Genomic DNA, 72089 nt, shown 5'->3' with positions numbered 1-72089 from the left:
GTTGACAGGTGCAGACCCTGTCTGGCAAAGCCTCATGGTCTATCAACCATGTTATCCCAGGCAGAGAGATGCTGGATACTCTTTGAATTACACCAGTAAATGTCACGATTGTGGAATACAATCCTTGTCCCTGTACTGCTGCATCATTCTGGCTACTGGCAGAATGCTACCCAGGCCTTGGGACATACCCGTATGGGCTACATGACCTGACAGTTCCTAAATGTGTTTCCATGCAGTCCAGGTTACTGCATCACAGATCCTGCACAACAACATAGCATATGCCAGTGACATGTGTATAGTTCTACAGGTGGTTGGAGTGTATGGTTATGTGGCTAATCATGGCAGACATGCAGTAGACAGTATGTTTGCCCTCATATAGCTTGGTGTGTAACATAGTGCTAGGGTTTGTGTTCACAAATGAGTACTGTTGGCCATGTTTCCGGCCACATGTTTTAAGGTGTGACACAATTATGTGAACTATGTCGTACAGCTTTGTATTCTGTTGTCTGTCTATTCCAACTCAGGAGGCCTCTTGCTTGGCCAGATACTTAGAGGCCTCTGTTGATGTGTGTGATATCTGGTGGAATGTGTGTGTGTCCTTACTGTGTTCTGGTAAGGGTATGTGTTGGTTGTGGTGATGAGTTGCATGTGTTAACCTACACCTCTTGACTGTCTAGTCCAGTCATGGGTGTAGTATGGACTGCCTCCAAGACCACCCCTGTAGCTGCATCCCAGACAATGTGTGGGGTGCGGTGTTAGGCGGGTTTGGCAGTATACATGGCATAGAGATTGCAATCCCCCAGGATGGCCACATACACAAAGCTGACGTTAGTAAACACCAGTAGCTGAGTAGTGGATATGCCTGTATGAGCATTCAGTACTACAAGTACCACGTACTGTGTTTAGTATACTTGCTGCTTATGAAGATATTTTTGACAGTGATGCTCACATGTAAATATCTGAGTTATGGATGTGGCAACAGTAGCTATTACAGGAACATGGTAGCTACTTTTAGTAGCATTCCTCCTCTGAGGGCCACATCACATCCTGATAGTTGATTACAGATGATTTAAGTGTGAACAGGGCTGCATCCTTGTCTGGGTATAAACACACATACCCAGCAGAACCATGAGCTCTGTTTGGCACAGACACCCACTCCCCACACAGAGTCAGATATCAATAGACTCTGCTGCCACTATCAACATGATCAGGATATAATCAGATAGTGTACGCCATCACCTATGAAGCTGCTATTACACATGGGCAGCAGTTTCCTACATCTTACATGCCTACTGCAGATGTCATACTGGTGTTAAAGATGATATGCACCCTGTTTCATTACCAGTACTGTCAACATATTTCCAAGCAGCTATTAGTCTGGCAATGAGAGGTTAGGCTACACAAATCTACACGTACAACCAGTGTGTCTCAACTGTCAATACCCACTCTATGTAGGTGTGCCCTGTAACAAGGGTCAGTACACATTTGCAGAACATGTACACATGCACAGCTGGCAATGATTGCAAACAATAGTAGAGAGGTGTATATTAGGCAAGGCTCATAAGAAAAACCCTCCACCGTACATAGCACATGTAACCAGAAACTGAGGGTATTGCTACTCAATGCCAGAAGTCTAAACCTCACATTGCATACATTTGAGTTACTCCTCAGTATGGAGAACATTGATATCTGTGCAGTAACAGACACCCGGTTTAAGGCTCTATAGAGCAACCCAGCACCACCAGGCTATAACTCATACCACACCTTTCGGCCACAGAACCCAGATCGGAACACAAAAGGCAGGGGTGTATCCATATTCATCAAGGATACTCACACCTCCAGGTTAGTGGCACAGCACAATGCATCAGAGACCTTCCAAGTGCAAGTGACAATGGGCAGCACTGCAATCCAAATTGTAGCTTGCTACAGATCACCCACCATGACCCAGGACCCACATTCCACATTTCCGGGGACACTGAGAAATATGTGGGTTGTACCAAACACCTTAATACTGGGTGATGTCAACTACCCAAACATTAACTGGGAGAACTACTTGAGTACTAACTCCCTTGCCCAGCGCTTCCTAGAATTCCTTGACTCTTAACACCCTTGAACAACTGATCTACACCCCCACCAGAGGGAACAACATATTGGACCTGGTCATCACCAACATGGGTAACCGGTGTTCCACACTTGACATCAACCCCTCACTGATTAGATCAGACCATAGACTAATCATTCTGGATATTTACATTCCACCCACAACCCCAAACAAGGAAACCACTGTGGAAATCTTTTCCAAAGCAGACTTCACATTGCTTATGCCCAAGGTGGAACGGTTCATAGCCCCCATGCCAATGGACAATGCTGTCCAAGATGCTGAAACCTATACAAAGGCACTCTATGATCATCTGCAGGAATGCATGGATCATGCTACCCAAGTCTAAGCTAGACTCACTTCTCCAAGAACAGGAAACAGGTCTGGTGGACCCCTGCCATACACAGGCTCCACAATAGTAGGAGGTAACTAGTACAGATAAGAGTAAAATCTCTAGAAGGGCAGACATCCCTGATCAGTATCAGCAAGAAACTACATCCCCTCCTGAAATCATCCAAGGCTAGCTTCAAAAGACAATTTCCCAAGGACTCTACAGACAATCACAAAGCATTCTTTAGCTATGTCAAGAACCTAAGTGGGAACTCTCCGATCTGCTCAGAGTTGGTGCAGACTGGCACAAAATACACTGAATGGACTGATATTGCCAGCATTTTGGCAGACATGTTCAGTGCAAACTTCACACCCCTCTCAACCCCTAAACGGCCCTTAACCATACCAGAAGAATGTACAGCCCTGGCAATCACCGACACACAGGATAAAACAGCCCTATCCAAAGCCACAATTCCAGTGTCAATGGGACCGGACAGTGTCCCAGGCTGTGTCTTACATGAGCTCCAAATGAACTAACCCCTCACCTAAACACACTGTTCAAGCACAGACTCTCTACAGGCTACATACCCACAGAGTGGTGCACAGCAACAGTGATCCCACTCCACAAAGGTGGCACCACAACGGACCCCAGGAACTATTGCCCTATAAGCCTGACTAGCCTGGTCTGCAAGGCTATGGAGAACATCATCACAGAACTCATTAACAGAGATATTGGGAACCTCTAGACACTCGACCCAACCCAGGTCTGCTTGATGAGTGCAGATCATGCCTACTGAACCTGTTTGATGTCTTACGGTCACCAAGACTTTAGGTGTGGGGTGTGGTAGTTCACATATACTACCTTTACCTTGCTAAGGATTATGACACCATTCCCCACTCAGGTATTGTTTATAAACTCACCAGCCAGTACATACACTCATACATCACAGGTTGGGTTGCCAACAGGCTTACACACAGAACCCACATGGTAAGCCTAGCAGCCTTCAGGTCCAACTCTTAACCAGTCACAGCTGGTGTCCTGAGACCCCTACTGTTTGCCATATACTTCTCAGAGCCTGAGGTACAGGCAAACACAGGTGAACTACAGCAGACCATGTTTGGTGATTACTGCAAACCTGGGGCCATAATTGACAGTCCAGCTGTCACAGACATCCTTCAAGGGGCCTCACATAGACCAACATAGGATGTCATAGTCATGGCCTCCAGCTAAAGGCCATGAACTGCATGGTCATTCCATGTTGGGAAAACTAAACATCCACATATTAACACGAGTGGCAGCCACTTTAATACAGACGAGGTAATGGGTATTTGGGGACTACATTAGATAGTGATCTCTCCTTTGACAATCACATCTCCAAAGTCCTTAAGCCATCCGTCTATGTAGGCCATCTGATTACTTAAGGGTTCGCATCTAGACATACTGAGGTTATTGTGCCCGTTTACACATCATTCATCAATCCCATCATCAAGTATGATAACCCATTTGGGATGTACCTCAGAAGACACATCTGACAGCTGGAGGGTCCATGATTATACCTCGCCAAGAGCATTACTGGCCTCAGACATGTGTCCTATGCTGCCAGACTGCATGCTATCTTGCATTACTCAGTGGCATCTCGTTTACTCAGAGATGATCTTTGCTGCCCAACAAAGACATGTCCAAGTCAGGTTTAATGGATATGCTCCACCTATAGGAATCTATGTCACAGTGAGCCACACACTGTAATGAGCTAAACCTTGCCACAGCCATAACTGGAAGATGCTGGAGTGAAAGATTCCTGTCACAGGTACTCCCCATGCTTTGGAACTACATCCCTGATTACATTATATGGAGCCCCTCACTAACACTCCAGGGACACCTTGCAGACTGGATGGGGAACAGTGGGTACATCCCAGGGATCCCACAATTGGCTCTGCTCCACAGAGGGACAGTTAGTTAATCAATGGTGTGGCAACAGCTGACACATTTGGGCTAGGCGTATGAATGGCCTCGTGCAGTTAGCCACATACCTACCTATGTACCTATGAACCTATACATACAGTATCAGCACATGCTGATAGCTTAATTTACTGTTCAGGTGTTGAATTACCTTGTGTCAGTAGCGGTTGTGTGTGCAATAGTTGGTGGCTGCCTCTGTAGGATGCACACAGTAGACCACCAATACATGACAATTTACAAGTGGTCTTGTGTGTGTGCCATCTATGTTTACTGTGTGTGCAGGTCGAGAAGGGTGTCAGTCCATAGGTGCCTACACTGTCAGTGTGTGTGCTACACATTCCCTCTTTGCCAAGGCATGGGCATAATGAATATGTGTTGATTGCATGGTTTGCATAGGAGGTGTAGTACAGTGTTCTGTATTATTGCTCTGTGTGTGAGAGAGAGAGAGCAAAGATTCCAAATTCTTAGTCTAGATGCAGCTCTCACAAATTGTACTTGGGTGATTTTGAAGTAGATGGTTGTCAGTGTATATGAGGCAGTAGCTACAGTGCCTCAAGATACCCATATCAAACAGGGTGGTAGGAGAAATAGAGGGAGACTGGCAATCCATAATGCTAGGGTAAATTCTGTTTTTACAGTGAGGAGAGAAAATGGAGGGGTGTGGTATACTTGCCTGCTCTAAATGGGGGTCTGTACTAATGAGGGGCTCAATAGAGGGTCTATACTAACAGAGTGAGCTATGGAGAGTGTATCCTGTACATGATTTTAAACTAGAAACATTTGCTTATGTGGAAACACTGGCAACCACGTTTGTGTAATGTTTAAAAGAGATACTTTTATACCAGCAGGATGAAAGACTTTTTTAAAGTTAAACTCACCATTATGGTGAGGAGCAAGCAGGACCTTTCGAACTGATGGGAGGCAGAATTTGCAACTGTAAACATCACTGAGATGTGCAAGTATAGTGACCCATCACCAGTCAGTACAATACAATGGATTGGCAAGGCAATACATGTTTCCGTTTGGGATCTTTTTTCTGCCTTCTGGTCTATACAACTGCTGAACACATAACTCACAGTACAGGGGTGCATCATGAATGATAGGCATGCCTCAGCGATTCATAGGGTGAGTATGGTTCAGGTATGCATGCAAGCAAATATTATAATATATCCAAAATTTAGTTAATTTTAAGAAATTTTAGGGCATCAGTGCATATGAGCTTGAGATAGATACTCAGCGGAGTAGGCATGCCTCACCTCTATAGGAAGCATACATGCCTGCTCCAATAGCTCCTGATAGTTGCATTAGTCAATGTGTAACTCAACTTTGCTTTGTGGGGACTCAATTTTATACAGCAGCAATTAGCTTCTACTACAGAATAAAATATTAAATCTATATTCTGTATTAATGACTTGCAAGGGCAGTTTGCCTAGAATGAACCTATGAAAGAACACTAAACTGCAAATCTTCATAAATAGATGCTTTAATTGTAGTACGTATATCATGCATGCCATGTTGACCTAACTGTTTGCCTAATGCTTATAACAGCACTGAGATTGCTGTATTGTATGTCACATTTTATTATTTAACATCATCTGAGTGTGCCAAAGTTTAATATAATATTTTGAAATTATGAAATTACATAGAATCGATGTTAAAGTGGTAAAGAGATGTGGCTTAATCCCATTGCATTACTGAAATACCGACTGACAGCACTACTGTGATTCGGTTACTCTTGCATTTTAATTAGGCTGCTGGATGCCATATACACCTTATGGGATGATACAATTTTTATTACTGTGATGAAGCCTGATACCAAGATTTGATATTAAGGACAAGCTTCTTTGTAAAGAATCTGTTTATATTTTAAAGTTCAATACTATAGTACCTGTAGGCTTAAATTTAGAGATTAATTGGAAACAATTGCTATGTAATTGAATAACTAATTGATGAATGGTGTTATATAAAGTCTGTGTAAAGCTGTGTGTTTTGTATTACTCCTGGAAGGCTGTAAGCCAAGCAGCTAGAGTTTTGAGTTTTTTATTAAACCTGTGTTTGTGCTGTGGCCAGTTGTGGATTTCTTCTTACTGCTGTTCTTCAAGTTGTTACATATTCCTGATACCAACATTCTCCCCAGCGCTGATCTTCAGGAGCAGAAGAACTCAGGAAAAACATTTAAACTTAGAGAGGGCTTGTCTATCATTTTTCCTTCAGCCCCGACATTTTCTCTGCAATACACTGATGAAATTGTGTACTCTAGACTGTGTAACTAGATAGTTAGGTGTTCAAATTCACCAGTGACTGACTAGTGTGTGTGTGTGTGTGTGTGTGTGTGTGTGTGTGTGTGTGTGTGTGTGTGTGTGTGTGTGTGTGTGCACGTGTGCATGTCTCAAGTGTTAAGTTAAAATGACTTTACCCACAGATCTGACATATACTTTTCCACTTGGTAGAAGCATTTAAACTGGGGAAAGGCCACCCATGAATTTTTCCCCTTTTAGCCCAAGCATCTTCACTGCAACACTCTGTTGATGTCATCCATTCAAATGTATACTATTTTATATTTCTAATCAGACTTCTCCTGTGGTGGTTATGGTAGGTACTGTGTACTTTTAGAGTGTTTGCAACTTGAGAGTGAAGTGGTTCAAACCCAACAGTGAGTAACTAATATGAGTGATTGTGTGTGTGTGTGTGTGTGTGTGTGTGTGTGTGTGTGTGTGTGTGTGTGTGTGTGTGTGTGTGTGTGTGCATGTGTGTCACTAGTGTTAGGTAGAAATGTCTTTACTTACACATCTATACTTCCACTCAGGATAAACATTCATACTGGTAAAGGTATCACAACCACAAAATTACACTAGGAAAACAACCAAGATCCAAATGAAACAATACTCCTTGAACAGTTTGAAGTAACCGATTTTAATTCTAGTGCTTCAGTGCCACACACGTTCATGGGATGCAACTCAATTAAAAAATCCTACTTATGTACACATTTTGCATCAAGTAAACAATAAAATTAATTAATCTAATTGCCCCTTAAAGCAAACTTCTCCAATTCAACTCTCCATTAAGTCCCTTAGGGACCAATGTGTTAAATTTCAAAATGTAAATACTTTCCTTACATAAAAGTTTTTCTTTTAGAACATTTTCATCTCCATAAAAACATTTAATGTGTTCCAAAATACTTCCTTTTAACAAAGAGTAGTCACTGTTGTGTGTTTCCATAAAATGAGCAGCAATAGTTTTTTCTTTCTTACCATTTTTGATGTCCCCAATATGTTCCATGAACCTTAATCGGAACATCCTTTTCATCTCTCCCACATAGAACATATTACAGGGGCAGCTTAAAATATAAACCACCCCCCTTAGATTCACATGAAAACTTATCTTTAGGTGTAAAAGTGATATTATTAATACATTTAAAACAGTTAACAATCTGCGGACAAACCAGACATCTTCCACATACTGGTAAACTGCTCACCCATCAATTTTTTCCCTTTTGACACAAACATTTGTTCTGCAACACACTGATGATTTTATATATTCAAATGTGCTCTATCTCACTCTTACAATCAGACTTTTTTAGTGGCGCTTGTGGTAGATACTATGTACTTTATAATTTCATAGGTAAGTATTAGGCTATTGGACCTAGAGCCTATATAAGCCTAACCAAAAAGGTACCCTGGCTTTTGCCACCCAAGAAAATTATTTTCCTGTGCCCCTGTCGAGCAGAGCCACAGAAGTGATCCCCAGGGTGAATTTCTTATTTCCCATCCAATCATCAAGATTTTTCTTGAACAGTGCTAATGAGGAGCTCTGTTTGACATAGATAGGTAGTTTGTTCCAGAGTATGGGAAGTCTCTGGGACAGGAATCTATCCCTCCAGCATGTTCTGTTTATTGTGGTGACAAGATTTAGGTCCCTAGAGCATGTAGCTCGGAGGGATTGGGATTTCTTTAAGTGGAGCATGTCCAACAGCTCTGGGTTTCACATAGCTTTGTATGTTAGGCAGAGGTCACCTCTGAGTAGGCAATATGCGACAGAGTAAAGCTGGAGATTTTTGAGACAGTCTGCATAGGGCATTTGTTTGAGGCTGGTAATCCTCTTTGTGAGGTATTTCTGCAGCCTTTCCAGTTGTTGTAGATGTCTTGTGAGGTACATACCAAAAGGGGTGCAGTATTCTATAAAGGGTCTAATGAGTGACAAGTAGAGGGAAACAATTACCTCTTTTTTTCCTGGATGAGAATCCTTTTGTGATGAGGTGTGCCATGTAGAAGGATTTCCTGACTACTGTGGTGACGTGATTATGAAAGGAGAGACTACTGTCCACCTGTGTCCCAAGGTCTCTTATCACACTTTCCGTGTTAATTAGACTACTGTCTATGTGGTAGTTCATAGGTACAGAGTTTTTACCAAAAGGGATGACAGTGCACGTTTTGGCATTGAGCTTGAGTCCATGGCTTTGACACCAGGCATCTGTCTCAGTGAGGCCCTTTTGTAGGATGTCCACATCGTTAGGAGTTTCAATTAGGTCTCCTAGTTTGCAGTCAACTTCGAACTACGTTAGCCAAAGACCTTCTGTGTTAGCCTGTACTTCAGTGAAGTAGATATCAAACAGGAGAGGACCCTGGACTAAACCCTGTGGTACTCCACTTGTCACTGGTCTGAAGTCAGATTACAAGTGTGAGACAAAGCACATTTGAAAGGATGACATCACCATGTACTCCGAAAACATGCATGCGTACTCAAAGCATCTCAAAGTGGTTGGAGAGCTGTCTATAAATAGTGTAAATAGATAAGTAGGTGGCTTAAATCCACCAGTGTGTTCCTGCTCTGACTGTGTGTCCATCTCTATGCTTGGTGGAAATGGTTTTGCCCACAGATCTGAAATTTACTTCTACAAAGTGAGACAGCTCTCCAACCACTTTGAGACCCTTTGAGTACGCATACATGTTTTGTAAGTACATGGTGATGTCATCCTTTGAAATGTGCTCTGTCTCACACTTGTAATCAGTTTTCTGATGTGGTGGTTGTGATTCATTCAATGTCTTCTAGCTTGTAATCTTAGAAACTTAGGTGGTTCAAACCCAGACATTAATCCATAGGCTCTGTTGTATCAATGTATTGGTGTGAATCTACATGTAGGAAGGAATGCCATCACCCACTGATCTGGTGTAAAGATTTATAACTGGAGAGGTCTGTTACACTACTTTCTGTTCATTTTAAACCACACAAATGCTTTGTTAAACACTGATGAGGTCATTTGTTGAAATGTGTTGTATTTTACAATTGTAGTAAGACTTCTGCTGTGGTGCCAGGAAATAATGCAATGCTGTCTAGATTGCAGACATAGTCAGACATTCTCTAAATAGTGTGTGTGTGTGTGTGTGTGTGTGTGTGTGTGTGTGTGTGTGTGTGTGTGTGTGTGTGTGTGTGTGTGTGTGTGTGTGTGTGTGTTTCTAGAGTAAGAGGGATGAATGGATTACCCAACATGTGTTAGTGTCCACCCACCATCATGCAAGATATTGACATGAAGGTACAACTAATACTACTCTTTCAATCAATTTTAATCCACACATATACCTTGCAACACAATGATGATGTCATGCCTTCAAATATCCTCTGCTTCAAAGTTGTTGTAAGACTTCTCCTGTGACATGTGCAGTCAGTGCAGTATCTTGTAGTTTCTATTCTTAGATGGGTAGGTGTTTAAAACCATCTGTGACTGAGTAGTATGGGTCTGTATGACTACTGCTTGGGATGAATGATATCTAGAAAAGTTGTAAAGTGTACAATTACAGTTGAAGATGCCTCCTCCATTAGGTCCAGTCCATTTTACCCCAAACTGCTTTGTGCCCTGATGGTTATGTCATACATTCAAATATGTTATGTCTTACACTTGTAAAACATTGCCTTTTACATGTCCAGTTAATACACAGTTCTCTAGATTGTGAATTTACTGTAGATAAACAGCTATACAAATCCAGCATAGCTATTCCAAATGCTACTGATATTATCACTTCAAGTGTGTTCTTCATGAAACATCAGATATGCTTCTTTCTGTGGCATTAATGGTTGATACTCATCTCTTTGAGGTTGGCCTCAGGCATGTGTTTATGTCTGGAAAGTTGTAACTGGTGGGTATGTCAGATAATGCCTACAGGCGTTGTTTAGTTCTCAAAAAATAATGTTGTGTATTCCATGACTTGATGGAAACATTTACACATACCTTTTATTACTTTGTACATGGTATTATATATAAAGCCAATAATGAGTTATCGGTTCTTGGTGTTTGTCCTGCTACTTAGTTGTCACAAAGTGCAACTTAACCTGTGTTATGAAACTTTTTTGTGGTTTTGTGGTGGGTAGTTTATTTTATTTCATCCATTGTTGAACTTACTTATTATCATGCCAATTGCAGTGTTGTATGAGTTGCACACTTTTTAGAAAACAGACCACTAAGTAATCAATGTTAGTTCTTGTCATTTGTACTTCTTTGTAAAAACGTAATAAGATTATCCTCTGGAATGTTGGCTTTGCCAATGTCAATGCAATGGAATTATTGGTGTATGTACAGGGGTTAACATCATTTGTTGCAGACCAGTATACCATTGATGTATGTGAAATGCAACTTTTAAATAGTCCACATAATAATACATGTTGATATTTCACATGGTTGTGATTTATGTTGGTGTATTGTCATACAGGTATTACTAATGTGTTTAACATGGCTCACTTCAGAACAAAATGTGATACACGACATGAGGTCATACTGCATTTAAAGATGTAGTTTGAAAAGTGTTTATATTTCAGTGTTCATGATATGACAGTTGCAGCAGGAAGGACACAAGTAATATGAGTGCTTACCCTCATATAAAAGCATCATACTCAAATATTTTTAAAATGACAGGTGAAAACTTTCCTTTGTAGCTGATGTTATTACATAGTACTGCTGACATTTATTTTGTTAGGGTTTCATCTGCTATGGCTACCTATCCATTTATGGTCCTGGTCCTTACACACACACACACACACACACACACACACACACACACACACACACACACACACACACACACACATGCATAGTAATATACTGACTTTCCTACATACACAATCCAGTTATCAAGGCAGTGACTACACATGAGTTTTGCTTTGATTTATATGGGCGTTATTATATGGCAAATGACCATGGTCCCCTATTTTGCTTGTATGTACATGTCACCTCTGTTATGTTTAGACAACTGTAAGTATGGATAGCAGTACACTATTATGTTGATATACTGGTCAATGTGATAGTTTTGTATTTATGTGAGTTCCTTCTGGATTGCAGAACATAGAGCTCCTTCCAGAATGCAGAACATAAATGCATAGCACATATAAGCAGTCTGACCTTCTACCACTCACAACATGCTAGGGCTACCACAAATGTTTGTTTCCTGAAGTATTATCATTATGATTACTATCATTATTATTATTGGACTGTGTTTAGTGGTTTGTGTGATTCTTGTAAGTATGGCCACATTTTTGCAAGCATGTACATTGACATTACAACTTCATTGGTTCCTTTGGACATATAAAGCAATGAAAGGATCACAATTCTTTAACCTGTATACATGTATGTTCTAGCAACAATCATGTATATGTAAATTATTTTCTTTCTTTATTGTCACAGTATACATGACAATGGCAGTGTAGTTCCATACATCTGTACCATGGGTGTATCTAGACATAGTCAATGAACTCAGGAAGAGTACTTTTTTTTCTGAATATGTGTCATAGGTTCATAGGTTCATAGGAGATTACTAGGCTAACAGCACAATATTCCTTACAAGCTTACCCTGTTTTATTCAGATTTTACCCAATTTTCTATCCTTAAGGGAAAGATAACAAGGTTCAGCATGTTTTTGACATTTTTTACAGACTGCCTTTGTCCATACGTGACATGGGCACCACACCAGGAGTGAGTTTGTGATTTCCCATACATTGGTTCAGATTGCACTTGAAGATGGTCAGAGAAGGGCATTGCTTCACATGAATAGTAAGCTTGTTGCAGAGGAGAGTCAATTTCTGTGACCTATCTGTCTCTCCAGGATGATCTATAAACATACTGCATTAACACAATGAGCCACTGAAAAAGTAAAAGAAGACAAAACCTACTGAGATTTGAATTCAGATCCCTGGATTCAGAGATCAGGGTGCTAACCATTACACCATGGATCCACTTTTCTCAGAAAATTTATAGTGACAACAGTACATATTTTTATAACCGTCTGAACAATTGTAGAATTCACATTCCTATACAAAAGAGGCTTTCCTAACACACACTTACAATTAAAATAGCCTTTTTATGGTTACATGTGGCAACAACTGAAAATCAAAATCTAAAATTACAAGTCCCTTTCTGAAGTGCATAGGGCAGCAGTTTGAGAGTTGAGTACATTTTCCACATGATAGGTGGGTGGTCGGGCAACCAACTATGTTTGGTTGCATATTATAAATTTACTAATACACCCCTGATGTGCACTACTAGCAGCATATGGAACATCCTGAAACGTAGCTGCTTTATTTGTCAACTTTTGTTCCACTGTTCCTCTCTAACAACATTTTTCATGTATCACATTTACTCCTTTTGTTACACTGTGTCACTCTCACACATTTTGTCAATCATTCCTTTTTATAATGTACAGCATAAAATTACTTCAGTAGTTTTTAATAATTAATAGTAGTAGTGTCTGTATAGTAATCGACTTATATATAACTAAACCTGCTCCTTGTTAAGCTCATCATGCCTCTCAGTTATGTAACTGAATTGTGCCAGTAATGCATGATCACTTACTGTGGTTGAGCTTATTTACAACCAGGTGTTTATGCTGTGTGCTCAAGCCTCTCTGTACTTCAACATGACCAATAGCAGGAGTTCTGTCCACGAACGGACACTGCTTGATATGCAGGGTTTCTTAGCCTCTTAAATGTTCGATGAACACTATTGTTCTTCCTACTAAGATGAACAAAAGTGTAAACTTAGTGTAATGTGTACATACCTGTTAATGAATACCTGGGGCCTTTGACAAGATTTGCATAACAATGCATTATGCTATATTTTACTCATAGAAAAGAAATGGCAGTGAAAATTGCTAGTTGCTTAATACTATCCACAAAAGGGTCCCTATCAGTTCAACGAAAAATCATTTGAGCGAACAGCATTTTCAGTGCACTTACATCAAACATGCCATTCATCAAACTATTCATACTGAGATCAGGGTACAGTGGGGATCACAAAATTTCCCCTTTTCCCATTGTAGTGCAGTCTTGGAGTTGGTATATATAATTAGCAGGAGGTGTGGGGCACAGCCCCCCACATGAGTGGAATTCGATGAACAGCATTTCTGATGAAATGCCATTAGTTGAAGTGTCACTTTGATGAAGTGATACAGAGCATCTACAAAGTAAGCGGGGTTTAATTGAGATAAATGATAACTAAATCAGCAGGCAGAGTTTTAATGACTGTTGCAGACTTCTTTCCTGGTATTTGAAATGGATAGAAAGCCATGGTTCAGTTTACTCTAAGTAAAGGAATGCAACTTGTTTTTCCATAACAAGAATGTATCATTAGCAGAGTGGGCAGCAGGAAGGTCTCCCATTGTGCATCTAGGCTGCTAACAAGGATAGCATACAGTATGGCTCCAAATATTGACTCTTAAAGTACAATTTTTGGTGGTATGAATTTTGAGGAGTATTCAGACATCCATTCTATAGGTTCATAGTTTCACAAGTTCATAAGCAGTTAGCAGGCATGTGGTCCATAAGACAAGTGAGAGGCCTAATCCAATTCTCCCAAGTAGGTCAGAGTGCAGTCAAGCTACCCAAATTGGTTAATGTGACAAAATAAGCAAATGGATTTAAAAAATTTATCCAAAAACTTTTTTTAGACCAAGAAAAAGGCCAAAAAATTAAAAGGCTCATTAAACCAAATTTTCTAACTTTTTAACCCCAAAAGAACTGGTATTATTTGGTGCTTTTCCCAAAAAATAATTTAGTTCCCCGCCCAAGGAAAAAACTTAAGGGGGAATTTTTTTGCCCCAAAAAGTGTGACATTTGTTGGTATGCCAATGGGAGTTATACTGGGAGTGACTGTGGTTGGGAGCATTATAACCCACACGCAGACACAAGGTGCCATACTGACATGCATGTATGCATTGCTTCATTGGTGTGTAGTGGTTGGCTGTACAAGGCTGGGTGAGGGGTAATCCTTGGCATCACGTCACCCAACAATGGTGTGCAGTATGGTACAGGGGTGTAGTGTCTGCAATGTCCCACACAGATGGGTACTGCATGAACTGCCCTGACATCCGGGTTACCATTGTGTATGGCCACAACTTTGCAATGCATGCCATGTCTGTGTTTGATAGTCTTTGACATGGACATTGCCTGGGATGTGCATGTTCCACAATACTGTACAGTGACATGTACAGGTGTACCTGGTATGGCAGGCACATGTTGTGTACACAGACTGTAATCCTTCGATATGCCAATACTGGCCTGTTGTGGCGAAACCTGCTTATAGTCAGCAGGTCAAACCTGCACCTGCATTGATAGCATAATACAGGTATTCCCTGGTGTCAGTGGTATCAGTCCATACAGGGCACATGTGTATGGCATTGTATGGTCTCTGTGGATCACATTTGATGGCACCACATATGTTGCAGGCATCCAGTGGGGAACATAGTGAAGGCACATTGTCCACAATTATGTGCCTATTGAACCGCTGTACAGGGTGCCATGTCCTCTGCAGCCCACTGCAATTACACCATGCCTACTATCTGTCATCAATGTGAATAGCACTAGCAACATAGCAGGATATCCTAGGCAAGTGTGTTTGTGTATGACACATGGGTTCAGGACATATACTGGGTACTAGTAGGGTTGCATACTTTGTTCACCAGGCCTTTTGTCAGATGTAGGGGTATGGCTTGCCAACACAGTCTCGTGGCTGACTAACATCTGTACACCTTGTGAGGTGTGCATTGTGTCATAAGACGGACACCATATATGAAAACTACAAGATCTGCTCCCTAACATGTCCACTGGTTAGACACTCACAGCCACCACCACACAGGCTCTGACAGTCAAACACACATACCTGCCATGTCCTGGATTCGAACCCCTACCTACATAATGTATCACACAGCAGCAATATGTATTTACGGCATGCACTATGGAGAATACCGGGTTACGGCAGTCCTAGAGGTTTATTTCTAGGTGTATGACATCAGCAAGATTGCCAATGGTGAGTATGTGACTTGTACTGAGTGTGAGTACTCTAAAAGAATTGGTCTGTCCTCAACCAGACGGACACACACATACACACACACACACACACACACACACACACACACACACACACACACACACACACAGTTGGCAAGTCTGGGATTACTGCACTGGTGTAACTACTCTATTACACTACAGCAATACGCAGTTACAGAACATACAACAGAGACTACTGGTCCACAACGTTCCCAGAGGTGTATTTCTAGGTGAGTGACATCCGCAGCATTGCCAAAGGTGAGTATATGATTTGTACGGACAGTGGGTAGCCTATAAACCATTTCTCTCTACTCAGTCTGAGACAGACAGACGTGCGCACATTCACACACACAATTGACAAGTCTGGGGTTAGAACTACTATCTAACTAGTATAACACTACAGCAGTATGCAGTTATGGGATGCGCCATGGAGATTACTGAGCTACAGCTCTCCCAAAGATGTATTTCACAATGGATGACCTCAGCAGGCTTGTCATAATACTGCTATGGGGTGGGCAGTGTGTGCATGGGCCATACCCAGTCATGTAGGGGTTGACATGCCACATGCGGGTGCACATGGAGCCATATGTCACAGGTACATGTATACAGCTACTAGATTACTACTTCCCTGTACAGTCATGTTGCACAGCTGGCACGTGCACCACATAGTCTGACATGCTGACAGATACAGGTGGCTAGTATCTGCAATGAATAACATCTGCACTTCATGTGTTTGGCACTCTTTGGCTGTGTGCTGGATGGGACAGGCACGGATTGCTCCTTGCCACGGTCACCCTCTTCCACACATCTATGTCCGCCTACCTTAGACGTATTATAGTGTGTTGTCCTTACATATATGCCTGTAATCCTATCCACTGTGTGTGTGCAAGGCAGGCATGGTGCATACTGACATGTGTCTGCACTAAGAACTGAGACCGCCAGATATGTCCGGACCACTGGTGTTTGCAGACATGGCCTTCATGTGTTTAAGTGTGTATGCATGCCCAGTATGACCATTCAGTATGTTGTCGACTGACATTGCTTTCATAACTTCAAGTGTGTGAGCATGTCCAGTATGGCCATCTGTATCGCATGTGTTACATGTCCAGGTAGTCTGTACTGTGGTGCTGACCTTTGTGTTGTACACCAACAGGTAACATGCTGTGTCTGCAGGGTATCCATTGGTCATGTGGCATTGACTGTTGCTACATTTCTGCATAGTGGGGAGGCACCTGACTGTATCTACATTCCTACACAGGAGCAGGGGGGCACACCTGACTGTTGTTATAAGTGTGTGTTGGATGTGGAACACACTTGACACTTGTACACATTTGCTAGTACTGTACTGGTATGTCAGACACTCCATTTCAGTGTGTAGTCTTACCCACTGTGCTGGCTAGAGGCATACCAGTGTACTACAGATCTTAGCTTTAATTACCAGCATATTAGTTTCTGACTTCCTAGCCTTTACAACCTATATCCAACTGCCTGGCCTGCTGTAGTCTGTGTGGGTTTGTGGGAGGGGTTACCCATAGGGCACATGCAGTGGCAATAGTACAGCATTTGTTTGTGTCGGTCTACACCTGTCCAGCTGGTTGAGACTTGTGTGGGTCTTATGGACACACATGATGCTCAGCCCATTACCTGCAGTGGGTTTTGTCATGCTGTGTAGTACTGGCTACTATTGTGACTCCAGTATGTGTTACAGAAGTCATGGTGCCACTATGGGTGTCTACTGTCTGCTGCCTTAACATTCAGCCACCCAATTCCCTTGCATGCTCACATCCATACCATAGCTACAGGTACCAACACATTCTACTACATTTGGCAATTGATAGGTTGATTGACTTACCTTGAGATGTGCCAGACTTGAGGATGGTGCTGGAGGGCTGCCTATGTCGGAAGTACATAGTACACTCCCTGTACATGGCTGAGTACAGGTAGTGTCATGTTTGGCATCCCTTTTACTGTCTGTGCAAGTCAGAGAGGGTGACATTCCCTGGGCCCCTACTGTGTCAGTGCATATGCTATGCATGCATTGCCTCTTTGCCAAGGCCAGGTCATACTGGGAACGCCTCCTTTCACCTACTGGGTCAGGCTCAGGTTGTTCCTTCTCTGAGTCACTCTGTGCCTGTACAGGCCTTGGCATTGGTGTGGGGATGTGTGGCCCTGCCCCATGCTGTTCCTGCTGCAGATGTTTCCACAGGATCATATTGTGTAGCTAGCACATACCATAAGGATTTGGGTGCATGTAGCTGGTGAATACTACAATGCTCCACTGGATGTGTCCAGACACCGGAACCGTGACCTGAGCATCCCAAACACATGCTCTATTATATGTCTGGCCTGTGCTTGTGCCTCATTATGGCATTGTTGTTCAGGTGTGTGTGCATTTCTGATGGGTGTCATCAGCATCGGCTCCAGATGGTACCCAGCATCTCCCACTAGGTGACTGTAGGGGATGTCCATATTGGCAAAGCTGTGGTACAGCTGCATCAGATGCCATATTTCTGAATCATCATAGCTTCCAGGGCAGCCAGCACACCCATTCATTATAATGCCCTGGGCATCATATACAACCTGGGAGTTGATGGAGGGGATGCCTCTGTGGTTAATGTAGGCCCTCACATGCTCACCGGGTGGTGCTTTGATTCATAAGTGCGTGTAGGCTATAGCACCCTCTACCCCAGGGTAGTCTGCTATTTGGTAGAAGAGACACATATTGCTGGTCCACACCTCACGTGTGTTGAGGAAATATATGTGCTCACTGGCATGTGCTGACATGGCATCCAGGAACTGGTGGAATACTCTGGATGCTGATGCCTGTGAGATCCCCATGATATCACCAGTTGTGCTTTGGGAGGTACCTTTGGCTAGTATACCTAGGCCTACACATACCTTGGTATCCACTGGGATCAGTTCCCCTCAGCCTGTTTGATGTGTCAGGTGTGGCCGACACAGCTCAACAATCTGCTGTAGGAGGTCTCTGTCCACCCTATAGCACTCCACTATCTCCAGCTCATGTAGCCCCTGGTAGATTACCCTGAGTCTGTACACTCTTCTCTGTCTCCTCACTGAGGGTTGTTTGGCAGCATTCACATCTTCACCACCCTCAGCCTCTTGCACATGTTGGTTTATGTTGCCTGCTGCAGCCCTTCTCATTACATAGGTTTGTTTGTTAAAATTTCCCTGCATGTATACACCGGTGGTGTAGAGTGTGGAAAAACCAGAGGGGAAGGTGTTTACTTAGTTTATAGCAGTGTTGTGGGCTGTGCTAGTCTGCTGCCCCTGTAATCGGCTGATTCTAATATCACCTGTCAGCTCAGCTAGTTCACCTTGATTACTTTCCTACTGCTGTTGCCCCTCCCAATTGCACTAAGCAGGTATAGACACTCCCTTAGCTTAGCCATGCTAAGCTAGGAGCAATCCCGAGCCACAGGGCTCCAATCCCACTTACAGTATGCCTGACACACCCCTCATGATGTCACCTATATCCGTGTCCTGCACCCAGCTGTCTATACACATACACTCTTGGGACCTGCCTCACACTCTCGGGATAACCAGGATTCACTATCCTTTACCTCATTTGCATAGGATTGCCTGCTAATGCATAGTTACATGACCCATACTGTGCCTCCCCAAAACTAACCACTGCTTACCATCGCACAAACCTGCACACAACTGCTTAAAAGCACCTTTCTCTCACCCTTTTCAATGGCCCTTGTTCTGCCCAGCAACAAAACAACCGGCCTCTGCAAGGCTGGAAACCAGGACCATGCACACCACAGATGGTGTGCTTTACCACTAAGCCATGGCAGATATACATACATTGGATGTTATCACGTACATATCATCCACACAGTATAGGACATGTATTCTATCACGTAGATGTATTTGTGTTAATGTCCATATCTATATATATATATATATATATATATATATATATATATATATATAGACAAATACATAGATATAGTATATATATATATATATATATATATATATATATATATATATATATATATATCTCAAGAACAAACCTCATGACAACAAAACATTAGACAAGAATGAAAAGGAAACCACCGGCAACTCCTATATTATGTACTGGTGTTAATCCCAATGCAAGTGTGTTTCTGTGCGACACACAGGTTCAGACTATATTCAGGGTAATATTAGGGTTGCTGACATTACTCACTAGGCCTATTGCCAAATGTATGGGTATGTCTTGCCAACTCAGTCTCTTGACTGATTGTGACATTTATGGCCACTATATAGGGAAACAACAAAACACACTCCTCAACACATCCAGTGGCTAGCCACTCACAGCCACCAACACATAGGATATGACTGACAAACACACACACTTGCTATGCCTTGGAATAAAACGCCTACCTGACTACGTTATCACACTACATCATTACGCAGTTACAGAATGCGCTATTGAGATTACTAGGTCACATCAATCCCAGAGGAGTATTCCTAGGTGGGTGACATCATCAGCCTTGCCAAAGTTGAATATAAGAATTGTATGGAGTGTGAGTACTCTAAAAAGCATTGTTCTGTAAACCGGCAGACGGACACACTCACACTCGTCATGTCTGGGATTCAAACACTGACCTAACTACTTTATCACACTACAGCATTATGCAGTTACAGAATGTGCTATCAAGATTACTGGGTCACATGAATCCCAGAGGTGTATTCCTAGGAGGGTGACATCATCAGCCTTGCCAAAGTTGAACATAGGAATCATACAGAGTGGGAGTACTCTAAAAAGCATTGTTCTGTCCACTGGCAGATGGACAAACACACACACACACACACACACACACACACACACACACACACACACACACACACACACCAGTGATGGGATCAGAACACCTGCCTATCTACAGATCACTATTACAGTACTACGCATGTTACGAGTTGCGCCCACAGAGATTACACATTCCAAGGCAGTCATCATGACCTTTTAGGATTGCAGACATCAACAGGGATGCTGACAGTTATGATGTACATAGCTCTGAACCTGTGTGTTTAATGTAGGAGTCCATCCCAAACAGGAATATGTCCTTCTGTGGAATGGACGACTACTATCACTATACAGGATTACAATCACCATGCTCATACACATAGTAGCACATAACATACACAAGGTGTCAGTGGGCATGCTCACACACTTAGTAGCACAGGGCTGTTTGGAATGCACTATGAGTCCAATTACACAAGGTTATACTGGGCATGCTCATACACTTAGTAGCACAGGGCTGTTTAGGATGCACTCTGATTCTAAACACGGAAGGCCACAGTGGCCATGCTCATACAGTTAGACGTACAGGACATGTTGTAATGGACTCTGGTGTTAGTAGTTGTCATGTTAGCAGGAACACTGCACTACATGTATCTGACACTGGTCATCTACACAACACCTGCTGCTGTCCGACACCTTAGATGTATCAGTCTATAACAAGCACAATACTACCACTCACAGTGATTTCATGCTAGTAATGGCAACTGCTTGACCAACACAATGAGCCAATGTCCTGCTGTAATTACAAGTTTGTCCAGTGTCTGTCAATATGGGATGACATGACTGACAGAAGACAAGCCTTTGTCACAGATCACATGCATCCATGATTCAAGGGAGTGTTGATAATACTATTAAAAAAGGAAAAGAGTAAAAACAAACTTCCAAAAAAGACGAACGGCTCAGGCAAGGAAAACTACTGCACACAATTTTATTACGTTAAGCGCTTTTCGTCATTCCTCATAGGATGACTTCTTCAGACAAATAACAGAAACCAGACCCTCAGCTTTTATATCATCCTTTGACTACATAATTAATCAATTAACTAATTTAACACGCAGTTTACATTTAAATAAAAATACAAGGTCATAATTATTCAAAAACATTAAAGTGATATTTAAAACTAAGCCAGTTGAATTAATGTAACCACGTTTTCACTACACTGTTTTTTTGATTTGTGAAATACAATTCTAAAAAACTATAAAAATATAGTACTACTTATAACTATAAGAAAATGTATGACTATAAAAAATATATATGTATATATTAATGTATATAGATCTATATGAAAAAAATAAATATATATAAATAACAAATGTGTATGTATATATTGTGAAGAATAATGCAAAACTGAATTATTCAACATGTGACAATGTACGACTAAAAATAGTTGATTTGGCCTCTTATCTTGTCAAACTTTCATAAAAAACCCAGTTACAAGACTAAAAAACCTATTGTTAAAAGAACATTTATATTCAATAAGTATCATGCTAACCTAAAAAATGCTTGAATCGATAAAGTAAAATGTTCTTAATATTGTTAATAATAACCTAATATAAAAGTAGTAAACCTATCTTCAAACACACAATCCTAGAGGAATGTAAAAATGTACAGTTATCTTTCCAAACTTCTCAATTTAAGGAGACATGAAATATTGCATTGATCATTAAGGGCTGGTTCTAAAAATGCATCAGTCCTAATTTGCCACGTAAGTTCATGCTCTTCGAGAAGTAAACTAGAGGGACCCCTTCTATTCTCAGTTATTATTTGGTCTATTCCTATAAATTTAAATGAATGGTTGGGATACGAGAAAATGTGTTTTGCTAGAGCATTTTCAGTTCTTAATTTGGAGATTGCGTTGGTATGTTCGTATATCCTGTCACGCATTCTCCTTTCTGTTTTGCCTATGTAGAAACATGGGCAATTCATGCATAATGCTCCATAAACCACCATTCTTGAATTACAATCAAATCTATGATTGAAATTGTAAGTCTTGTTATTGATCACATGAATACTACCAGTTTTTATGTATTTACAATATTTACATGTTCCACAGGTGAACGTTCCTTTTGGTTTACCTATTGCTAAGGTTTTCTTATTCGTTAATAGCATTTTAAGGTTTTTAGCCTTCCTAAATACAATTTTTGGGAAAAGGGAGAATTGTGCAGTACATTTCTTGTCATAACGTAAAATTAACCAGTTTTTATAAAGAATTTCTCTTATTATCTTACTTTCAAGGTTAAATGTCTTGACAAAAGTTGTCCCAAAACTATCAACAAGGGTATTTTTTTCCTCTAACTTAATGTCAATCTCTAGACTGGTGTCGTCACAAATATTGGTTTGTGAAATTGATGTCAATTGGTTGGCTGAAGTACCACTGTTCATTTTATTCAGTATTGGGTTAATAACTCCATTTCCCCTCTTCATTGTAACTTCATCAAGTATCTCATTGATGAAGTCATAGGGGTATCCCCTGTGTCTGAACATGCCTTCTAGTAATTTGCATTCTTCAATAAAATCTTCATATCTAGATATCATCCTGGCTGCTCTAATGGCCTGGCCCTTCACAATTGCTTTTTTCTGAAAATGAGGATGTAAACTAGTAAAATGAAAGAATGAGTTACTATAGGTTTCTTTCCTAAAAATCTTAGCAAGAAACCGTTTTTCATCATTATCCTTGAATAGCCAAACATCTAGGTAGTTTATAGCATTCATCTGGAAATTGTATGTAAATTTCAAAAAACTGGTAGAATTGTTAAAGAAATTAACCAAATCTGAGGCTAAGGACTCATTACCCTCAAAACAGATAAAAATATCATCTAGGAACCGTGTATAATACTTAACGTAGTTGGAAAAATAAACAGATTTTATGATGTAATTCTCCTCCCAGTAGGCCATTACAATATTTGCAAAACTAGCACCTACTGGGGAGCCCATTGCTACTCCACATTTTTGTAGGTAGAACTCGTTGTTAAATAGAAAAAAGTTATTAGTCAGGATAATATCTAATAATGATGTTACTAAGTAAACTTCTGTAGAATCAGCTCCTTTTTTCACCAAGTAAATATTGACCCATTCAAGACCTATATCGTGTGGTATTGATGTATACAAGTCAACGACATCCACTGTAAGAAAATTGAGATCTTTATTGTATTCAATTTCATTAATCTTACTTAAAAAAGCCCAAGAATCCTTACTTATCCTAGTTTCCATAGATAGGTACTTCTTCAAGATATTGTCAACTAACTTAGCACAAGCATAAGTTATTGAGTTCCTACCATCTATTAAAGGTCTAAATGGAGGATTTTCTAAATTTTTGTGCAATTTTGGTATGGCAAATAAAATTGGAATTTTAGGCCATTCCATTTTAATGTAGTTGTACCTATCGATATCTATGTACCCTTCTATGAACAAGTCACTAAAGTAACTGTTAATAAGTCTATAAGCTAAGTTGACTTCATTAATACTAACTCTTTTATAAGTTTCATTATTTAAGATGGTTGAAACTCTTTCAATATAGTCATATTGGTCAAATAACACCATCCCTCCACCTTTATCGGGTTTAATGGCTCTGATGTTTAGACTTGCGAATAGCTTTAAAAAGGAGTTTTCATTAACAGTGGTATTAGATGGTCTGTTACGGTTGTTGTTAATATAAAAAACAGTTTTATTTCTATCAGCCAAGTTCCGTATATCTAATTCCATAATAGATTCAAAAATCTGGAGACCTGGGTGAAGGGGAGGATTATAGTCACTAGGGATGTAGTATTGAGAAGTACTAAATTCTGAATCACCCAATAATAGGTTTAAATTCAGTTTCCTAACAAACATTTTAATGTCCTTAATACATTCTACTACATCCAAATGCTGGTATGGAATAAATGTGTGCCCCTTAGATAATAACTCAGCAAAACATGGATCTATTTCAATGCTAGAATAGTTGTAAATCTTAAAGTCCCCTGTTTTATTAACAGTAATCTTAGGTAGTCCTGGGTTTACAGTTAACGTCTCGGTTTGTTCAACGGGCGCTTGCTGTTTTTTTGTGGTCTTTGATCTAAAAAGTTGTTGTTGTTCTTTGGTATGGCTCCCTGGTATTCGTAATCGAAACTGTCCAAACAGTCCAAAGAGTCATTCTGAATGTCAAGACCTTACGTAGGAGTCCATCCCAAACAGGAATATGCCCTTCTGTGGAATGGACGACTACTATCACTATACAGGATTACAATCACCATGCTCATACACATAGTAGCACATAACATACACAAGGTGTCAGTGGGCATGCTCACACACTTAGTAGCACAGGGCTGTTTGGAATGCACTATGAGTCCAATTACACAAGGTTATACCGGGCATGCTCATACACTTAGTAGCACAGGGCTGTTTAGGATGCACTCTGATTCTAAACACGGAAGGCCACAGTGGCCATGCTCATACAGTTAGATGTACAGGACATGTTGTAATGGACTCTGGTGTTAGTAGTTGTCATGTTAGCAGGAACACTGCACTACATGTATCTGACACTGGTCATCTACACAACACCTGCTGCTGTCCGACACCTTAGATGTATCAGTCTATAACAAGCACAATACTACCACTCACAGTGATTTCATGCTAGTAATGGCAACTGCTTGACCAACACAATGAGCCAATGTCCTGCTGTAATTACAAGTTTGTCCAGTGTCTGTCAATATGGGATGACATGACTGACAGAAGACAAGCCTTTGTCACAGATCACATGCATCCATGATTCAAGGGAGTGTTGATAATACCTCGTTCGCATTTGCCCATATAGTGCCATTCCAAGGCAAATAACCTAAACACAGGATAACACCCTGACACCTAGAAGACAATTGCATGTATGCTTATGCTAACCAGTGCTAGATGTGTTGCTGTCATAATCACAGCTGCTCATTGTTGAACCTACAATGGGGAATACTGACATATTTGCAGTGAGGAACACCTGGCTGCCGGCTCTGTTGTGCACAGTAGCACTACTACCATATAACTCAGAACCAGACATGTGGGCCATAACACTGGTACAGACCACTCCAGGTGGTGGTGTCCCCACATTCATAATGGCTACTCACATGTACAGACAAGTACTCCAACATATATCATCACAGATTAGCCAGGTGCAGGTCACAGTGTCAAAATCTGCATCCTAGGATGTAATCCTCAGACACCACCATGTCCTCAGACCACCAACACACATCCATACATGTTGTATGACATGTAATGGAACAACACCAAGTAACCTTTGACTGGTGGACTGTACCTAGCCCTACAACAACTGTGCAGAGTACCCATGTACTGACACAGTTACATTATGTGTTATGCAATGCATTGATACCACCGCTTGTAACCAGGTCAGTTGTACACATACCAGGGTCCCTCGGATATTGACAGCATTAACAGATGACTGTTGCTGTGCACCATTGAGTGTGTACACAGCCTGACATGAAGCTATGATTGTATGAGAAGTTTATGTGGGGAGCAGATTGTTTTGACATTTGTGTAGGATATAACCTGGAATGTGGACAGGTCCCATGCAGCCTGTATATATGGCATTAGAGAGTGCAGCTTGTACCTGCATAGTTGTTATTACAGGGGCTCTGTAGTGTACATGGATATATGAATGCGTACCTGTTGGGGGGGCAGTGTGTTTATGTTATCCAAGACCCTATCTGGCTGAACAGGTGCTATTTCCATAGGTGCAGTACCTCAACTGCCATAGTGCTGTGAAGCACAGCAGGTGTTGCTGTTGCCATTATGTTTCATGACACAGCTATGGAATCCTCTGTGTTTGGCCTCATAATATGTGGATGAGTAGTTTCAAAGTAGCGTTGCATGGCATTATATGGCATATCTGCATCTTACTGAGGCTGACCATGGATCAACTTCCACTCATGTGTGTTGACCCTTGCAACAGTTACTACCTTCTGTGGTACAGTTTAAGGCAGGGTACCACCAGTTTGCCTTCATGGTTGTGTTTGTTTGAATCCTGTTTCTGTTTCAATGGCATGATCACTCCACATATGTGAGTGCTAAAGTGCATTTGTGTAGGACCCAGCATTTGCACATGCATTGTACATCTGCATGGGTGCCATGACAGTCACCACTTCGCTCTTAAGGAGCATAACATTGGCTTTGAAGACTGACCATGTGTGGCATATTGTTAGCCTTGTTGCTGTGACTATGGTGATCCAGGTCATTGGTGTTGATGACATCCAACATGTATTGAGCACATGTGTTGGTACATGATGAGTCTTCCCCATTCATAATGGGATAGCTGAGTGGCCATGATTATGGTGTCCTATTTCACAGCTGGTATTCCCCATTACAGCACAATGACAGTTGGGATTTCTGAGGCATGGTGGATGATCTGTCACAAGGTGCAATTTGGATTACTCTTTGGCACTAAGGTAGTTGCACAACATAATGCATCTTATGTTGTGCAAGTGCAACTTGCGTGGGGGTCTACATATCCCTCAGGAAGTTGGACACATCTGTGGGCCATGTGTTCCAATAAAGGATGTTGACCAAGATGTGAGGTATGTGTTATAACATGGTCATGCATGGGTGCTATCCAAAGTATTGAACCATATCTCAATCACTGCACAGATATGTTCTCCATGTTTCAGATTGCCACAAGTGAGTCCATATTGAGTACCTGATTTGTATCACGGAGTAGCAAGACCCACAGTTTATTTCTTGGCTGTTCCTGTTGCACCAGTGGACTTTCACTTGAACCTGGCATGATGAGGGCACTATAGGGGATGCATGGGCCATTGCCAGTATTCAGATTCTCAGGGTTGACAGGTGCAGACCCTGTCTGGCAAAGCATCATGGTCTATCAACCATGTTATCCCAGGCAGAGAGATGCTGGATACTCTTTGAATTACACCAGTAAATGTCACGATTGTGGAATACAATCCTTGTCCCTGTACTGCTGCATCATTCTGGCCACTGGCAGAATGCTACCCAGGCCTTGGGACATACCTGTATGGGCTACATGACCTGACAGTTCCTACATGTGTTTCCATGTAGTCCAGGCTACTGCATCACAGGTCCTGCACAACAACATAGCATATGCCAGTGACATGTGTATAGTTCTAAAGGTGGTCGGAGTGTATGGTTATGTGGCTAATCATGGCAGACATGCAGTAGACAGTATGTTTGCCCTCATATAGCTTGGTGTGTAACATAGTGCTAGGGTTTGCGTTCACAAATGAGTACTGTTGGCCATGTTTTCAGCCACATGTTTTGAGGTGTGACACAATTATGCGAACTATGTCGTACAGTCTTTGTATTCTGTTGTCTGTCTATTCCAACTTGGGAGGCCTCTTGCTTGGCCAGATACTTAGAGGCCTCTGTTGATGTGTGTGATATCTGGTGGAATGTGTGTGTGTCCTTACTGTGTTCTGGTAAGGGTATGTGTTGGTTGTGGTGATGAGTTGCATGTGTTAACCTACACCTCTTGACTGTCTAGTCCAGTCATGGGTGTAGTATAGACTGCCTCCAAGATCACCCCTGTAGCTGCATCCCAGACAATGTATGGGGTGCGGTGTTAGGCGGGTTTTGCAGTATACATGGCATAGAGATTGCAATCCCCCAGGATGGCCACATACACAAAGTTGACATTAGTAAACACCAGTAGCTGAGTAGTGGACATGCCTGTATGAGCATTCAGTACTACAAGTACCATGTACTGTGTTTAGTATACTTGCTGCTTATGAAGATATTTTAGACAGTGATGCTCACATGTAAATATCTAAGTTATGGACGTGGCAACAGTAGCTATTACAGGAACATGGTAGCTACCTTTAGTAGCATTCCCCCCTCCGAGGGTCACATTACATACTGATAGTTGATTACAGATGATTTAAGTGTGAACAGGGCTGTATCCTTGTCTGGGTATAAACACACATACCCAGCAGAACCATGAGCTCTGTTTGGCACAGACACCCACTCCCCACACAGAGTCAGATATCAATAGACTCTGCTGCCACTATCGACATGATCAGGATATAATCAGATAGTGTATGCCATCACCTATGAAGCTGCTATTACACATGGGCAGCAGTTTCCTACATCTTACACGCCTACTGCATATGTCACACTGGTGTTAAAGATGATATGCACCCTGTTTCATTACCAGTACTGTCAACATATTTCCAAGTAGCTGTTAGTCTGGCAATGAGAGGTTAGGCTACACAAATCTACATGTATAACCAGTGTGTCTCAACTGTCAATACCCACTCTATGTAGGTGTGCCCTGTAACAAGGGTCAGTACACATTTGCAGAACATGTACACATGCACAGCTGTCATTGATTGCAAACAATAGTAGAGAGGTGTGTATTAGGAAAGGCTCATAAGACAAACCCACCACCATACATAGCACATGTAACCAGAAACTGAGGGTATTGCTACTCAATGCCAGAAGTCTAAACCTCACATTGCACACATTTGAGTCACTCCTCAGTATGGAGAACATTGATATCTGTGCAGTAACAGACACCCGGTTTAAGGCTCTAGAGAGCAACCCAGCACCACCAGGCTATAACTCATACCACACCTTTCGACCACAGAACCCGGATCGGAACACAAAAGGCAGGGGTGTATCGATATTCATCAAGGATACTCACACCTCCAGGTTAGTGGCACAGCACGATGCATCAGAGACCTTCCAAGTGCAAGTGACAATGGGCAGCACTGCAATCCAAATTGTAGCTTGCTACAGATCACCCACCATGACCAGGACCCACATTCCGCATTTCTGGGGACATTGGGAAATATGCGGGTTGTACCAAACACCTTAATACTGGGTGATGTCAACTGCCCAAACATTAACTGGGAGAACTACTTGAGTACTAACTCCCTTGCCAAGCGCTTCCTAGAATTCCTTGACTCTTAACACCCTGGAACAACTGATCTACACCCCCACCAGAGGGAACAACATATTGGACCTGGTCATCACCAACATGGGCGACCGGTGTTCCACACTTGATGTCAACCCCTCACTGATTAGATCAGACCATAGACTAATTAGTCTGGATATTTACATTCCACCCGCAACCCCAAACAAGGAAACCACCGTGGAAATCTTTTCCAAAGCAGACTTCACATTGCTTATGCCCAAGGTGGAACGGTTCATAGCCCCCATGCCAATGGACAATGCTGTCCAAGATGCTGAAACCTATACAAAGGCACTCTATGATCATCTGCAGGAATGCATGGATCATGCTACCCAAGTCTAACCTAGACTCAATTCTCCAAGAACAGGAAACAGGTCTGGTGGACCCCTGCCATACACAGGCTCCACAATAGTAGGAGGTGACTAGTACAGATAAGAGTAAAATCTCTAGAAGGGCAGACATCCCTGATCAGTATCAGCAAGAAACTACAACCCCTCATGAAATCATCCAAGGCTAGCTTCAAAAGACAATTTCCCAAGGACTCTACAGACAACCACAAAGTGTTCTTTAGCTATGTCAAGAACCTAAGTGGGAACTCTCCGATCTGCTCAGAGTTGGTGCAGACTGGCACAAAATAAACTGAACGGACTGATATTGCCAGCATTTTGGCAGACATGTTCAGTGCAAACTTCACACCCCTCTCAACCCCTAAACAGCCCTTAACCATACCAGAAGAATGTACAGCCCTGGCAATCACCGACACACAGGATAAAACAGCCCTATCCAAAGCCACAATTACAGCATCAATGGGGCCGGACAGTGTCCCAGGCTGTGTCTTACATGAGCTCCAAATGAACTAACCCCTCACCTAAACACACTGTTCAAACACAGACTCTCTACTGGCTACAAACCCACAGAGTGGTGCACAGCAACAGTGATCCCACACCACAAAGGTGGCACCACAACAGACCCCAGGAACTATTTCCCTATAAGCCTGACTAGCCTGGTCTGCAAGGCTATGGAGCACATCATCACAGAACTCATTAACAGAGATATTGGGAACCTCCAGACACTCGACCCAACCCAGGTCTGCTTGATGAGTGCAGATCATGCCTACTGAATCTGTTTGATGTCTTACTGTCACCAAGACTTTAGGTGTGGGGTGTGGTAGTTCACACATACTACCTGGACCTTGCTAAGGATTATGAGACCATTCCCCACTCAGGTATTGTTTATAAACTCACCAGCCAGTACATACACTCATACATCACAGGTTGGGTTGCCAACAGGCTTACACACAGAACCCACATGGTAAGCCTAGCAGCCTCCAGGTCCAACTCTTAACCAGTCACAGCTGGTGTCCTGAGACCCCTACGGTTTGCCATATACTTCTCAGAGGTACAGGCAAACACAGGTGAACTACAGCAGACTGTGTTTGGCGATTACTGCAAACTTGGGGCCATAATTGACAGTCCAGCTGTCACAGACATCCTTCAAGGGGCCTCACATAGACCAACATAGGATGTCACAGTCATGGCCTCCAGCTAAAGGCCATGAACTGCATGGTCATTCCATGTTGGCAAAACTAAACACCCACATATTAACACATGAGTGGCAGCCACTTTAATACAGATGAGGTAATGGGTATTTGGGGACTACATTAGATAGTGATCTCTCATTTGACAATCACATCTCCAAAGTCCTTAGGCCATCCATCTATGTAGGCCATCTGATTACTTTAGGGTTTGCATCTACACATACTGAGGTTACTGTGCCCATTTACACATCATTCATCAATCCCATCATCAAGTATGATAACCCATTTGGGATGTACCTCAGAAGACACATCTGACAGCTGGAGGGTCCACGATTATACCTCACCAAGAGCATTACTGGCCTCAGACATGTGTCCTATGCTGCCAGACTGCATGATATCTTGCATTACTCAGTGGCATCTCGTTTACTCAGAGATGAACTTTGCTGCCCAACAAAGACATGTCCAAGTCAGGGTTAATGGATATGCTCCACCTATAGGAATCCATGTCACAGTGAGCCACATACTGTAATGAGCTAAACCTTGCCACAGCCATAACTGGAAGATGCTGGAGTGACAGATTCCTGTCACAGGTACTCCCCATGCTTTGGAACTACATCTCTGATTACATTATAAGGAGCCCCTCACTAACACTCCAGGGACACCTTGCAGACTGGATGGGGAACAGTGGGTACACCCCACGGATCCCACAATTGGCTCTGCTCCACAGAGGGACAGTTAGTGAATCAATGGGGTGGCAACAGCTGACACATTTCGGCTAGGCGTATGAATGGCCTCGGGCAGTTAGCCACATACCTACCTATGTACCTATGAACCTATACATACAGTATCAGCACATGCTGATAGCTTAATTTACTGTTCAGGTGTTGACTTACCTTGTGCCAGTAGCGGTTGTGTGTGCAATAGTTGGGGACTGCCTCTGTAGGATGCAAACAGTAGACCACCTATACATGACAATTTACAGGTGGTCTTGTGTGTGTGCCATCTATGTTTACTGTGTGTGCAGGTCGAGAAGGGTGTCAGTCCATAGGTGCCTACACTGTCAGTGTGTGTGCTATACATTCCCTCTTTGCCGTGGCATGGGCATAATGAATATGTGTTGATTGCATGGTTTGCATAAGAGGTGTAGTATGCGGGCTGACAACCTGTTCTGTATTATTGCTCTGTGTGAGAGAGAGAGAGAGAGAGAGAGCAAAGATTCCAAATTATTAGTCTAGATGCAGCTCTCACAAATTGTACTTGGGTGATTTTGAAGTAGATGGTTGTCAGTGTATATGAGGCAGTAGCTACAGTGCCTCAGGATACCCATATCAAACAGGGTGGTAGGAGAAATAGAGGGAGACTGACAATCCATAATGCTAGGTTAAATCCTGTTTTTACAGTGAGGAGAGAAAATGGAGGGGTGTGGTATACCTGCCTGCTCTAAATGGGGGTCTATACTAATGAGGGGCTCAATAAAGGGTCTATACTAACAGAGTGAGCTATGGAGAGTGTATCCTGTACATGATTTTAAACTAGAAACATTTGCTTATGTGGAAACACTGGCAACCATGTTTGTGTAATGCTTAAAAGAGGTACCTTTATACCAGCAGGATGAAAGACTTTTTTAAAGTTAAACCCACCATCATGAAGAGACGCAAGCAGGACCTTCCGAACTGATGGGAGGCAGAATTTGCAACTGTGAACATCACTGAGATGTGCAAGTATAGTGACCCATCACCAGCCAATACAATACAATGGATTGGCAAGACAATACACGTTTCCATTTTGGATCTTTTTTCTGCCTTCTGGTCTATACAACTGCTGAACACATAACTCACAGTACAGGCGTGTATCATGAATGATAAGCATGCCTCAGAGATTCACAAGGTGAGTATGGTTCAGGTATGCATACAAGCAAATATTATAATATATCAGAAATTTAGTTAATTTTAAGAAATTTTAGGGCATCAGTGCATATGAGCTTGAGATGCTAAGCGAAGTAGGCATGCTTCACCTCTATAGGAAGCATACATGCCTGCTCCAATAGCTCCTGATAGTTGCATTAGTCAATTTGTAACTCAACTTAGCTTTGTGGGGACTCAATTTCATACAGCAGCAATTAGCTTCTACTACAGAATAAAATATTAAATCAAAATTCTGTAGTAATGAAAGAACATTAAACTGCAAATCTTCATAAATGGAGGCTTTAATTGTAGTACATTTATCATGCCTGCCATGTTGACCTAACTGTTTGCCTAATGCTTATAACAGCACTGAGATTGCTGTATTGTATGTCACATTTTATTATTTAACATCATCTGAGTGTGCCAAAGTTTAATATATATATATATATATATATATATATATATATATATATATATATATATATATATATATATATTATATTTTGAAATTATAAAATTACATAGAATCGATGTTAAAGTGGTAAAGAGATGTGGCTTAATCCCATTAATCCCATTGCATTACTGAAATACCAACTGACAGCACTATTGTGATTCAGTTACTCTTGGATTTTAATTAGGCTGCTGGATGCCATATACACCTTATGGGATGATACAATTTTTATTACTGTGATGAAGCCTGATACCAAGATTTGATATTAAGGACAAGCTTCTTTGTAAAGAATCTGTTTATATTTTAAAGTTCAATACTATAGTACCTGTAGGCTTAAATTTAGAGATTAATTGGAAACAATTGCTATGTAATTGAATAATTAATTGATGAATGGTGTTATATAAAGTCTGTGTAAAGCTGTGTGTTTTGTATTACTCCTGGAAGGCTGTAAGCCAAGGAGCTAGAGTTTTGAGTTTTTTATTAAACCTGTGTTTGTGCTGTGGCCAGTTGTGGATTTCTTCTTGCTGCTGTTATTCAAGTTGTTACATATTCCTGATACCAACATTCTCCAACATTCTCCCCAGCGCCGATCTTCAGGAGCAGGAGAACTCAGGAAAAACATTTAAACTTGGAGAGGGCTTGCCTATAATTTTTTCTTCAGCCCCGACATTTTCTCTGCAATACACTGATGAAATTGTGTACTCTAGACAGTGTAACTAGATAGTTAGGTGTTCAAATTCACCAGTGACTGACTAGTGTGTGTGTGTGTGTGTGTGTGTGTGTGTGTGTGTGTGTGTGTGTGTGTGTGTGTGTGTGTGTGTGTGTGTGTGTGCGTGTGCATGTCTCAAGTGTTAAGTAAAAATGACTTTACCCACAGATCTGACATATACTTTTCCACTTGGTAGAAGCATTTAAACTGGGGAGAGGCCACCCATGAATTTCTTCCCCTTTTAGCCCAAGCATCTTCACTGCAACACTCTGTTGATGTCATCCATTCAAATGTATACTATATTATATTTCTAATCAGACTTCTCCTGTGGTGGTTGTGGTAGGTGCTGTGTACTTTTAGAGTATGTGTTACTTGAGACTGAAGTGGTTCAAATCCAACAGTGAGTAACTAATATGAGTGAGTGTGTGTGTGTGTGCGTGTGTGCGTGTGTGCATGTGTGTGGTGTGTGTGTGTGTGTGTGTGTGTGTGTGTGTGTGTGTGCATGTGCATGTCTCAAGTGTTAAGTAAAAATGACTTTACCCACAGATCTGACATATACTTTTCCACTTGGTAGAAGCATTTAAACTGGGGAGAGGCCATCCATGAATTTCTTCCCCTTTTAGCCCAAGCATCTTCACTGTAACACTCTGTTGATGTCATCCATTCAAATGTATACTATATTATATTTCTAATCAGACTTCTCCTGTGGTGGTTGTGGTAGGTACTGTGTACTTTTAGAGTGTGTGTTACTTGAGATTGAAGTGGTTCAAATCCAACAGTGAGTAACTAATATGAGTGAGTGTGTGTGTGCGTGTGTGCGTGTGTGCGTGTGTGTGTGTGTGTGTGTGTGTGTGTGTGCATGTGCATGTCTCAAGTGCTAGGTAAAAATTACTTTACCCACAGATCTGACATATACTTTTCCACTTGGTAGAAGCATTTAAATTGGTGAGAGGCCACCCATGAATTTCTTCCCCTTTTAGCCCAAGCATCTTCACTGCAACACTCTGTTGATGTCATCCATTCAAATATGTACTATTTTATATTTCTGATCAGACTTTTCCTGTGGCTGTTATGGCAGTTACTGTGTACTTTTAGAGTGTGTGCAACTTAAGAGTGAAGTGGTTCAAATCCAACAGTGAGTAATGTGAGTGATTGTGTGTGTGTGTGTGTGTGTGTGTGTGTGTGTGTGTGTGTGTGTGTGTGTGTCTGTGTGTGTGTGTGTGTGTGTGTGCATGTGTGTCGCTAGTGTTAGGCAGAAATATCTTTACTTACACATCTATACTTCCACTAAAGATAAACATTCATACTGGTAAAGGTATCACAACCATGAAATTACACTAGGAAAACAACCAAGATCCAAATGAAACAATACTCCTTGAACAGTTTGAAGTAACCGATTTTAATTCTAGCGCTTCAGTGCCACACACCTTCATGGGATACAAATCAATTCAAAAATCCTACTTATATACACATTTTGCATCAAGTAAACAATAAAATTAATTAATCTAATTGCCCCTTAAAGCAAACTTCTCCAATTCAACTCTCCATTAAGTCCCTTAGGGACCAATGTGTTAAATTTCAAAATGTAAATACTTTCCTTACATAAAATGTTTTCTTTTAAAACATTTTTCATCTCCATAAAAACATTTAATTTGTTCCAAAATACATACTTTTAACAAAGAGTAGTCACTGTGTGTGTTTCCATAAAATGAGCAGCAATAGTTTTTTTCTTTCTTACCATTTTTGATGTCCCTAATATGTCCCATGAACTTTAATCGGAACATCCTTTTCATTTCTCCCACATAGAACATATTACAGGGGCAGCTTAAAATATAAACCACCCCCTTAGATTCACATGAAAACTTATCTTTAGGTGTAAAACTGATATTATTAATACATTTAAAACAGTTAACAATCTGCGGACAAACCAAATATCTTCCACATACTGGTAAAGGGCTCACCCATCAATTTTTTCCCTTTTAACACAAGCATTTGTTCTGCAACACACTGATGATTTTATCCATTCAAATGTGCTCTATCTCACTCTTACAATCAGACTTTTTCAGTGGCGCTTGTGGTAGATACTATGTACTTTATAGGTTCATAGGTAGGTACTAGGCTATTGGACCTAGGGCCTATATAAGCCTAACCAAAAAGGTACCCTGGCTTTTGCCACCCAAGAAAATTATTTTCCTGTGCCCCTGTCAAGCAGAGCCACAGAAGTGATCCCTGGGGTGAATTTCCTATTTCCCATCCAATCATCAAGATTTTTCTTGAAGAGTGTTAATGAGGAGCTCTGTTTGACATAGATAGGTAGTCTGTTCCAGAGTATGGAAAGTCTCTGGGACAGGAATCTATCCCTCCAGCATGTTCTGTTTATTGTGGTGACAAGGTTTAGGTCCCTAGAGCATGTAGCTCGGAAGGATTGGGATTTCTTTAAGTGGAGCATGTCCAACAGCTCTGGGTTTCACATAGCTTTGCATGTTAGGCAGAGATCACTTCTGAATAGGCAATATGTGACAGAGTAAAGCTGGAGATTTTTGAGACAGTCTGCATAGGGCATCTGTTTGAGGCTGGTAATCCTCTTTGTGAGGTATTTTTGTGGCCTTTCCAGTTGTTGTAGATGTCTTGGGTGGCAAACCTGGTCGCCTCGTGGTTTTGGCGTCTTTTCAGGCTTGTTGTCTGTTGGTGAAGCACCCACCAAGAGGAGAAAACGCTGAGAGAAGAAAGGAGCCACTTTTGAGATTTTAAGTATTTTTCCTCTGTTTATTTGCTAAGTTTTTCTGCATAGCCACCTATTTTGAGCATTTTCTGGCTTGTTAAACTTGATTTCTGCATTAGTAACTGTATTTAGAGCACAACCTAGAGCTGTTTACTGAATTTCCTGTTTGCACTTATTTTTAAAATCATTTTTTCTCAAAACTTGCATTTTATCTGTCTTTGGCCTAGCACTCTTGTGTGGGGTCATTTACTGCACTGTTATAACTCGTTGATACTTGTGAACCTCTGCTATCTCTGAAAAAAAACAATCTTGCTTTTTTCCCACTTTTCTGAGAGTTAAAAAAGTTCAGTTACAGGCTTGCTGTTCTTGAACTGTTTGTAAGTTTCTTGGAGGCCATTTTTTGCTTGGGCTAAAGGGAAGTCTCTCTGTTGATCAGTGTCAGTGAAAAACATTGAGCAGCCTGCCTGCCCCTATGGGAGTGGTTACTGACTTGAAACTGTAGTTTTATTGGCCATTTTGGGTCAATTCCAAACTCCTTCATCTTCCTCTCTTAAAACCTGGTTGTCTCATGGTTTTGGCATCTTTTCAGGCTTGTTGGCTGTTGGTGAAGCACCCACCAAGAGGAGAAAATGCTGAGAGAAGAAAGGAGCCACTTTTGAGATTTTAAGTATGTTTCCTCTGTTTATTTGCTAAGTTTTTCTGCATAGCCGCCTATTTTGAGCATTTTTCTGGCTTGTTAAACTTGATTTCTGCATTAGTAACTGTATTTAGAGCACAACCTAGAGCTGTTTACTGAATTTCCTGTTTGCACTTATTTTTAAAATAATTTTTTTCTCAAAACTTGCATTTTATCTGTCTTTGGCCTAGCACTCTTGTGTGGGGTCATTTACTGCACTGTTATAACTTGTTGATACTTGTGAACCTCTGCTATCTCTGAAAAAAAAACAAAAAAAACTTGCTTTTTTCCCACTTTTCTGAGACTTAAAAAAGTTCAGTTACAGGCTTGCTGTTCTTGAACTGTTTGTAAGTTTCTTGGAGGCCATTTCTTGCTTGGGCTAAAGGGAAGTCTCTGTTGATCAGTGGCAGTGAAAAACATTGAGCAGCCTGCCTGCCCCTGTGGGAGTGGTTACTGACTTGAAACTGTAGTTTTATTGGCCATTTTGGGTCATTTCCAAACTCCTTCATCTTCCTCTCTTAAAACCCACTTTTGCACGGTTTTGCGCGGTTTTGTGCATAGCGCAACAGCGGGCAGCACCGCCTAATTGGGTTTAAACTATTCCTGGCTCCACAAAGTCTGCTCTTCACTTTTTCCCTTAGAACTGCTCTATCTCTCAATTTAAACACCATATTCTCATTTTAAGGCCCTTCACTGGTCCAATTAAGTAATCCTACAAGTTAGCCCTATTAAACCATAAGCACTACTTACTCTTATACTCTCTACAATTACCCTGTCCTCTATTGGTCCATCTTAAATTCAGTTTCCCTATATTACTCTAGCATGTCCAAAGGTCAGTCAATGGTTTCCTCTCCAGTCCAGCTGGTGAATCTGGGAATTTTCAGGCAATGTTACAACTGTCTCATGTACACGGACAACCCTCTCCTCCTCCAAACAGGTTCAAATATATGTGAGAGATGCAACTATTTAGCCAAACTGGAAGGTGAGCTCTCTCATCTCAAAACTGGTGAAACCAGTCAGGAGGAGAAGGTAACCTCACACAACACAATTCCAGTATCACATAGTCCCACCACATCAGCGAACCAAACACATAAATACACAAAAACATACTCGGAGGCTCTAAATAAAAATCTATCTAAGCAACAGAGACCTCCAAAGCAGACATCCAAGCAAACGCTACCTCAAAATAAAACACGCACAACACATAGCCCTCAAAGTCAGTGTGCCAAGCAGCCACAGCCCTTAAGGATGAATAACACACCTGATACTCTTGTAATAGGCGACTCTATTGTCAGACACACTGACGTCCCACTCACCAGGCTGAATAAAGAGAAGGTCACGGTGAGCTGCCTGTCAGGTGCTAGGATCCACCACATAACGCAAGCACTCAGGTCACTCCAAAGCAAATACAAATATGACTCAGTCATTGTACATGCTGGTGTGAATGACCTGAGACGTACCTCTCTGGACTACATGAAAAGAGACATAGAGGAGCTCTCTGATCATGTAGCCCAGGCTGGTATGACCCTGACCTTGAGCAGCATCTTACCCTTGCCTAGAATGATGCCACAGTACAAAGACAAAATGATCGATTTTAACAATTGGCTAAAATGTTGGTGTCATTCAAAGGGGATCCAGTGTCTGTCAGCCTGGGATGACATGCTCGACAAGCCACGTTGCTTCGCTAGGGACGGCTTGCACCTGTCACCACTGGGCTTTCGGATATTGGCAAAGGCTCTTGCCACCCCCATAGTGCCTTTTTTAGGCAAGGCTCAAAAGTCAAACCCACCCCCATAGACAGCACAAGGAACAAGAAACTAAGGGTAATGCTGCTTAACGCCAGAAGTCTTAACCTCAAGATGCATGCACTCGAAGCTCTCCTCAGTATGGAGAACATTGATATCTGTGCAGTGACAGAAACCTGGTTCAAGGCTCCAGAGAGCACCCCAGCACTACCAGGCTATACCTCATATCATGCTTTTCGGCCCCAAAACCCGGACCGAACCACAAAAGGAGGAGGAGTTTCCATATTTATCAAGGATATCCACACCTCCAGGTTAGTGGCATTGCACAAAGTATCGGAGACCATCCATGTACAACTAACAATGGGCAAGACTGCTTTTCAGTTTATAGCATCCTACAGATCACCCTCTCAAAGTCAGGAATCCCACTCGGCTTTCCTGAAAACATTGGAGAACATGAAGATCTCTCCGAACACCATTATATTGGGTGACTTCAACTACCCAAACATTGACTGGGAGCACTACTCAAGCCCCAGCACCTTAGCCCAAAGGTTCCTGGAAATTATAAACTCAAATGCTATGGAACAACTAGTCACCACTCCCACAAGAGGGGACAACATACTAGACCTGATCATTACCAACATGGGGACTCTATGCTCCACACCAGAAGTATATCCCTCATTGGTAAGATCAGACCATAAATTAATTTCACTGGATGTCCACATCCCGACCCCACCCCTAGCCCAGAAAACCACAGTGAAAAACTTCTCAAAAGCAAACTTCTCACTTCTCAAAACTGAAGTGGAATCCTTCAAGGCCCCAGGGCCAGTAGAAACTACGGCCCAAACTGCAGAATCCTATATAAATGCATTCTACGGACATCTCCAGGAATGCATGGATCATGCTATCCCAAACAAAACCAAGACCCAATCATCCAAAGGCAGGTGTCCAGTCTGGTGGACCCCTGCCATAAATAAACTGTACAACAGAAGGAGGAAGCTACTACATGATAAAGCAAAATCCCTAATAGGGAAGGCATCTCTGATCAGTACTAGCAAAAAATTACGATCCCTCATAAAATCCTCCAAGGCCAGCTTCGAGAGAAAAATTGCACACGACACCAAAGACGATCATAAGGCTTTTTTCAGTTATGTTAGGAACCTGGGATGCAACTTCCAGACTTGTTCTGAGTTGATTCTAAACGACAAAAAATACACTGAACCCACAGACATCGCCAATATCCTAGCAGACAGGTTCAGTGCAAACTTCTCCACCCCCTCCCCCCCAAAAAAGCAAGCATCTATCCTGGCAGAGGGCTGCCTCCCAAACATCTCTGATCCTCAGGTGAAGGCTGCCCTCTCCAAAGCAAAAAAACACTGCTTCCATGGGACCAGATGGCGTCCCAGGTTGCGTCCTACATGAACTCCAAGAGGAACTAATCCCTCAAATAAAACAGCTATACAATCTCAGCCTCACTACAGGATATGTGCCCACAGAATGGCGTACAGCAACAGTGGTCCCACTCCACAAAGGTGGAGCCTCTACGGACCCTGGAAACTATTGCCCCATAAGCCTGACTAGCTTAGTCTGCAAGGCTATGGAGAGGATCATCATGGAGCTTATAAAAAAAGATATTGGGAACCTACAGACACTAGATCCTACCTAGTTCGGCTTTGTCAAGGGCAGATCCTGCCTTTTGAACCTGGTTGACTTCTTCGAAATAGTCACCAAAGCAATAGATGAAGGGAAGGTAGTCCACACAGCCTATCTGGACCTTGCAAAGGCATTTGACACAATACCCCACTCGGGCATCATAGATAAGCTATCCAGCTTAAATATAAACCCCTATGTCACAAGATGGGTCGCAAACTGGCTCAAAGACAGAACCCACAGAGTGAGAGTTGCTGGAGCCATGTCAGACTCAAAACCGGTCACAAGTGGCGTCCCACAGGGTTCTGTCCTGGGACCACTCTTGTTCGGTATATACTTTTCCGAGTTACAGGCAAACGTGGGACGACTATGGCTCACCAAGTTCGCAGACGACTGCAAACTGGGCGCCATAATCGACTCTCCAGCTGACACAAACATCCTTCAAAAAGGTCTCACAGAGACAGATAACTGGTGCCAGCACCATGGTTTAAAGCTAAATGCCAAAAAATGTATAGTCATACCCTTTGGCAAAAACAATGTGCCCACAAATTACCACATAGGCGGAAACCCATTAAGTACAGAGAAAGTTATTAGGGACCTGGGGACCCAAGTTGATAGCAATCTCTCCTTTGAAAACCACATTGCCAAAGTGGTTAGAAAGACCTTCTACATAGCCCACCTCATCATGAAGGGTTTCACATCTATATCAAGAGAGGTAATCGTGCACCTTTATTCATCCCTCATCAGGCCCATCATAGAATACAATGCCCCTTTTGGGATGTACCTTACCCGACACCTGCAGCAATTAGAAAGACCCCAAAAGTATCTCACCAAGAGGATCAAGGAACTCAAACAGATGCCATATGCTGCTCGGTTAAAAAAACTCCAGCTCTACTCAGTTGCATACTGCCTACTTCGAGACAATCTATGCCTGACATACAAAGCTATGTCAAATCCAGAATTAATGGACATGCTCCACCTCAGTAAATCTAAATCCTTTAGAGCCACACACTTGAGAGACTTGAACCTCAGCACAGAAATAAATAGAACTTGCTGGAGGGACAGGTTCATAACCCAGAGGCTCCCTTCGCTCTGGAATAGAATTCCAGTTCATGTGAGGCAGAGCACCTCACTGAATCTCTTCAAGAAGAATCTTGATAGGTGGATGGGGGATCGTAGGTTTGTCCCAGTGATTACTCCCGTGTCTCTATTAGACAGAGGCACAGTAAACTAAACCTTAAAAAGGGCACAGTATACTCAAATCAATGGGTGGCATAAGCCATACAGAATCGGGCTAGGCTTATAATTGCCTCAGGACAGATAGCCTAGTATGAACCTATGAACCTATGAACATACCAAAAGGGGCGGTGTATTCTATAAAGGGGTCTAATGAGTGACAAGTAGAGGGAAACAATTACCTCTTTTTTTCCTGGATGAGAATCCTTTTGTGATGAGGTGTGCCATGTAGAAGGATTTCCTGACTACTGTGGTGATGTGATTATCAAAGGAGAGACTACTGTCCACCTGTGTCCCAAGGTCTCTTATCACACTTTCCATGTTAAGTAGACTACCGCCTATGTGGTAGTTCATAGGTACAGAGTTTTTACCAAAAGGGATGACAGTGCACTTTTTGGCATTGAGCTTGAGGCCATGGCTTTGACACCAGGCATCTGTCTCAGTGAGGCCCTTTTGTAGGATGTCCACATAGTTAGGAGTTTCAATTATGGCTCCTAGTTTGCAGTCAACTTCGAACTACTTTAGCCAAAGACCTTCTGTGTCAGCCTGTACTTCAGTGAAGTAGATACCAAACAGGAGAGGACCCAGGACTAAACCCTGTGGTACTCCACTTGTCACTGGTCTGAAGTCAGATTACAAGTGTGAGACAAAGCACATTTGAAAGGATGACATCACCATGTACTGCCAAAACAAGCATGCTTATTCAAAGTGTCTCAAAGTGGTTGGAGAGCTGTCTATAAATAGTGTAAATAGATAATGAGGTGGCTTAAATCCACCAGTGTGCTCCTACTCTGACTGTGTCCATCTCTATGCTTGGTGGTAATGGTTTTGCCCACAGATATGAAATTTACTTCTACAAAGTGAGACAGCTCTCCAACCACTTTGAGACCCTTTGAGTACGCATACATGTTTTGTAAGTACATGGTGATGTCATCCTTTCAAATGTGCTCTGTCTCACACTTGTAATCAGTTTTCTGATGTGGTGTTTGTGACTCATTCAATGTCTTCTAGCTTGTAATTTTAGTCACTTACGTGGTTAAATCCCAGACATTAATTCATAGGTTCTGCTGTATCAATGTATGGGTGTGAATCTACATGTAGGAAGGAATGCCATCACCCACTGATCTGATGTAAAGATTTATAACTGAAGATATCTGTTACTCTACTTTCTGTACATTTTAAACCAGACAAATGCTTTGTTAAACACTGATGAGGTCATTTGTTGAAATGTGTTGTATTTTACCCTTATAGTAAGACTTCTGCTGTGGTGCCAGGAAATAATGCAATGCTGTCTAGATTGCAGACATAGTCAGGAATTCTCTAAATAGTGTGTGTGTGTGTGTGTGTGTGTGTGTGTGTGTGTGTGTGTGTGTGTGTGTGTGTGTGTGTGTGTGCATGTGTGCATGCATGTGTTTGTGTGTGTGTGTGTGTGTGTGTGTGTGTGTGTGTGTGTGTGTGTGTGTTTCTACAGTAAGAAGGATGAATGGATTATCTAAAACATGTTAGTTTACACCCACCACCATGCAAGATATTGACATGAAGGTACAACTAATACTACTCTTTCAATCAATTTTAATCCACACATATACCTTGCAACACAATGATTATGTCATGCCTTCAAATATCCTCTGCTTCAAAGTTGTTGTAAGACTTCTCCTGTGACATGTGCAGTCAATGCAGTATCTTGTAGCTTGCATTCTTAGATGGGTAGGTGTTTAAAACCATCTGTGACTGAGTAGTATGAGTGTGTATGCCTACTGCTTGGGACGAATGATATCTAGAAAAGTTGTAAAGTGTATAATTACAGTTGAAGATGCCTCCTCCATTAGTTCCAGTCCATTTTACCCCAAACTGCTTTGTGCCACGATGGTTATGTCATACATTCAAATATGTTATGTCTTACACTTGTAAATCTTTGCCTTTTACATGTCCAGTTAATACACAGTTCTCTAGATTGTGAATTTACTGTAGATAGACAGCTATATAAATCCAGCATAGCCATTCCAAATGCTACTGATATTATCACTTCAAGTGTGTTCTTCATGAAACATCAGATATGCTTCTTTCTGTGGCATTAATGGTTGATACTCATCTCTTTGAGGTTGGCCTCAGGCATGTGTTTATGTCTGGAAAGTTGTAACTGGTGGGTATGTCAGATAATGTCTACAGGCATTGTTTAGTTCTCAAAAAATAATGTGTATTCCATGACTTGATGGAAACATTTACACATACCTTTTATAACTTTGTACATGGTATTATATATAAAGCCAATAATGAGTTATCAGTTCTTTCCAATCCCTATATATGCTTTGATTATAGATGCATCAAATGCCTTTGACAGAGTATGTTGGAACTTTCTATTTCAAACTATGTTATGTTTTAATATTCCCTTATTCTTTATAAATTTTTTAAAAGTTTTATACAAGAATATGTTTACTAGACTATACATTAATGGTCAATTTTCTGTTCCGATAAAGATCACTAAAGGAACAAGACAGGGTTGTCCATTGTCCCCTTTTCTTTTCAACATTTATTTAGAACCTTTGCTATTGTTTATTACTCAAAATACTTTTCATAACATCCCTAGAATTCTTAATACTAATATTCATTTCTCTGCTTTTATGGATGATTTAGTAATCTACTTTCAAACTCCATTATCTGATTACAGAAAAATGAATTCTAAGGATTATTTTTCTTGGGTTTCCAACTACCTTATAAATTCTACAAAACTCATATTTTTCCCTTAAATCATTTAGCACACAAATCTTTTTGTTTCAGACGATCATTTTCAGTTTACTTATAATATAAAATATTTAGGAATCAATTTAGAACACAATAATAAATCTTCCTTTCAAAATAATATTAATAAATTATGGAACTCTATATTGTCTGATATGGACAGATGGAAGCATCTAAACCTTTCATTTCTTTCAAGGGTGGCCATTATTAAAATGAATATTCTGCCTAAATTTCTTTACCAATTCTCATCATCTGATCAGATAATTTCAAAAATTTTTGAGTCTGTAAATAAAGCTTTGGCAAAATTCATATGGTTCCCTAAATCTGTTAGAATTTCCTATTCTAGATTGGCATTTTGAAGGACAAGGGAGGTTTGGGTTTACCTAATCTTTATCTCTATTATTTGATTGTCTCATCCAATAAACTTCTTACTATCTCTAAATTCAATAACACTTCTTATCCAAATCACTCTTTATGGATAAAATTATGGTATAATTATGTCATTTCTAATAATTTAAATCCTGAAGCTATTCCCTTTATCTCTCTGGATAGTTTATTTATTAAAAATATATCTACAGTATTTAAACAAAAGATTAGAGATTTCCAAACCTTACTCAAAATGTGTAAACTAGAAAGATCTCGCACCATGTTCAGCCAATTCATCTAAACCCAAATATATTATTGGACAATAAACTTTTGAACTTAACAAACTATCCTTTAATTAAAAATCTAAAAGTAGGAGATGTTTTGAAATATCTTGACTTGCCTTTATCTGACTGGCGTAAGTTATTGAAAGTAAACTGGAATTACTCACCAATTCTTACACAGCTAAGAGCAATAATTAAAAACAAATTTGTATCTCTGGTCCCCATAGACTCACAATTGAAAAACCTTAACACGATTATCAAAATACTTTCATCATCTGATAAAATGCTCTCAAACTCATATAAATTAATTAATTCTTTAATGATGGACCACAACTGTCTTTTATCTAATGTTTGGTTGAATTATAATTCCCAATTGTCAGAATCTCAGAAAGTCCTGGCTATTAGACATACTAAGGAATTTATCCCTTTTAAAAAATTAACATACACACAATTAATGATTAATAATGATGCCTACTTTACCCCAATCAAATTAAACAAATTTAACCCAAATAAGTCCCCTTCGTGTTCATGCTGTTCTCATCCCCAAGCAGACCTCCTTCATATTCTATGGTATTGTCATTTTTCTCACAGATTGTGGACATCTTTGAAAGTCAGACTGCAGAAAATGGGATATCAAAAATCCACGTTGACGTGGGAATTTGCTATTCTACATATTCCATTGATTCATCTTTCAAAAGTTGATATTCATGTTATCATTTTTATTTGCTCATTACTAAAACTTTATATAATACAAAATTGGATTGATCATTCTAAATTAAAATGGGTTACTTTCCAGAAAATGGCTTTTAAATTTATTGATGCTCAAAGATACTTAGGTGGAAGTCCAAAAAAAAAAGCTATTAGAAAGGTTGTGTTAGAAAAGGTTCTAAACATATTAAATAGTTAATGTTAAATATTTTTTTTTCTCTCAGGTTGCCTAACTTGTATATAGTGTACATATGGTGTATGTTTTATTTCTAAATAACTTATCAAAATCTCATGAAGGTTGTTATCACTAAATGAATTGTTATATGTTCATTTATGCCTTCTTGTTATGTATAATCTTTTAATTGTCTTGCTACTCATATAATTAATAACAATTTTTTGAGAAAAAAAAATGAGTTATCAGTTCTTGGTGTTTGTCCTGCTACTTAGTTGTCACAAAGTGCAACTTAACCTGTGTTATGAAACTTTTTTGTGGTTTTGTGGTGGGTAGTTTATTTTATTTCATCCATTGTTGAACTTACTTATTATCATGCAAATTGTAGTGTTGTATGAGTTGCACACTTTTTAGCAAACAGACCACTAAGTAATCAATGTTATGAGATAGTTCTTGTCATTTGTACTTCTTTGTAAAAACGTAATAAGATTATTCTCTGGAATGTTGGCTTTGCCAATGTCAATGCAATGGAATTATTGGTGTATGTACAGGTGTTAACATCATTTGTTGCAGACCAGTATACCATTGATGTATGTGAAATGCAACTTTTAAATAGTCCACATAATAATACATGTTGATATTTCACATGGTTGTGATTTATGTTGGTGTACTGTCATACAGGTATTACTAATGTGTTTAACATGGCTCACTTCAGAACAAAATGTGATACATGACATGAGGTCATACTGCATTTAAAGATGTAGTTTGAAAAGTGTTTATATTTCAGTGTTCATGATATGACAGTTGCAGCAGGAAGGACACAAGTAATATGATTGCTTACCCTCATATAAAAGCATCATGCTCAAATATTTTTAAAATGACAGGTGAAAACTTTCCTTTGTAGCTGATGTTATTACGTAGTACTGCTGACATTTATTTTGTTTGGGTTTCATCTGCTATGGCTACCTATCCATTTATGGTCCTGGTCCTTACACACACACACACACACACACACACACACACACACACACACACACACACACACGCCACATGCATAGTAATATACTGACTTTCCTACATACACAATCCAGTTATCAAGGCAGTGACTACACATGAGTTTTGCTTTGATTTATATGGGCGTTATTATATGGCAAATGACCATGATCCCCTATTTTGCTTGTATGTACATGTCACCTCTGTTATGTTTAGACAACTGTAAGTATGGATAGCAGTACACTATTATGTTGATATACTGGTCAATGTGATAGTTTTGTATTTATGTGAGTTCCTTCTGGATTGCAGAACATAGAGCTCCTTCTAGAATGCAGAACATAAATGCATAGCACATATAAGCAGTCTGACCTTCTACCACTCACAACATGCTAGAGCTACCACAAATGTTTGTTTCCTGAATTATTATCATTATGATTATTATTATTATTATTATTATTATTGGACTGTGTTTAGTGGTTTGTGTGATTCTTGTAAGTATGGCCACATTTTTGCAAGCATGTACATTGACATTACAACTTCATTGGTTCCTTTGGACATATAAAGCAATGAAAGGATCACAATTCTTTAACCTGTATGCATGTATGTTCTAGCAACAATCATGTATATGTAAATTATTTCCTTTCTTTATTGTCACAGTATACATGACAATGGCAGTGTAGTTCCATACATCTGTACCATGGGTGTATCTAGACATAGTCAATGAACTCAGGAAGAGTACTTTTTTTTCTGAATATGTCTCATAGGTTCATAGGAGATTACTAGGCTAACAGCACAATATTCCTTACAAGCTTACCCTGTTTTATTCAGATTTTACCCAATTTTCTATCCTTAAGGGAAAGATAACAAGGGTCAGCATGTTTTTGACATTTTTTACAGACTGCCTTTGTCCATACGTGACATGGGCACCACACCAGGAGTGAGTTTGTGATTTCCCATACATTGGTTCAGATTGCACTTGAAGATGGTCAGAGAAGGGCATTGCTTCACATGAATAGGAAGCTTGTTGCAGAGGAGAGCCAATTTCTGTGACCTATCTGTCTCTCCAGGATGATCTATAAACATACTGCATTAACACAATGAGCCACTGAAAAAGTAAAAGAAGACAAAACCTACTGAGATTTGAATTCAGATCCCTGGATTCAGAGATCAGGGTGCTAACTATTACACCATGGATCCACTTTTCTCAGAAAATTTATAGTGACAACAGTACATATTTTTATAACCATCTGAATAATTGTAGAATTCACATTCCTATACAAAAGAGGCTTTCCTAACACACACTTAGCAATTAAAATAGCCTTTTTATGGTTACATGTGGCAACAACTGAAAATCAGAATCTAAAATTACAAGTCCCTTTCTGAAGTGCATAGGGCAGCAGTTTGAAAGTTGAGTACATTTTCTACATGATAGGTGGGTGGTCGGGCAACCAACTATGTTTGGTTGCATATTATAAATTTACTAATACACCCCTGATGTGCACTACTAGCAGTATATGGAACATCCTGAAACGTAGCTGCTTTATTTGTCAACTTTTATTCCACTGATCCTTATTTTTCATGTATCACATTTACTCCTTTTGTTACACTGTGTCACTCTCACACATTTTGTCAATCATTCCTTTTTATAATGTACAGCATAAAATTACTTCAGTAGTTTTTAATAATTATTATTAGTAGTGTTTGTATAGTAATCAACTTATATATAACTAAACCTGTTCCTTGTTAAGCTCATCATGCCTCTCAGTTATGTAACTGAATTGTGCCAGTAATGCATGATCACTTACTGTGGTTGAGCTTATTTACAACCAGCTGTTTATGTTGTGTGCTCAAGCCTCTCTGTACTTCAACATGACCAATAACAGGAGTTCTGTCCATGAACGGACACTGCTTGATATGCAGGGCTGCTTAGCCTCTTAAATGTTCGATGAACACTGCTGTTCTTCCTACTATAATGAACAAAAGTGTAAACTTAGTGTAATGTGTACATACCTGTTAATGAATACCTGGGGCCTTTGACAAGATTTGCATAACAATGCATTATGCTATATTTTACTCATAGAAAAGAAATGGCAGTGAAAATTGCTAGTTGCTTAATACTATCCACAAAAGGGTCCCTATCAGTTCAACGAAAAATCATTTGAGCGAACAGCATTTTCAGTGCACTTACATCAAACATGCCATTCATCAAACTATTCATACTGAGATGAGAGTACAGTGGGGATCACAAAATTTTCCCTTTTCCCATTGTAGTGCAGTCTTGGAGTTGGTATATATAATTAGCAGGAGGTGTGGGGCACAGCCCCCCACATGAGTGGAATTCGATGAACAGCATTTCTGATGAAATGCCATTAGTTGAAGTGTCACTTTGATGAAGTGATACAGAGCGTCTACAAAGTAAGCGGGGTTTAATTGAGATAAATGATAACTAAATCAGCAGGCAGAGTTTTAATGACTGTTGCAGACTTCTTTCCTGGTATTTGAAATGGATAGAAAGCCATGGTTCAGTTTACTCTAAGTAAAGGAATGCAACTTGTTTTTCCATAACAAGAATGTATCATTAGCAGAGTGGGCAGCAGGAATGTCTCCCATTGTGCATTTAGGCTGCTAACAAGGATAGCATACAGTATGGCTCCAAATATTGACTCTTAAAGTACAATTTTTGGTGGTATGAATTTTGAGGAGTATTCAGACATCCATTCTATAGGTTCATAGTTTCACAAGTTCATAAGCAGTTAGCAGGCATGTGGTCCATAAGACAAGTGAGAGTCCTAATCCAATTCTCCCAAGTAGGTCAGAGTAAAGTCAGGCTACCCAAATTGGTTAATGTGACAAAATAAGCAAATGGATAATGAAATTATCAAACTCTAGACTACAGAAAGCAACTTAACAGCTCATTACCATAATCCTCTCTACTAACACAAGACTGTATATTTTGCGCTTTTCAAATAATTAGTCAGCCAGACGAGGGCTTTGTAATGTGTACCAAATAAAGCAAGTTGAGTTATAAGGAACTCATGTCTAAATGGCAACATTCTCAAATAAGGCAAGAATTATGTGTAATACAACTTCAGCATTGTTAAGCCCCATTGTTAAGCCCCAAGCAGAACTATCTGGATACTATGGATACAGCAATATTTGCTTGGAATACTTTTCAGTACAGTACATTTTGGTAGCTGACAAACTGCCTTGCATCAATGATTCATTCATGCTGATTTCAATTTTGTGATGATTGACAAAGTCCGATTTTATAAACTTGAGATTTCATGTCAAAAGCAAGAATTACTTGATTAGCCCATATGGTATCCAGGATAATTGTTAAGAAATAACAGATAGAAGGATTAAAAGAATTAGACTTAGAAATGAAAACGAGTCTAATAATGGCAAGAACAGGGAAAGTGAGTTAGAAGACATGATGATACTCATAAAGGAGAGGGGGTCAAGTTAACGGATTATAGGATTTAAAAAAGAAAGTGAGAACAGAGAGAAGAGCAATTGTGGAGAGTTGATGCGAGATGGGTGGAAGTTCTACAGTAGATAGTTATGCAGAATGGTTGTGTTGGGGGAAGCTGTTGAATATTTAGTTAGGTCAAGGAACTCATAGGTCTGATAACCATTATTGTCAAGGTGAGAATCAATGGCCATTCTGAAGATGTGTTTAAAAGCACAGGTATATGCTGAAGTACTGCGCAATGAATGAAACAATGCAAATGGAGTCCATCTAAAATCAAATAATTGAGGAGAATCCCCATAATAGTGAATGCTAGTACACACAATGCCAAAGTGATATTCAGAGATAAACATTGTCTCTCAATCATCAGCTCCAATGACTAGCAAACATGTTCAACCACTAGGAAGGCAACTGTGAGACATTTTTCCAATACTGGTATGTGGAAACATCTGCCTCAATAATGTTCAACGCAGTTGGTCACATCGGGTTCAGTCCTTCAGAATGTGCCATTCTAATCTGTTATGGGTTCAATGATTACACAGAACTATGATATTATTGCCTGTCCCTTTTCTCTTTCTAAGTTTTAAAATTAATTCATTCCTTCTACAAAATGAGAGCTTGCTGGAAAAAATGGTAATTCACTTGGGCTAGCTCTGTGAACACTTTCTCATGTTTTGGAAGAAGAACTTTAGGGCAACGAGGGCACAAAGCAGTGGCCCTAATCTTCTTAACCATCAATGAATCTAATACTGAGCATTAAACTCTATATTGTTCAAAAATCTACTTTTCTCTCCCTAATAGGTACTAATTGTTGTAGCTCCTGTAGGACTAGGCACTGTGACAAAACAATATTTTTCCCAGTCAGACTAAAAATTTATAGTCACTAGTTCTGACTAGAAGCCAGTAGTCGGCTAAAGCAGCAATAACCTGTTTACCCACTTAATGTCCAGTTTCTTAGAAAGGCACCATTTCAAGGGCATTAGAAACCATGCCTGCAGCTATGTTCCCATTTCATACCATTCACAGACTTCCTGCAAATCAAAACTGCATAAATTGTTCTAATGTCATTTTTTTCAGTTTATTTATACACCTATGGCTCTAATGAGTGAAGCTGAACAGAACTGTCATCTAGATCTCTGATTCTTGAAGCCAGAAATCTAAGGCAGAGATGAAAATTTTCAAATTGGCAGTCATTGCAGACTAGTTGGCATAAATATTAAGGTCTTTGCCTCCCATACACGTTACAAAATTTGATCTTGACCTCTGTTTAATGCCTGTTTAGAGTTTGCATGTTCTCCCTGTGTCTCTGGAGAGTTCCTCCCACTTCTGAAAGACATGCTGAGTGCTTCCATCTCAAACTTACAAAAGAATGGAGTTATGGGTAGCAGCACAGAATCTACATGGTGCTCTATACGGGGAAGAGTTGTACAGACTGTGCAGACTAATCCCTTTGGGCATCTACTGTGGTGTGCCATGTCCTCAAGAAAGGAGAACCTGAATCATAGACTGCATGCCATGGCAGGGCTAGCCAGTCAACAGTGTAAATTATTGCTCTAGGTGATTTGGTCGTGTTGACTAATGTCACCAAATGGGCATGGGTATTTCCAGTGATAAGTGGGTTGAGGACCCAGCCTACTATGACCTATGCAAGGGCCCCTGCTAATGGTGGGAGGGATATATGTGCCCCTATTGGCAAGTGTGTGCCTGCCATAAAGCCCAGCAATCCTAGTTCAATAAGCTACTGGCTGGCTGCTGTCCAGTTGCCAAGCTTGGGTTACCTGGGATAGTTCTGTTGAGCGAATGCTGCAAGTAAACCCAATCAACATCAACATAAATGTAAGAGTTGCTACACACAATGTAGGAGGATGTAGCTTGGAGGTGAATGACATGATGGTAAGGAGGAGGCTGGATATCCTTTTGTATCTATCCAGAAGACAAGATGGAAGGGCAGTACAGCAAAGCCATTTGGTTTGGGAATCCCAAGTCTACTACTCAGGAGGATGACAGGCTAGAAATTGTGTGAGAATCGTGGTGACTTCAGAAGACAGTGAGGGATGTCATAAGCAATAGTGACAGACAGCAGGACAACATGAATTGGTGTTGATAATGGATGATTTGAATGCACATATCGGGTCAGACAGAACAGGATATGAAGACTGCCTGGGCCCACATGAGTGAGGCAACAGGAATAAAGAAGGAGAAGACATTCTAGACTTCTGTCTGGCAAATGGCTTGAAGATGGCCAACACATGGTTCAGCAAGACAGACAGTCAAAAGATCACGTAAAAGAGTAGCCAACATGCAAGTCTGGTGGACTTCCTCCAAGTAAGGAAAAGGCACTGGGGTAGAATCAGTGATTTCAAAGTCATCCCCAGTGGAACAATTGGCCCACAGCACAAATGCTAGTTGTCACAATAAGATGCAAGCAGAAGTCAGACAAGGCTCTTAAGGTCAATAGAGACCAGGTTGAATAAATGGAAGCTGACAGGAGCAAACGCACAACAGTACAAATAATTGCTCAGAGCTCAAGCACCTCAAAAAGAAGAGGAAACAGGTAGAGTTAAAGAAGAATGGCAGTGCTTCAAAACAGCATGTTTGTGAACTACAGAACAGATATGTGGCAGAACCAGGTATAGAAATAAAGTACATATGGAAAGCTGGTGGTGGAATGCAAAAGTCCAGAAAGCCATCAACAGAAAGGATCATTGCAAGAAAAAGTGGGAGATAGAAAAGACAGACCAGTCTGGAAAGGAATACTGGTTAGTAACAAAGAGGATAAGAAAGGAGTTGCAATAGCAAAGAACAAGACATCAGAGACAATCTAACAGCTTCTGGAAAGTGATTCAGTAGATGGCACATAGAAGCTATACCAGGTTTCAAAGCAAAGACAGTAAGATAAAGAAGATAATCAGACACCCTTCATATGGGATGCCGGCAACAACCTGATCACCAGTCCACAAGGCATCAAAAGCAGATGAAAGTAGTACTTCCCAGCAGCTGCTGAGCAAAGAAGAAAATGCCTCAGAAGTTGTACTGCCCCATACACAGCATATAATGAGAGAAGAAGAGGAGCCCGCCCTAGATGAAATAAGAACAGCATTAAGGAAACTAAGGCAGGGAAAGCAGCAGGCTCATATGAGGTCACAGCAGTAATAATAAAGATGTCGGGTGAGTTAGGGGAGATATGGTTCCTGAGGATACTCATAGCAGTATGAAGAGAAAGCCATATCCCAGATGACTGGAGAATAAGCATACTAGTGCCAGTATTAAAGAACAAAGGAGACATCTGTGATGACTGTACCCTGGCCCAGCAATCAAGGAGCCTCAATCCTCACCAGGGAGGTTGTCTCACAGAAAAGGAAAGAATAACCAATACACACAGTAAAGTACAATTTCCCTTAAGTGCACACAGAGATTACAGTAATTCTGGAGCTGGTTGGACAGACAAGGTACTGAAGGTTTTAGCTTGACCAGTTTGGCTGAGACCTGGACCCTATAGCCGTGCCATTGGGAGTCTTACTGGGGACCTGGTGAGCAAGGGAGCAACCAGCCCCAGACTGACTGTGATCTCTGTGTGCACATAAGGGAAATTGTACTTTACCTCCCTGGTATTAGTGGTGAGGATTGAGGCTCCTTGATTGCTGGGCAAGGGTATGGTCGTCACAAGTGGTGGCAGTGGTGGGATCTACTTCACATACTAATTGGCTTATAGTGGTGTGGGTAGAGTGAATTCCTGTAGCTTATGTACAGTGATCTCTAAAAGTGTTTTGTACACTAAAACAGCCATGCAGTGTATACTCAAGAGTTCTGATCACAATTGTTTTATTTCTTTTGTTAGCTTAGTGTTAGTCAGGGTGAGCAGGCAGCATGTCAGCAAAACAGTATGGAAAGCTGACAAGGAGCCAGCTGGCGGAGATGTGCCAGGCTAGGGGACTGGTGCATGGAAACCTGACTAAAGCAGACCTGATGGCAGCCTTGGTTACAGCTGCATCAGAAAACAGCAGCCTGGAGGACAATCAGACTGACAGTGGAAATACAATATCCTTGGAGAATGGACAGCTCAACATTTCTGCAGTGGACTTAAAAATCCAGTTGGAGCTAAAGAGACTTGAATTGGAGGCCAGGCGTATGGAACTAGAAGCATCCGAGAAAATGAGGAGTCTACAAGCTGAGCAAAATGAATGGCAGAGGAGGCATGAAAGGGAAATGCTGACTCTTCACCTGAGTCATGAAGGTAATGGGGAAGGGAGTAACCAGACCCCAGAAGCACAAAAGGTCAGTACATTTCTTCCACAGTTTAAGGAGGAGGATAATTCTGATAGCTTCAATCATATGTTTGAGCGGGTATGTAAACAGTATGAAGTTGACCAAGAGCTCTGGGTATGGTTCCTGACCCCCTTACTCCATGGTAAAGCTGTAACATGTTTAGCAAAAATGCATGACACTGACTGTTTTGATTATACTGCTGTAAAAAGACATTTATTAGAATGTTTTAAGCTAACACCTAAAATGTATAGGAAAAAGTTGTGTGAGCATAGATGCAAGGCAGATGAAAATGTATGTGAATATGTTGTTGAACTGAGCACTTATTTTCTTAGCTGGGTGAGTGGAAGTCAAGTCATCACTTTTGAAGGGCTGGCAGACCTTTTGGTAAGGGAACAAGCTCTTAGCACTTTGCCTGAGGACATGAGGATCTGGCTAGCTGATAGACAGTGTGCTATGTCAGAGGAGTTGGGGAAGAAGGGAGACCTATATCTAGCAAGCAGGGCAGCCCTGCCCAGGAAAGGGACCCCAGTACTGCTCATGTGTCTAAAGGAACCCATGGTGGGCAGCACAGACTGCCCCAAGATAATCTGCCAGTAGCAGGGGAAGCCACTAGTCCAGGTACATGTCCAGGAGCTAGGGTTAAATGTTTCGAAGGCAACCAGTGGGGCCATGTGACATACAGATGTCCATGGAGGCAAGGTGGGGAACCAAAGGTGAGGGAGCCAGTAAGTGGGAAAGACAAAATGCCAACAGTGGGTTGTCTTGAGACAACAAGGGTATGGAACTATCATCCTGCAGATGTCCTGAGAGGGAAGGATTTAGATGAGGCAGTACTATGTACTTATGCAGTTACATGCAGTGAGGCTAGGAGACAAGCATGTGGGTCTGGTAGCCTGGGGGAGACCCACACAGACTGCATACTTGCAGCCAGGACTGCTGAGGTGGTTACATCTGGGAGTGAGCTACACTGTAGCAGTGAGACTGAATGTGAGCCACAGCTGCTTGTGGGTACTGATGTTCCCTTGGACAGGGTGACTGCAAAGGTAGAGTTGAGTAGTAATACCCAGGCTGACAGAGAGGCACCGCTGTCAGAGGATGCTAGACTTCCTGTGGAAGGGGAGCTGGGAAGGGTTAGAAAGAGAGACATGAGACAGGCTAAGCTCTCAGACCCTACACTGCAAGGCCTGAGGCAGGTAGCTAGGGAGGCACTTGATTCTCAAGGGAAGGGCGGTTCTGTATACTGGAACAAAGGGTTACTATACATAGAGTGGACCCCTGAGGGTGGGCTAGAAGGTGAGAGAGTACAGCAGTTGGTAGTGCCTACAGCTTACCATCTGGCACTTCTAGCCATAACCCATGATATTCCCTTTGCAGGTCATATGGGCATAAAATGTACAAAGAGGCATATTATGCAAAACATCTATTGGCCTGGAATTTCCAGAGATGTAACAGGGTACTGCAGGACCTGTGAGCAGTGCCAAAAGGTAGGCAAGGCAGGAGACAAGGTGAGAGCTCCTTTGATGCCTTTGCCCATGATTGAGGAGCCATTTCAGAGGGTAGCTATGGATATTGTGGGTCCTCTGAGTACCCCAAGTTCCACAGGGAAAACGTATATCCTAGTGATTGTAGATTATGCTACACGATACCCTGAGGCAGTGGCTTTGTCCTCCATTGAGGCCGAGAAGGTGGCAAATGCTTTGCTAGAGATTTTCAGCAGGGTAGGTTTCCCAAAGGAAATATTGTCTGACAGAGGTGCCAATTTTATATCAGACCTGCTGGCTTGTCTGTGGAAGTCCTGTGGGGTGAAGCACATGAAGACCACCCCTACCATCCCCAGGCTAATGGTCTTGTTGAGAGGTTAAACTCTACAATCAAGTCCGTGTTACTGGCATTTGCTGATCAGTTTAAGAGGGAGTGGGATAAATATTTGCCCCATCTGTTGTTTGCTTACAGAGAGATTCCCCAGGAATCCACAGGTTTTTCACCCTTTGAGTTGCTGTATGGGCATAAGGTGAGGGGACCTCTAGATTTAATTCGAGATGAGTGGGAAGGTGAGTGTGAGTCTCACAAGAAGTCTGTTGTGGCATATGTCCTGAACCTCAGGACAAGGCTCCGGGAACTCAAGGGCCTGGCCCAGGAGAACCTGGTAGAAGGCCAACAACAGAAAAAGGTGTGGTATAACAGGAACACTAGAGCGTATGCTGTAGGACAGCAGGTGACGGTTCTCATTCCTGTCAGACACAACAAGTTGCAAGTAGCTTGGGAGGGACCCTACAAGGTGGTAAGAAAGGTAATCAATGTTAACTACATGGTGGAAGTGCTAGGCAGATGGCAGGGGCACAAATTGTACCATGTTAACATGATGAAACCTTACCATGATAGGAAGGCCCTTGTGCTGAGCATTTGCAGTGGATTGCAGGAGGAGTTTGAGAGAGATCTTGTGACTGATCTCCTCAGTAAGTCTCAGGCTGACACCTCGGTGGAAGGGGTAGCAATGTCCCAGCAGCTATCTCCTACCCAGGTTCAAGAAATCCGAGCAGTGTTGCAGGAGTTTGGGTGCATGTTCACCGGGAAACCAGGGGACACCCATCTGGTGCAGCACCAGGTGGATAAAGGACCCCAAAGGCCTATCAGGCAGGCCCCTTATAGGGTGCCTGAGAGAGTCAAACAGACTCTAAAAGAGGTACAGGAGATATTGGAACTAGGGTTGATTCAAGAGTCCAACAGTCTCTGGACCTCACCAGTGGTGCTGGTGCCAAAGAAGGATGGCAGCACCAAGTTTTGTGTGGATTACAGGAAATTAAATAGTCACACAGAGTTAGATGCTTACCCCATGCCTAGGACAGATGAGGATCTAGAGCAGCTGGGTGGGGCTTAGTATCTTACAACCATTAGTCTTACCAAGGGTTACTGGCAGGTGCCCTTGACTCCCAGTGCTAGAGAGAAGTCAGCCTTTGTGACTCCTTTTGGCTTTTATGAGTTCACAGAGATGCTCCTTGGGATGAAGAATGCCCCAGCGACTTTCCAGAGGCTGGTAGATCATATCTTAGCAGGAGGGTTTGCCCTTGCTTACATGGATGATATTGCTATCTACAGCTATTCCTGGCAAGAGCACCTTCAGCATGTCAGGGAGGTGCTGGGCAGATTATAGATGGCAGGGTTGACCATTAAGCCGATCAAATGTCAGGTGGGTATGGCAGAGGTCTCCCACCTAGGACATAGAGTGGGGAATGGTAAGATAAGGCCAGAACCTGCCAAAGTGGAAGCTATTCAGGCATGGCCTGCGCCTGTTACCAAAAAGCAGGTGAGGGCATTCTTGGGGACAGCAGGGTACTACAGAAAGTTAATTCCCAATTATATTACCATAGCTGCTCCCCTCACAGACCTGACAAGGAAGAACAGGCCAGATAAGGTAGTGTGGACCCCAGCATGTTAGCAGGCATTTCAGAAGCTTAAGGAAGCTTTGGGAGGACCCCCTGTGTTAGCCAGTCCAGACTACAGTAAAGACTTTGTTTTACAGGTGGATGCTTCAAACTATGGGGTGGGGGCTGTACTTAGCCAGATTTCTTCAGAGAGAGAAGAGCACCCAGTGGTTTATCTCAGTTGTAGGCTCTAACCCAGGGAGGAATACTATGCAGCAGTAGAAAATGAATGTCTAGCCATAGTGTGGGCACTACAAAAACGTCAGTCTTATCTGTATGGAGGAAAATACACTGTGATGATAGATCACAACCCTCTAACATGGTTAAACAGAGCCAGTCAGCAAAATGCCAAGTTGTTAAGATGGAGTCTGGGGTTGCAAGCATATGATATGTCAGTGCAGCACCGCAGTGGGAGTAACAATGCCAATGCAGATGGGCTCTCAAGACAGGGAATGGGGTGAGGTACACCCAGATAGACCTGACACTCTCAAGCACATTTCTCAAGGGGCACTTGAAAAACTTGCTTGAGTTCCCCGGGGGGGGGGTGGGTGGGATGATGTGATGATTGGAGAGAGATGGGCGAAGGCTACCAGCCTAGTCAAATAGAATTTGATGCATAATTCTATCAACTGTTTAAATAAATGTAAAATACAGGCTTGTGTTTTTAAATGTACGAAAACACTGTAAAATCTAAACTTCAAGACTGTTGCAACATTGCCATCTGCTGTAAGGAAAACCAAGCCAATTATTTCAAATGTGTCTTTTTAAGTTGAAAAGATCTTATGAATCTTTTTAATGTTTTACAATTCGGCTCCAGTATGGCTAGATGATGGTTTCATGCCCATTGTTTTAAGGCTAAAGTTTATGACTAGAATAAAGATATGGAATGTGCTTTATTGCTCTAGTTTCAGTTAGAATATACATGTGAAATGTCTTCTATTGTTGTAAGTTTCTGTGCAAGTGTTAGATTGCTAAATAATGCAGTTTGTGGCCTAAGAACTCAGACCAGGTGTTAAGATGATGCAGTATGAATACTGGAAAAACCTAAGTGTCTAAAATGATGTAATTTGGGATGGCCTTAGAGACATGTTTGTTAGTAATGTTTAAATACTATTTCTCACAAGAGACTAGAAGCATTTTGACTTTGGACATCTAACTCAGCACTCTGCCTATGCTCACATGTAAGTTTTAGCACTGTGATTTCTTGTAGGAATAGTTAAAGCTAGTAAAGATTAATTAGGTATTTTTCTTTGAAATCAGACCTGTCCTACTGTATTAGTTTAAGTTTCTGTGTTATCTCTGAACTCTTAGATATCTCTGTGATGTAGTAGTTTTGTCTTGTGTTTTAATTATTTATTATTAAATATTTTTAAAACCTTCAACCTGTGGCTGATTTGTGTAGAGATACGCTCTATATTACATTGCATATTTATAGAGGTTATTGTAATAGGCCACTCTAAAGTAAGCCTTGACTGGTAGTCATACTACCATTGGATAATAATATTGCACAGTAATAATTAGCCACCCTTTAAGGGCATTTTAGTACCTGATATTATTAACTGGGTGGTGGCAGTAATTACTACTGTATAGTCTGGGTAAAGGGGCACAGTTGGAGAATCTGTATCAGCCTTTCCCAGGAGTGTCTGTAAGTTGTATAAATACTTATCTCTTTGTGTTGTGCCAGCTACTTGGCAGGGACACAAAGCACTGGTTGGACAGAGAGGGTACTGGAGGATTTAGCTTGCCCAGTTAGGCTGAGACCTGGACCCTGCCAGTGGGGGTCTTTTTTGGGACCTGGTGAGCAAAGGAGCAACCAGCCCCAGACTGTCTGTGATCTCTGTGTGCACTTAAGGGAAATTGCACTTTACTGTGTATATTAGTTATCTTTTCTCTTCTAGGAGATGACCTCCCCAGTGTTAGTGGTGAGGATTGAGGCTCCTTGATTGCTGGGCCAGGGCACGGTCGTCACAACATCCACAACTGAGAGGAGTACAGAGGTATCAAACTGCTGTGACCCTGCATGAAAGTTCTGTAGAGCGTGATTGAGAAACAAATACAAAGAGTAGTAGAAAGTAAAATGGGAGATGAGCAGTTTGGATTCAGATCAGGATACAGCACAACTGACCCAGTATTTGCAGTGAAACAGATAGTTGAGAAGAAGAAATAGATGAGAAAAGAGTCAAACTCAGTATTCCTAGACTTGGAGAAAGCATATGACAAGGTCCCATAAAAGCTGATTGGGGCAGTCCTGCAGTGGTTCAATGTCCCAGAAACACTGGTGGAATTAGTACAAGCTATGTACAAAGACCCAATGACTCAAGAACAAACAGCGCTTAGTCTCAAAGATGAGCTCCCAGTGGAGTGGGAATGGGTGTGCACCAGGGTTCAACTCTTAGCCTACTGCTGTTCATACTGATAATTGCAGGGAACAGATCAACCAAGTTACTGTATGCAGATGACGTGGCCTTAGAGGCAGACGCTGAGCAAGAACTTCAACAATGGATGGGGGAATGGAATGCAAAACCTAACACACTTGGAATGAAACTGAGCACAGGTAAGGCAGTTGTAATGACAGCAAGTATGGGAAATAAGAAGAAGCTGAGAAATTAGAAGGGAAGATCATGGAACAGGTTAATGGTTTCAAGTATCTGGGAGAGGTGGTTGAGGAGAAGGAAAGTCTGAATAAGGAGGTCAAAGCTAGAACCAGAGAGTCTGCCACCAACTGGCACAGAGTGTCTGGCGTAGTGTGTCTACTTTGGAAGCTCAAAGTTTAAACACTTTGAACTTCATATGGTTGAGACCATAAGACTGAAGTTTTGAAACTTCTAATGGTTAAAATGGAAATGGCTGTACAGCATGGAACAGCATATTTTCTGTTTTTTCACTGTATTGTGATCTCAGAGTTGGTATATTTAATTAGCAGAGGGTGTATGGGGTGCAGTGGGACACCCACCATAAGCGAAAAAAAAAATGTGTTTGTTGAAGTTTCAAACTTTCAAAACTTTGATGTTATGGTCTCAACCATATGAAGTTCGAAGTTTTGAAAGTTCGAGCTTCCAAAGTGATCCAGTGTAGTATATAGTCTAGTGTACAAAATAGTGGTGTGGCCATGTACTACTATATGGTACAGAAACCTGGGCAGTAAAGGCAGAGCAATTGTTGAAGATAGAGGTGATGGACATAAAGTGCATGAGATGGGTGGTAGGATGCACATTGTGGAACAGATAAAAAAAAACGAGGACATCAAAGCAGAAGCCACAGTTCCAGTACTCATTGGCACTATGTGTCTTATATCTGTGTGTCCTACATACAACTGCAGAAAAGGTAAAAGAGAACAGATTACAGTGGTTTAGGCACACGTGCAGAAAAGCAGAAGACAATCAAGTAGCACTACATCCACCTACCACCCAAACCACTTCCCTTAAAGGCACAGCACTCTCTTATAATATTCTAGCATGTCGAGTGGAAGATTGCTAGCATCTTCCCCTGCTCAGCTGGTTAATCTGGGAATCTTGAGACAATGCTATAATTGTCTCATGTACACAGACAACCCTCACCTCCTCCCAACAAACACAAATACATGTGAGAGATGCAACTATATAGCCAAACTGGAGGCTGAACTCTCTCAACTCAGGACTGGCAAGACCAGACAGGAGGAGAAGGTAACCACACGCACAACAAACCCGGACCTACCCCAACTGCAAATCAAGTACATAATAACAAAAAAACATACTCGGAGGCTCTATTAAAAAACTTACCAAAACAACAGAGGCTCCCAAAGCAGACACCCAAAAATCCACCACCTCAAAACATAACACATGCAACACATACTTCAATAAATCGGTGTGTCAATAAATCACAGCCCTTAAGGCCAAACACCATGCCTGATACACTAGTGATAGGTGACTCTATAGTCAGCCACACTGACATCCCACTTACCAGGCTGAGCAAGGAGAGGGTAATGGTAAGCTGCCTATCGGGGGCTAGGATCCGCCATATAACACATGCACTCAGGTCATTCAAAAGCACGTACAAATATGAATCCGTCACTGTCCATGCCAGCGTGAATGACCTGAGATGTACCTCCTTGGACTACATGAAAAGAGACATAGAGGAACTCTCTGATTATGTAGCCCAGGCTGGTATGCCCCTGACCCTGAGCAGCATCCTGCCCTCACCAAGAATGATGCCACAATACAAAGACAAGATGATCAGCTTTAATAATTGGCTCAATTACTGGTGTCATTCTAGGGGGATCCAAAGTCTGTCTGCTTGGGATGACATGCTGGACAAGCCACGCTGCTTCACAAGGGATGGCTTGCATCTATCACCACTGGGCTTCCAGATATTTGCTACGGCTCTTGCCACCCCCATAGTGCCTTTTTTAGGAAAGGCTCAAAAGACGAAACCACCTCCTTAGAAAACAAAAATGGAAAAAAATTAAGGGTAATGCTGCTCAACGCCAGAAGTCTAAATCTCAAGATGCAGGCTCTCGAAGCACTCCTCAGTATGGAGAACATCGATGTCTGCACTGTAACCGAGACCTGGTTCAAGGCTCTTAAGAGCATCCCAGCACTACCAGGCTTTACCTCGTATCATGCTTTTCGGCCCCAAAACCCAGGCTGAACCACAAAGGGAGGGGGAGTGTCCATATTGATCAAGGACACCCACACCTCTAGGTTAGTGGCAACTCATGAAGCATCGGAGACCATCCAGGTGCAGCTAACCATAGGCAAAACTGCTATACAACTGGTTGCATGTTACAGACCACCCTACCAATCTCAAGAACCCCACTCAGCCTTCCTGAAGACATTGGAAGATATGAATGTCTCACCAAATACCATCATATTGGGAGACTTCAACTACCCTAACACAGACTGGGTGCACTATTCTAGACCTAACACCCTAGCCCAAAGGTTCCTGGAATTCATAAACTCAAATGCAATGGAACAGCTTCACCTCTCCCACAAGGGGGGATAATATACTAGACCTGATCATCACAAACATGGGGACAAAATGTTCCACACCAGAAGTATTGCCCTCACTGTTGAGATCTGACTACAAACTAATCACCCTGGATATACATTTACCACCTCCACCCCCAACACAAAAGACTACAGTGAAAAACTTCTCAAAAGCCGACTTTACACTTCTCAAGACTGAGATGGTATCATTTAAGCCCACAGGGCCAATGGAAACCACATCCCACAATGCTGAATCCTACACAAATGCTTTCTACGGACATCTCCAAGAATGCATGGATCGTGCAATCCCAAATAAAACCAAGACCCTCTCCACCAAAGGAAAGCATCCTGGCTGGTGGACCCCAGCCATAAACAAATTGTATAACAAAAGAAGGAAGCTACTGCAAGACAGAGCAAAATCCCATAAAGGGAAGGCATCTCTGATCAGCACTAGTAGAAAGCTACGTTCTCTCATAAAAATATCCAAGGCCAACTTTGAGAGAAAAATCACCAAGGACACTAAAGATAACCACAAGGCATTCTTCAATTATGTTAGAAACCTGGGCGGAAACACTCAGATATGCTCAGAGTTAGTACACAACGACAAAAAATTTACCGAACCCACAGATATTGCCAACATTCTGGGAGACAGGTTCAGTGCAAATTTCTCCCCTCCCTCACCTCCAAAAGAAGAAATACTCATCCCAGCTGAATGTAACCTCTCTATCATCTCTGATGTCCAGGTGAGAACCGCCGTCAGCAAAGCAAAAAACACAGCCTCTATGGGACCTGATGGTATCCCCGACTGCGTGATACGTGAACTCCAAGAGGAGCTAAACCCGCATATAAAAATGTTATTTAACCTTAGCCTTACTACAGAATATGTACCTGAACACTGGCGTACAGCAACAGTGGTCCCACTCCACAAGGGAGGCTCCACTACAGACCCTGGGAACTACCGCCCCATAAGCTTGACCAGCCTGGTTTGCAAAGCTATGGAAAGAATTATTATGGAACTCATAAACAACGACATTGAGGATCTAGAGACACTTGGGCTTATCTTACAACCAGTTAGTCTTACCAAGGGTTACTGGCAGGTGCCCTTGACTTGCTAGAGCCTTTGTGACTCCTTTTGGCTTTTATGAGTTCACAGAGATGCTCCTTGGGATGAAGGCAAGACAGTCCAGAGGCTCTTGCTTACATGGATGATATTGCTATCTACAGCTATTTGGCAAGAGCACCTTCAGCATGTCAGGGAGGTGCTGGGCAGATCATAGATGGCAGCTTGACCATTAAGCATTAAATGTCAGGTGGGTATGGCAGAGGTCAGGACATAGAGTGGCAATGGCTAAGATAAGGCCAGAACCCGCCAAAGTCAAGATTCAGGCATGGCCTCGCCTGTTACCAAAAAGCAGGTGAGGGCAGGGTACTACAGAAAGTTAATGCTGCTCCCCACAGACCTGACAAGGTAGTGGGACCCCACTTGTTAGCAGGCATTTCAGATGTGAAAGCAAACATTGGGAGGACCCCTGTGTTAGGTGACTACAGTAAAGTTCGTTTACAGGTGGATGCTTCAAACTACTTCTAACCCAGGGAGGAATACTATGCAGCAGTAGAAAATGAATGTCTAGCCATAGTGTGGGCACTACAAAAACGTCAGTCTTATCTGTATGGAGGAAAATACACTGTGATGATAGATCACAACCCTTAAACAGAATGCCAAGAGATGGAGTCTGCAAGCATATGATATGTCAGTGCAGCACCAGTGGGAGTAACAATGCCAATGCAGATGGGCTCTCAAGACAGGGAATGGGACTTGAACTTGCTTGAGTTCCCGAAGTGGGGTGGGTGGGATGATGATTGGAGAGAAATTCGTGAGAAGGCTACCAGGCCTAGTCAAATAGAATTTGATGCAAATGTAAAATACAGGCTTGTGTTTTTAAAATGAAAACACTGTAAAATCTAAACTTCAAGACTGTTGCAACATTGACATCTGCTGTAAGGAAAACCAAGCCAATCAAATGGGACCCAAGTTGAAAAGTGAATCTTTTTAATGTTTGACACCAGTATGGTTAGAAAGATGGTTTCATGCCCATTGTTTTGAAGGGGTTCACAACCAGATCAAAGCATGTGGTGTCTTCTATTGTTGTAAAGATGATGCAATGAATACTGGAAGTTTAGCACAGATTGTGCAGGTAATACAAAGCTAGTAGAAAAGAATAATAGGCATTTTTCTTTGAAAAATCAGACTCCGTCCTGTGTATTAGTTTAAGTTTTCTGTGTTATCTCTGAACTCTAGATATCTCTGTGATGTAGAAGTTTTGTCCTCAGGTTTTAATTATTTATTATGGCTGATTTGTGTAGAGATACATCTATATTACATTGCATATTTATAGAGGTTATTGTAATGCCCTGTACCTTGACTGGTATCATACTACCATTGGATAATAATATTGCACAGTAATAATGCCCCATTTGGTATTTTAGTACCTGATATATCTCTTTGTGTTGCACAAAGCACTACAAAGAGAGTACTGGAGGCTTGCCCAGTTAGGCTGTGACCTGGACCCTGCCAGTGGCCAGCCCCATACTGACTGTGATCTCTGTGTGCACTTAAGGGAAATTGCACTTTACTGTGTGTATTAGTTATCTTTTCTCTTCTAGGAGATGACCTCCCCAGTGTTAGTGGTGAGGATTGAGGCTCCTTGATTGCTTGGCCAGGGCACGGTCATCACAACATCCACAACTGAGAGGAGTACAGAGGTATCAAACTGCTGTCACCCTGCATGAAAGTTCTGTAGAGTGTGACTGAGAAACAAATACAAAGAGTAGTAGAAAGTAAAATGGAAGATGAGCAGTTTGGATTCAGATCAGGATACAGCACAAGTGACCCAGTATTTGCAGTGAAACAGATAGTTGAGAAGAAGAAAAAGTTGACAAAAAAGTCAAACTCAGTATTCCTAGACTTGGAGAAAGCATATGACAAGGTCCCATAAAAGCTGATTGGGGTAGTCCTACAGTGGTTCAAAGTCCCAGAAACACTGGTGGAATTAGTACAAGCTATGTACAAAGACCCAATGACTCAAGAACAAACAGTGCTTAGTCTCAAAGATGAGTTCCCAGTGGGAGTGGGAATGGGTGTGCACCAGGGTTCAACTCTTAGCCTACTGCTGTTCATACTTAACAGAGGCACAGATAAACCAAGTTACTGTATGCAGATGACTTCAACAATGGATGGGGAATGGAATGCAAAACCTAACACACACCAACTGGCACAGAGTGTCTATTTAATTAGTAGAGGAAAACTTTGATGTTATGGTCTCAACCATATGAAGTTGAAGTTTTGAAAGTTCGAAGCAAAGTGATCCAGTGTAGTATATAGTCTAGTGTACAAAATAGTGGTGTGGCCATGTACTACTATATGGTACAGAAACCTGGGCAGTAAAGGCAGAGCAATTGTTGAAGATAGAGGTGATGGACATAAAGTGCATGAGATGGGTGACATCAAAGCAGAAGCCACAGTTCCAGTACTCATTGGCACTATGTGTCTTATATCTGTGTGTCCTACATAGCAGAAAAGCAGAAGACAATCTGATAAAGAAAATTTGGGACAGACAAGAGGAAATGAGGGTGTCCAGCAAAGAGGTGGATGGATTGTGTAAGAGAAGACATGTGACAGTCTGGCATGAGTGTCAAAGAAGGCAGAAGACTGGCTTTGAATACAGAGAGATGGTGACAGTTGACACAAAACCACAACCTCATAAAGAAAAATAGGGTTTATGATGATGATGATGATGATGATGATGAGTCCCTGCTGTTAGTTTAGTAGGTATTTGCTTTCTTTCCCCAACCAACATTTGTAGGTTTTACTGAATGTCCTCCCTTGAGGGATTTAAGAGCTTAATAATGGAAATCCTGATGAGAATGTTGGGCACTCTGTGAGTAAATAAATACAGTATATGCTGCTTTCTACTCCAGTTGCTATTATTCCAGGATTTCCATATAAATTGTCTGTCTTTCCTTGAAGTTTCCTTTATCTCTGGATTCAAAGAAATAAAATCAGTGTTAATCAAAAGAGAACCCAGTTTAATTTGCAAATTTAGTGTTTTAGTTTGCATGATTACCAGATGATTACCAGATGCTGCAAAATTATTGCTTCATATTTTACCTTCAGAACCAGTATTTTTTTTATTATAGATCATGTTCCCTGTGATTTCAATGGAGACAGAGAGAGGGAATTGGAATACAAGGAAATGAAGCAGCAAATATAATTTTATGCCTATCAACCCCAGGGTTTGAATAATAATGTCAATTATGAAGTAGTTTTGAATGTAAGACAATATGTTAATAAATGGATATATATATATATATATATATATATATATATATATATATATATATATATATATATATATATATATATATATGTAAGCAAAAGCTTACAAACCCGAATGCTTAGAACTGCAATTTTTCTTTTTTCTTCCAAGGGAAAAAAAATCGTTGTTCCAAAAGAAAAAAAAACACTTAAAACATAACATAAAGTGGGGGGCTTCACCCACCACACCCCCTGAAGTGGGGAGCTGTGCCCCCCACACACTCCCTACTTAAATATACCAACTCCAAGATCGCATTACAGTGACGAAAATGACAAAGTAATGCACACGGCCAAGCGATTTCTTTCCTAGGGAAAGAATTCACTAATATGCCGCTTTGTCATTTTGCCTTTTCGTCTTTTCAAGTTCGACTATATATATATATATATATATATATATATATATATATATATATATATATATATATATATATATATATATATACATACATATGTTTTTTATAAATCTTTTAGAACATTGAAATACAAACTTTTTAGGGAATAAAATTATTTTTCTGTTTTTTTTTTTTAATAAAGTGAGGTAATGTGACCTATCGGTGTTCAGTATATAATGGACTTGTATTAGTTGATTTATTGTTCTGATGAAGACTAGTCAGGTCAAATGTGCTCAACTTTGTATTAAACAGATGCAGTTTGGCTCAGTTAGTTGTCAGTGTTCTTTTTATTGTTATTTATTCACATTTTATCACTACGTACAGGAGACTTCAATGTTTTTTTTCTTAATATATTTTAAATTACCTGTTATGATATCCATATGTGGATAAATAATGCATGGGTGATCAAGCATTTATTCATGTTGATATAATATGAATCTGGGTAATATTCTTACTTTAGAACATTGTGTTTGGAGCAAATCCAGATCAATACAATGGGTGGGGATATAAGTAACATCTTAAAGATTGAGGAATTATGTTGACAATTATTTTTGAAATCTTACATTCCCCGGCTATTAATGACAGTCCCCGAGATTCAATAAAGGTTTTTTTCCATGCCAGAATAGTGCAGCAGCAGCTCATACATGGAATATAGCCATTGAGTGATTCAGTAAACAAGGCTGGGGGATTGCATGAGCCTGCCAACACTATTCTGGCACAGATACCAATGAGTAATGCTAATTACTTCATTTGCTGGTGAAAATTATGGAAATGAGGTGAATTAGTGATTCAGTAAGCAGGCAGGCATCCGTGTCAGAACAGTGTCTGTTGCAGAAATGTATTTGGTTACTGACCATGTACATTTCTGCAAAAATGAAAATGGGGCATGCCAGCTCAAAGTAAAGCATGTATTATAACCATTAGGCATGCCAATGGCCAAAAATATGGCCATTGGCATGGAAAATAGTTGCAAAATGATAAAAATCAAAGGTTATTTTTTTGGCTGATTTCAGCCATTTAAGCATAGTTCAGCTGCATGCAAATGAGATCGTGAAGAAAATAAAAAAATGTGAAATGACAATTTTAAGTGAAATCTGCATTTTGCCATTATAGTGTATGGCATGCAGAATCAAAACAATAACAGGTAACACTGGTTGTTAAGGAGGAAGGTTCTGGTGTAGTGGTGTAACAAGAAGACTAAGGCAGTGGGGTATGCAAATGAGCAAATTTTACTGAACCACTAAATGGGAGACCATTCTCTGGTTGCACCTAACCGTGTAGGAGCTATAAGGCAGTGGTGTAAGCAGGAGAAGCAGCTGACATGAAAAGGGGGTGTGTCATGCTTGCTGTAAGCACATTGGAGCTCCACGTCTTCCATTTGAGCTTAGCTAAGTACAGCTAAGCAAGGGGGTGTGTCTGAGGCCATATTTACTTATTCCATGAAATAAAGAGCGTGTTCGCGTTCCAGGGAGCGCCATTTCTGCTTCAAAGTGTTTACTATAGCTAAATGGGTTTGTGCGCCATGCACCAGATCTTAAACAAAACGAAAAAGGAAAAAAAAAACAGAAATAGCGGAACTGTTTACATTTGGGCAGCAGGTTTGTATGGCGCGCTGCTGGGCTTAAAAGGGGTGGAAATGAGAAGGGAAAAAAATGGGAAAGAGCAGAATAAAAGCAATCAAGTACAAATAATATAGATGGCAGGTGAAAGGTATCATAGTCAGCCAGTCATACAGGCAGCATCTGCAGCACAGCAGTATAAACTATGCAAACACCTTTCAGTCTGTTTTTTCCCACAAACTTTGCACCATTGGTGTACACATTCGGGAGAATTTTAACAGACAAAATGTTAGGGGCTTCTGTTGCTTTGATATATCAGTATGTGCTAGAGGCTGAGGGCAGTGAGGAGAATAATACTGTCAACTGCCACAGACTGAGGAGGAAGAGAAGAGTGTTCAGACCCAGGGTAACCTACCAGGGGCTACGTGATCTGGAGATGCTAGAGCACTACAGGGTGGACAGGGACATACTTCAGCAACTCATTGAGCTGTGCCAGCCTCACCTCAGACCCAAACCAACAGAGGGGAACCCATCCCAGTGGATACCAAGGTATGTGTAGCCTTAAGAATACTAGCTGCAGGTACTTTCCAAAGACCTAGTGGAGACATCATGGGGTCTCACAGGCATCTGCATCCAGGGTATTCCACCATTTCCTGGATGCCATGCTACCACATGCCGGTGAGCACATTTACTTCCCCAGCACCCGTGAGAAGAGGACCAGCAATATGCACCTCTTCCACAGTGTAGCAGACTACCTGGAGGTGCTGGGTGCCATAGACTGCACACACATACATGTCAAGGCACCACCCGGTAAACAAGGCAGGGTCTATGTAAACCACAAGGGCTTTCACTCCATCAACTGCAGGTCATAGGTTCCCAGGTTCATAGGTTGGTACTAGGCTACTGGCCCTAGGGCCTATACAAGCCTAGCCATAACAATTCCCTAGCTATTTCTTCCCACAGTATTTACTTCCCTGGACCCCTGTCTAGCAGAGTGACTGATGTGATCCCTGGGGTGAATTTCCTATCTCCCATCCAATCATCAAGGTTCCTTTTGAAGAGGGCCTAAGAGGGGCTCTGCTTGACATGTATGGGCAGTCTATTCCAAAGTCTGGGGAGTCTCTGGGTCAGGAACCTATCCCTCCAGCATGTTTTTTTTTCATTGTGATGACAAAGTTGTGATCCCTGGAGTGTGTGGCACTGAGGGATTGGGATTTCTTTAAGTATAGCATATCCAACAGCTCTGGGTTTGACATGGCCTTGTATGTTAAGCAGAGATCGCCTCTGAGTAGACGATATGCGACAGAGTATAGGTGGAGGTTTTTTTAGACAGTCAGCATCATACCTCCCAACCATACCAAATTACTCGGTTTCTACTGATTTTGGGGCTCCAAATGGAGGGGTGCCACGATTACTGAATGGCACCCCTTCATTTCCGATTTTTTTTTTTATTTTTCACACTGACAGAGCTGATGTCATCATGTGTGCAATGAAGTCAGCTCTGTTAGGGCTACCAGCCTGTCAGAATTGAGCTCATGGAGCTCATGTCATGTACACACTTCTGGATGGCTGGCCGGCCTGTTCAAATGCTCTGCGAGTGGGAACAGCACTGAACTGCTGGATGGGAACAGCACTGACTGGACTACTGGATTTAACTATGGAAATTTCTAAATGCAAGTGGGAAGTTGGGGAGCTACTGGATTTAACTCCAAATGAACTGAATGGATTTCTGGATTTAACTCCAGAGAATGAATGGATTTCTAAGGTAAGGAAACCTTTATGCTCATTCGAGGAAGGGTGTGTGTGCTACTTTTCTCAATTCAGCGATTGCCATCCTCCGATGTACTCCACACACAGTTAGAAAACAACAGATATTTTCCCTGGATAGTATAAAATTTTAAGGTGATTGAAATACATTGGGCCTTAGGTAGTCTGTGCTATAAATTTGACATTTGGTGCGCTTCTTCTGTAGACACAGGTTGCTGGCCATTTAGTGGATCCCATTCATTGCATGTGTGTATATGCACATAGAGTGAATGAATAGTCTTTATTTACATGAGCAGTTCAAACTAGATACCCAACAACCATTACCCGAACTATTTTTTGCATCTTTTGTGCACAGTAATTTCATATTAACTTACTGCCTTGCACATCAGGTATTACAGTTTTGAGGCGCTGCTTTATAATTCCTGTTGTGTGTTGCGTTGACAGTGTCATTTTGTTTGTGGCAAATTCTGAAATATTTATGCATTTTTAAGCATGTACTGCAGACCTGGTTGCTTTAGTATGTAAGTACCGAAACAGCGATGTGGCAATTGAAATATCTTCAGAGTGAGT

Source organism: Protopterus annectens, chromosome 1.part1 (assembly GCF_019279795.1).
Source record: "Protopterus annectens isolate FY-2018-M chromosome 1.part1, PAN1.0, whole genome shotgun sequence".
Classification (NCBI taxonomy): Eukaryota; Metazoa; Chordata; order Ceratodontiformes; family Protopteridae; genus Protopterus; species Protopterus annectens.
This window is presented reverse-complemented; position numbering follows the sequence as displayed.